The sequence below is a fragment of the Trachemys scripta genome, chromosome 1, assembly GCF_013100865.1.
Source record: "Trachemys scripta elegans isolate TJP31775 chromosome 1, CAS_Tse_1.0, whole genome shotgun sequence".
NCBI lineage: Eukaryota > Metazoa > Chordata > Testudines > Emydidae > Trachemys > Trachemys scripta.
In genome coordinates this window covers 193,950,016-194,022,104 of record NC_048298.1, presented here as the reverse complement: position 1 = coordinate 194,022,104, position 72,089 = coordinate 193,950,016, and the positions used below count along the sequence as shown (strand labels likewise).

The 72,089-nt window shown below is 43.4% G+C and overlaps 1 protein-coding gene across 1 annotated transcript; it reads left to right on the top strand.

The window, feature by feature from the left end:
- Positions 1–38,369: 38,369 nt before the first annotated feature.
- DNMT3L (DNA methyltransferase 3 like) lies at positions 38,370–57,541 on the top strand. The gene is made up of 11 exons (XM_034771288.1): positions 38,370–38,457; positions 39,740–39,784; positions 40,953–41,032; positions 42,186–42,298; positions 44,285–44,456; positions 47,199–47,283; positions 48,159–48,247; positions 51,315–51,390; positions 52,879–53,018; positions 54,989–55,074; positions 56,915–57,541. Exons 1-11 carry the CDS (start codon positions 38,370–38,372, stop codon positions 57,084–57,086), a joined length of 1,146 nt encoding a protein of 381 aa, XP_034627179.1. The 3' UTR covers positions 57,087–57,541.
- The last annotated feature ends 14,548 nt before the right edge of the window (positions 57,542–72,089 follow it).

The following is a 72,089-nucleotide window of genomic DNA, read 5'->3' as shown; positions in this document are numbered from 1 at the left end:
CATAAGCATTCAAGATCATATGAGTGATTCAGAAACATGTGATGCCATTTTTTATATAGAGTGCCACTCCCTCTCCCCTTTTTCCCACTCAATCCTTCCTAAATACATTACAACCATTATTTTAACATTCTAATCATGTGAATCATCCTGCCAATCATACCAGTTAGATCAAATTTATGCTCGTAAATGAGCAATTCCATTTATTCTTGTTTGTTACCCAGGCTCCTAGCATTGGTGTATAGGCAATTCAAAAATTTCTTGTTTTCATGCACTTTGGTTCCTTGATTAATTTTGTTCTCAACATCTTGATTTTTGCTAAATGAATGCTCATACCTTCCCTCTTTTTACCATCCCTTTTTGTTATTAGCTTAATGCCTGCCTGACTATTATAGCCAGCCTGTCCCCAAGGAGATTGGTTCTTCTTCTTCTGAGCTGGAGGCCATGCAAACTATACAGCCCCAACTCCCCATTAAAAGGTGGACCAATGTTCCATAAAACTAAAACCCTAAACCACTTACCTATCCAACATTTCACTTCCAGAATCTTCTACCTTCTGTCTTTCTTCACTTGTGGCACAGGAAGGATCTCAGAGAAGATTGCTTGGACATTCTTCTTCAGCACACTTCCGGGTTCCCTGAAGTAATGTATTGTCTGTGAGATATCCCACAACACAGTGTCATTAGTGCCGATATGAACCATCACCGATGGATTCTTGCCTGTTGACTTCAGAAGTCCATCCAATCTTAGAGTGACATCTCATGTCTTAGCTTCAGAAAGACAGCACACTGTCCTGTTGTCCACCTGTTGCTTTGCAGAATGTTTTTTCAATTCTTCTAAGTGTTGAATTCCCAAAAAGGATGGTCTGTCTTCTTGGGATGGCTGGAGACCTCTTTGTGGACAAACTTGATTTTCTTAAAAGGTTGAGCTGAGCTGCCATCCACTGGTGTGTCCCATGCATCTCTCCATTCCTTTGGACTAGCTGGATATTGAGCGGTATCTTCCACAGTTTCCATGTTGAGGACCTGGTATTGATTGGAAACTTGTAGATGTGTGGAATTCCTCCTGGTCTTCTCTCTGGTGGCCACAGACTGCCCATCCGCATCCGTCGCCAGGCATATAGAATAGAATTTTGACCTCTTGCCTCTGGTGCTTACAAATTGCCAGGCCTCCTCTCTGATGTCCTCTCTTTCTAACTCTTTGGTGGCCAGCAACTTTCTTCCTTGAATCCGGGTACTGATGTTTCCTGGACCTGGCTCTCTAGGAACTTTTCAGCTTCTCTGAGTCTCAGTTTCGACTTGCCGCTCCAATCCAAGAACCTTTTCCTCCAGCAAAGCCATCAGTGGGTAGAGCCTGGTTCAGATACAAAATTTGTATCTGTGGATGCAGATATCCCTGGATATAGAGCGATATAGATATAGATATCTGTGGAGTTACAGGGATCTAGCAACAATGAGTGAGACCAGCAGGGCCATGGCCAATGACCAGGCCAGGAACCGCAGCAGTGAAAGCAGCAGCACGTCAGGCCATCGCTTACAGGAGCCTTCACCCAGCCTGGGCAGCTCCTGCGGCATGGCTGTACCGCTCCAAGCCCAGCCCACTGGGACGGGCACCAGGCTCGCCATCAGCGGTCCCTGGTCATGCTAGTGTGTGCAAGTGGTTTGCACGCTCCTGGACAGGAGTCCTGTCCATGCAGCTGTGTACATACTCTGTCTCTCGCACTCCCCCCAACACACATTCTGTATCTCTCTCATGCAAACACACTCTGTCACACTTCCCCAGCACACACACACTCTGTCTCTCACACTCCCCCAACGCACACTCTGTCTCTCTCTCTCACACACACACACACACCCCTCCACACACACACACACACACCACACAGTGTGTGTGTGTCTCTCTCTCTCACACACCCCCAATCTCTGTCACACTTCTCCAGCACACACTCTCTCTCTCACTTCCCCAGCACACATATTCACCCCCCACCACACACTTGTGTTACTGTTTTTGTTATTACTTCTTGGACCTTCCTGCTGGAATGCCAAGGCACATATATTCAATGTAATTGTATTTTTTCAAAGATTTTTAAGGGTTACAGTGCTGTTATTTTAGTTTTTTGACTGATCTGTGCATTTCATAATTTCATAAATCTTGTAAAAGTGAAGCAGGCAGGCAGAATGAAGGGAGGGACAATCTGTACCCACCCCCAGGTAGCAAAAGCTATGCGTCTTATTGTAGATCTAATGTACTGGCCTTGGCAGTGTCCATTTGAAACTGGAAAATCCTCTAGTTCCACCTTCCTCTCTGATATTTTACACAATAATAATAATAATAATAATAAATAATAAACCTTTTCAGAACCTACATTCACAAATGCTTTTGCAAATTAACTAAAGAAATGCAATGTTGCAGAGTACTTTATCAAACTATACAGCAGCTAAGACCTTGAAAATAACTTTATCCAGCTCCTGTGTGCCTTGGATCTATCTCTAACAACCATGTTTTTACTTTGGCATAATCCTTTCAAGACAAAAATGGAAGGATGAGCAGAGAAAGATATTGTGCAGCTCAGCAGCACCACCTACTGGGATGAGCATGCTATGTTCTTATCTTTCAAAAGAGTATTGCAATGCTCCTGCGCACAATGAAAAGTTGAGAGGAGGGTTGTGGATAGAGAATAATAAACATCTCTGCAGATGATTAAATTATATGGCTTCTTGTTTTCAGTCTTTACTGCAGGGCTCTCTAAGTGAATGGGCCTAACTCTCCATTGCCTTGCACCTCGTGTAGACATTTATGCCAGGTTCGTGATGAGAAGTGCCAAGAGCCACTGGCTGGCTGAAGGAGTGCCTGGAACATCTGAGTGGGAGGTTACAGTGATGGCCTGAATGAGGGGGTGCCAGGGAGCTAAAGTGAGGGATTAGGATGGTGGGCTCAGTAAGGGGGTGGCTGGGGCATCTGGATTGAAGGGGCTGCAATTTGGGGGAGAAAATACAGTGTTGTGTGCCTGGTAGTGGTATGTGGGGGGGGGAGTGCCTGGGGAAGCTAGATGGAAGTGCAGAGAGGTTGGCTGTATGTGTGGGAATGGCTGGTGGTGATTGCATAGGGTGCTGGGTGGGAAGAAGGGGAGACAGGGGAAGATGCCTGGTGTTTGCTGGAGCCAGCATTCCTTCTGCCACCCCTACGCCATGCTGATGCCACCAACTCAACTCTTGCAGTGGCTCATCTGGTTGTGCACCAGCAGAGATCCGTGATAAGGGGACAGAGAAGCAGCTTGCAGCACATGTAGCACCCTAGTTGGCTGGGAGGAGGTAACGCACAGCAGTCACCATAGTCCTGCTGCTGAATGCATCTTAGCTGGGCTGTGGGGGGATGTGCTAGGGCTGTCATGCATGATGTCTGAGTTGGTAGCTATGAAATGGGCATACAACACAAGGTGCAAGGCAAAGGAGAATCAGGCCCAGCATCTGCACTGCTACTGAGACCTTGAAGGGAATTAATTTCAATTTCCTTGGTGCCTGAGGACCCAGTCAGAGCCCCATTGAGTTAGGCACTGTGCAAACATACAACACTGGCAGACACTACCCTAGAGAGCTCCCACTCTAGGATTCAGACATCATTCAACAGGTGATTAAACTCTCCAGTGGGGGGTGGGAAGGAGGACAAGAGAAGAGGGCAGACAGGAGTATTTGCATAAATTAGAAGTGATTCTGGTGCAGGGATTGATTTTAAACAGCCTACATCCCCACCTCGTGCCCGTCCAAGGGCTACCTAAAGTAGGGGTGAGGGTGCATGCTGTTCTCGCTCATTCCTTGCACCAGAATCACTTCTAATTTATGCAAACGCATCTGTCCCTGCTGCTTCGCCAGTTTGGCCTCCAGCAAAGGCTACGGCAGCCCTCAGAGGTCCTATGAGTTTTGCAGCACCAAGGGTATTACCAGGATGTAAGAATGGCCCTGTCATGCCTCCTCCCTTCCCCCGCACACCCCAGAAACAGGCCCTATACTGGGTTCCTGCAGAAGTCTACAATGTTAGTGATATTCTCCAAAGGTGGCAGAACAGTATGGGTGCTTGCGGCCTCTGTCCACCAGCTTGGCTAGCACAACGTGGTTGCAGAGCATGAATTAAGATCAAAATCATTTAACTTACTATACCCTCAGGCTGTTGTATGCATCTATTTAAGAATCTAACTGGTGATACACTGAATCTAGATACAAATTTTTCACTTCTGGAAACTTGGCTTAGGTGATGCATGAAAGTGAACTGTCTGAACCTAGTTTTTAGTGGGAATATTTCCAACTAAATTCACTATGTAATGTGAATTCATGAGGAGAGTTCCACAATGCCTAGAAAAGCAAAATTGTTACTGTTTAGCTGGGAAGAATCTTTCTCCTCTAAAACCAAGTTCATCTGAGAGGAGAAACTGTGACAATTGTAGATGCGGCTGCAGCTGTGTCTACAAGGCAGAAAGAAGGAGAAGAGTGAAAGAAAGGAGCAGAGATTTGTATTCCAAGGAAGGACAACAAGATACTTTTATAAAACCTCTTTTTCGGGTTTGTTGAAAGAGTATTTCATTAGTCATTTGGAGTTTTCCCCATCTTTTCCAAAAACTTTGTTGCATCTTTATAGAATCCATAAAGAAGCCACTGTAAACAAAAGAGAAACAAATAAAAATACCCTTAAATTTGCTAAGGGTTGTGTTCAGATATTTTTTCAAGAACTATTTAAAATACCTAGCTGGAATGCAAAACATAAATTCCTGCTACCTAGGATTTCTTTGCATTATACATAATTAAATCCTGTATGTAGACCCAGTGATGAATTAACTGGTACTGTAAACAGAGTAATGAAGCAAAATTTTAATAGCAGGAGTCAGTAAGGTGGAACTTTTTCCTGTGTTTCACCAGGTTTATGAAGGAGACCACTATGCGGCAGTCCGGTATTGAAAAATAGTTGATGGGGTTGGCAGCAACTTCTCTTTGCAAATATAGCACCACTGTTACAAACGGGAGGAAATGTTACATTTTGGTTTGTACGGATCATAGGTGTGAGTGATGAAAGAGACCCGTTAGGTAGTCTAAACACTCCCCATGCTACTGCAAGAATGCTCACTTGTGTAAATTTATGAATGCATTATCCAATCAAGTTTTAAACATTCGACATCTTCCACCTCTTCTCTTGAGAGGCTGCTTTACAACCCAATTAATCTATCTGCCAATAAGTTTTTCCTGATATTCACATTAAGTTTTCTCTTTCATAATTTCATCACATTAATGAAATCAATATTTTCACATTGTACACATCCCATAATAGAACAATTGTTATCACCAAGTCTGAAATATTCATGTTAGGTTCAAAAACCAAATCAGAGAGAAAATGTAATGTCTGGACTCTAACACAAATATGGAGTTAAACTCTTAAATGCCTCCGATTATTCCCACTAACAGAGCTACATCTTACAGGGAGCAAACCAAAAAAAAGAGAGTGAGGCGGGGGACAGCATCAAGGCTGGCTGTCGGTTTTTTGCCGCCCCAAGCAAAAAATTTGCCGCCCCAAGCTCCGAGAGCACAACTGCCCAAGAAAAAAAGCCAGAATGCCGCCCCTGGAATTATGCCGCCCCAAGCACGTGCTTGCTTTGCTGGTGCCTAGAGCTGGTCCTGGACAGTATAATAAAAGACGCAGCCAAACACTATGGAATTAACATCTGTATGGGGGGCTCATACCGCAGACAAAACTCAGAGTAAGCCAGGCAAAGTAATCCCAGAGCAGTATTCATGAAAAGAAGCAAAGTTTACCTGTGTGTTCTTACTTCTGGAGTAAGAACAAACAAATGTTTCCCTCTGGGACACAAAACCCAACATTCTAGAGGGTGTACCCCAGGAGCTCAGAAGCCAGCACTTTACATAATAGGCCCTTTCACACACTGTGTCAACAACCTCTGTTCTCAGAATAGATCAACATTTTCCTCTTTTCAAATATGTCTTGTTATATATGATTAGCTGGGGACTTTACCACCTATGGCTGTGATCTCCTTTGATCTATCAGGCTAAATAGATCTGCCAATCTGGCCTGAATTTTGATGGGAGCCTCCAAGGAAAATGTAGGATGCTGATGAAAGGGTGGCAGTGATTCATCAGGTGGCACACTTCCCTCTTCGTCAATACTGAATCACTGCCCAGTATGGTGTAATGGAACTCTGCTGGTGAAGGTGCTACCTTCCATATGAAGTATGAAACCACGGTCCTGACTGCTTGTCTTCTCTTCTTCAACGCTTAGCCAGACAGTCGGCTGTAGCCATCGTTCGCCATATGGTCCATTCCTGCGCAACCGCAAAGACTTGATGGCCTGAGAGTCTAACATCAGAACAGACTTGATGAACCCATGTAATAGGGGGTCTCCCTCCTGGCTGCCTCCATCCCTTGGTTGGTGGAATTTTATCCCAGATGTTACAAGCCCACCCGGAGAATGGTGTTCGCTGGAACGTCTTGTGGCATCCTTGCAACATGTCCTAAAAGCGTAAGGTGCCGCCTGCGGATAATGGCCCCAGTAGTCCGTAGACCCGAAAGACCGTAAACATCTGAATTACAGATGAAGTCATTCCACTTCATGCCCAATATACGACGTTGACATTTTGTGTGGAAAGCCTCCAGCTTTGTCCAATCTGAGCAGTGTAGTGTCCATGTTTCACAGTCGTACATCAGTATGGGAAGGATACAGCTCAAATAAATCCTGAACTTGATTGACTGCTTGTGATCATCACAAATTCTATGACTCTTTATGTATGAGTAGTGGTGCAAATAGTGGTTTATTGGCCAAAACCTGAACATCCCGTAAATTCTGTGGTCTTCAGATCTGGATTCAGAATTTGTAGTTCTGGTCCATTGGTATTTTAAGTATAAGTCATTTAAATTTTGAAGCTTTGAGAATAACTTAAGTGGAGCCATTCAAACTCCATAGTATTGCTTAAAAAGGAAAGTAAGGAAAAGAACAGACCGGGCTGCTTCCATTCAAGAAACTGAAAGATCCTGTTCCACAGTAGGTATTAAATTCCAGAAGCCGGTTTATATTTTTGAAAAGGTTTGCTTCTCTGCTTAGTTGTTCGACTGGACACAAAATGGCAGATCAACTTTTTTGTCTCAGAATATTCTCAAAGGGACATTTTTATGCATCTGTGGAGTGCCCAGCACAATGGGGCTCTGATTTCAGCTGATGTCTCAAGCCACTACTATAATGCAAATAATATTTCAACAAGAATTCCTCTAACAGCCCAGGAGAGGAATGGCTCAGCAAGAGACTAACTTAGTGACCCAACTCCCAGCAAGAAAGGAGGTTGAACTATGGAGGAGGTTCATTGTCTAGGTAGATTGTGGATATCCTTTTAATTTATATACTGGTGCCTAGACACTATAGAGATGATTGCCCTAGAAATGCATTATAATAATATTCCAATATATTTATGTGTGTGTGTATTTACATACAGGTATCTACTGCTTCCACAGCACCCCAAAGATGTGTTTACATAGACTGATAAATATACTCATTGAGTGATATTCTTACTTAATGCCAGCCCTTACAGCTGGGTGAAGAGTTCTGGTGGAAGTCCAAACCAGCCAGGTTAACATTTTCAAAAAAAGAACCCACATACTGAAAATTTGGTTCAGCAAACTGGAATCTATGCTCCAGGAGACCATTCCTGGAGTGTAGCTAGCAGCAAAATCTGTTTACATTTTGAAGTGATTAGTGAAGAAGCAGCAGCAAGCTGTGCTCGAAACATCACCATGAAAACGATGAATAAAATAATAATACTTACCTGTTATCTAACACCTTTCATCAGTACATCTCAAAATGTTTTACAATGGAGGTCAGTATCTTTATCTTTCTTCTTAAATATGGGGAAACTGAGGCACAGAAGTTGCCCATCAGGCCAGTGGCAAAGCTGGGAAAAGAGCTCTGGTCTCCTGAGTCCCAGCCCAGTACTTGTTCGACTAGGCCACACTGAGGCTGGTTTTGGATTCAACTTCTGGATGTACAAATTTTTTGCTGGTCTTTGTAGCCAGCAGCTGATCCTGTCTTCTGGTTCTCCTGCCTGGACCATCAGTAGATGAAAGACCCATTGAAATCAGTGGGAGTTTTACATCTGGAGAGCTTGCTTATCAAGCCCAATATTAGTATTCATCTGTTATCACCTGCTCCCTTCTAAAGTGGTCTATATGAAACCCTCCTCTTTGAAAACTCGTATATGGTGGGTTGACCATTTGTGAAGTGGGTCTTATTTTAACTGGGCTTTACAGCAATGAAATAATCATGGTCCCAATAAGCTTGGGTTTTGACTGTAGACAGGGCCAGCTCTAACTTTTTTGCCGCCAGCAGCAAAAAAAAAGCACCGCCCCACCGTCACACCCCCCCCCAGCACCGCCCCGCCAAAACACCCCCCCACCGAGCGCCGCCGAACCCCCCCGCCGAGTGCCATGCCGCCAAACAGCCCCCACCGCCCCCCACCATGCTGCCGAACACCCCCCACCCAGCACTGCACTGCTGAACCCCCCCGCACGGAGCGCCGCCGAACACACCCCGCCAAGCGCCGTGCTGCTGAACACCCCCGCCCCCTGCCGAGCGCCGCACCGCCAAAACCCCCGCCGAGCACCGCGCCGCCGAACATTCCCGAGCGCCACGCTGCCGAACACCCCCCAGTCCCCGTGGAGCGCCGCGCTGCGCTGCCCTCCGCCACCCCAAGATTGGCCGCTTCTTACCAGGTGCCCCCCCAAGCATGTGCTTGGTTGGCTGGTGCCTGGAGCGGGCCCCGAAAGTAGATCTCCCATATGGTGTATTGGAGAGAGTTTGTATTGCCACAGGTTCCATTTGGTTCACTTGGTTTCCATTAGTATTATGAGTTTTAGTGGGTTTTCAATAACTGGCTCAGATCCCACTATCTGTCTAGACTGCTCACATACACTTGATACAAAGAAGTTTGGCTTTGCCCTTTTCAGACTACAGTCAGAAAGGACAGACAGCTCTGGCCAGTATCCTAAGGCAGTATTTCCTGAAGCATGTAGAAGAATTAAGCATTGTAATGACTAGGCCTGTATGAGATAATGTTTTGGCTATTTTAGTTGTAATAATTTACGCAACAAACATCTGATTCTTTTGTGGCTGGTGTTAACATTTGAAATTAGGGCTGTAAAGTGTGTCAAGAGAACTGAACTAGACGTCTGGTCATATTGTTGGAATCTATGTGGGACGCAAGAGAGGCATCTGCAAACCACTGAAAAACAATTAAGGCCTTGAAAGTTTAAATAAGGGAGACAATGTAAGTTAAGGGCACAATTAGCATGTAGGAACAGCAGTGGGAAACGTCATTGCTACTACAAACTGAGCAGTGCAGCCTACACCACTGCAGACACAGTAGAGGTCTGTGGAACACAGCAACAACAGTTTTGTTAGAACAGTGCACTCAGAGTTCACGTGGCAAGAGACAACCTTTCAAAACGTGTATGGACTGCTTTTGAAAACAACACTGCAGAGCCTCCGATTGACAGCCAATACACTTGTAAGAAAATCACCTTATTTGTAACTCTGGCATTAGGGGAGGGGAAGAGGAGCCCTGTGGCAGAGACTGTAAAACTAGTGTCCATCCTGATTTTATACAGCTTCAACTTTTTTTAAGTTCTAATTTTGCGTGTTTGATGTTGTTTATTAAATACAATAGTTAGGAACCATCAGGAATAAAATCCACGTATCCTTAGTCCCAATCTAGTGTCCTAGCCACTAGATCACATTGCCTCTCCATGCAGGGAGCTCCAGGTGCAGGATATGGCCATTAGAGGAAAGTGTCACATATGGAAACAAATATAAAAGAAATTCCAAGGGGTTTTTGGTTTTGGAGATAGGTTTTTTTGGTTGCCAAGTATCAGAGGGGTAGCCGTGTTAGTCTGAATCTGTAAAAAGCAACAGAGGGTCCTGTGGCACCTTTGAGACTAACGGAAGTATTGGGAGCATAAGCTTTCGTGGGTAAGAACCTCACTTCTTCAGATGCAAGTAAAAGTTTTTTTGGTTGATTGTCAGGGGAGGATGGAAGGGAGATGAGAGAACGTATATCTGCGCATAAATTCTGATTAATTTAACTTTTTAATTCCCAACATATTTAAAAGTCATAGACACTCATTCTCACAAGAAGCAAGTCCAAGATGGTAGCCATAGTGTATTTAGTTGTAGCAATTTATTAGACAGAGGTTTTAAAACAAAACCATCTTCCATTAGGACCTGCAGGCTCATCTCTGAATTTGTAGCTATCGCGTGTAGGCTCCGCCCTGAGAGTAATTCCCTTTTCAAATAAGAGCTCGACTCTTTATTCTCTGCATGGAATTGTCTTTTCCTCAGATCTACCCTGCTAGCCAGCTACACTCAGCTGCAGATTAGATTTTTATCCGTAAATGTCATTAAACATCAATTTCACCATACACACACACAAACCGATGAAAAAATACTTTCATTGATTATAATAGAAATTTATAGATAGGCAAAGTAAGAAAAATGCTGCTTGAGAACTTATTAGAGTCAAAATCCAGTGATTTAAACTTTTGAATTAGGCATGTTACAAATGGACAAGTGAATGAATAGTAAAAACAGGTCTGAGTTGTTGATTTAAGGCTATTTACTTTGTATATTTGGACACATGATGTTGACAATTTGTGTTTTAACAGTTTATCAAATGTAAACTTTTTGAATCTCAACACCTGCTGTCATTAAATAATTGTCTGATTCCCCTGCACATTTCCTGCAACTCTGAAAATTTAAATTGATAAGAACAGGAAAAAAATGCTTAAAACCCATAATTTTGTGCAACTGTGAAAATGTAAATAGATAAAAATCTAAAAAATTGTTTTAAAATAAACCAATATTATCCATTGAAATTATTTTAAAAAATTGAATTCTGCCAAATCTAGCTATAGAGCGGTAACAATTCCTGTATTAAAATAGAAATGTCAAACATTAAACTAGGAAATACCCCAACAAGTACTTGCGTCTGGTTTACCCGGTCAGTTAACTGGGCTCTGTCTCCCCTGATCTGCTAGTAACCATAAGGGCCTTTTCCTAAACTGCTTGCCTGGAACTGCAATGGATGAATCTTGTTGGAAGCATCATATCCTGCCTTTGATCTATTGATTCAGGTGACCCAGAGAAAATCTTGAAAGCATTAAAAAAAAAAAAAAAAAAAAAAAAGCATCCTGTGAGTCTCTTTTAAAACACAGTCTGATCAGGAAGGCAAGACTAGAGAAGATATCATCCAGAATCATTCAGCAGATGTCATCTGGAAGGAAAGCCGTTCAATCCAGGCCAAAGACTCCTGACTTAAATTAGTTTGACACCCAATTCTAAAGGGTAAAACAAATGGCAAAGTCTTCTCATCCTTTGGTGCCTGGGTGTGAGACGTGTGACGTGTCTAGTCAGTCAACAGAAGTATTCCGCCTCTCAGTTATGAAAAAACAGTCCTGGACACAGATGAGAAAGAGAATAAGTAGCGGCGCCTTTAAACGTTAATTTTGTGGTTCCAACAAGCACCAAGCAGCAGGAAAGGAGGATTAGTATCAACTCCTCAAAGGCAGAGTGTAGTGACTCACTATTTCAGGACCTTGTGAGTCACTTTGACAATATTACCAACAAGTCTGACAAAACATTGCCTTTGTATTAGGGATTATGGGCAAACCCCAAACCCAGACACCATTGAGTTCAGAGTCGGTTTGAAGTCCAGATCCAAGTTTTTCAGCATATGCTCCTCTCTATTTCCTATCATGATAATAATCAAGCTGGTTGCCTATTTCTGTAGACTTGTTCCTAGACCCATTGAAGGGGCCCTATGGAATTAGTTCTGAGTTTTCACATACGTTACTGAGTTCAGTTGCTACTTTCCAAAATGTCTCATGCCATTTACCAAAGCTCCTTACCTGCACTAGTGTCCGAGTAGAGAATTTTTGTTAGGCACAGGTCCACTGTACACAATGCTGCCCCCTTTTCCAAGGCTTTATAATTTGACCATGAGTGAATTCTGAGGCTAAAAACAGACATAACAGCTCAGCCCAGGAGGGCTTTTTCCCCCTCTCCAAGTTTAAAACAGAATTTTAACCTGTAACAAGTTATATAAATACAAAAAAGTAAAAAGAAACTGTTTCCATTAACAAAGTGAAAGGGGACATGCAATTAGGAAAAAGTTCACCTCACATAAAACCTAATTTACCGAAGAAACTAAGCATGAGAGGTGGAAAATGAAATTCATTTCATCAGCTCATGGTCAGACAGCTGGGATCTGGAATGGTGGCCACAACCCTTCCCAATCCAGTACGATTTTATTTATGTTAATAGTCCCACTGGGCCTGTTCCTGCAGCCTTACACAAGCAGTCATTCATACAGTCACACTGAAGTCATCAGAACAACTTGTATGAGTAAGGATTTGCAATGTTGGGCTACTCCTCCTCCTTCACGAGAGATGTGTTTGCCTGTATAAATACGTTTTCCTTCACTCTCTCTCTCTCCACCCTCCTAACAAAATAATAGTTCAGTGATGCCCTGGCTTTTCACTCATTTTCTATGACTCAATGTGAAGAACAGGCAATCTCAATTTCATAGACTGGCCAAATTCCAAGGGGCATAAACATCATCTGAAACAGAGTGGAGTTTTCCCACACACAACCCCCGGTACTCTCCCCAGAATAATCCTTACTTTCACAAAACACTAGTAAATACTTGTTCTTGCATAATCCAAGTTTTAAAATACAAAATGGCCGGGCAGGAGCTGCTGCCTTCTATCTACCCATATTTACATATCCCGGATAAACAGTTAGGATCTCACCCAGCGCCAAGCTGATTGGAGAGTCAAAAATTCACCCCTCCTAGGCTTTAGCGACTAAAAGGTAAATCCAAAGTAACACAACATAAATCCTATGCTAAACCAGCACCCTGGGCAGTGCTGCTTCTAGGGTTCCCTCCCTCAGAACCAACCAATGTGGGTATCCCAGACCCTAGCTCCCACTCCTTCTTATTCAGAGTGGAGGCTAGTGAGCCACACCTGCCCAGGAAAATCAGCCACAGGTAGCCTGCAGCTCTCTGCAGGTTTCCAAAATCTACTACATGGGTGAAGCAACCACTGACTCCTGCCTCTCCCTTAAATCCCCCAGCCCTGTAGTGTCTGAGACCTTCTGCCACGGGAGCATACCCCTTTTGAGGCATTTGTGTGTCTTGACAAGGAAACAGCTCTTGGATTAAAATAAATCACGGCACATGTTGCAGCACATCATTCAGTACCTAGCATAATAGAACTCACCATAACCTGTTGCTGTTAGATGGAAACTCACTGTACCATACCATCTGATTACAAACACTGCACATAATGGTGCAAAATCTTAGTTTATATTTTTAGAGCCTATGAAAAACTGTGAGGGCAATGAACTCCTCCTCCTAATGGCAAATTTTCCTGGACGAGGCTATCCGGATATTTAGAGATGCTTCTATTTCTACACTCTGTTGGCCACATCTCTTAAAGTCATACTCTCCAGGGAAGCAGAAGGAAATGCTTGCATGCAAGAAAAATATAACTCAGTACCAACAACTACAAAACAAAGGTTTGAATTCAGAGTGTCCACATGAGCTGGATTTTCCAGCTGTGCCTTTCAGTTTATTGCTGCCAGACAGTCACAATCCTTTGACTCCACTTCTGAAATTATTTTTAAATATGGAGTTTAAGGAGATAACAAAGCAAAGAGCAGGATGGTAAAAGCATTCTTCTTTCCAATATGGTACATAATAGTTCACAGAAAGTGGTATCCAAGCAACAAGTGTGAAAGGGGCAAGATATTAAAAGACTTGTTCAGTCAATTATCTCAGCCTGAACATGCTGCTAACTAATGTAATTGCACCCGCTGCAGAACACAGCTTTTTCTTACAGTTAAAAATAATCACAGTATGTCAAAAAGCCATGTTAAGAACACAACCTCTAATGAAGCCTGAAATCTTCTAGATTCTCTTCCTCATCTCCAACACACATGCGCTCTCTCTCTCTCACACACACACACACACACACACACACACACTGTACAAGGGTTTGCCGGGGCTCGACCCTCTCCGGGGCGGCAGGGAGCCACACCGGCTCACTACACACCGTTGGGCTTGGGGGGTTCGTCTGGCCGTGAGGGTCTCCCTCAGCAGCCCTTGCTGTAACCAGAAGAAACACGGTAAGCTCGGCCCTGGCTCAGGGCGGGGCAACAGTGCTAAGTCAGGGCTCTGGCCCTCAGTCAGAGCTGAGCAAATAGCATAGGGTTACCATACGTCCAGATTTCCCTGGTCATGTCCGGTTTTTTGGTGCTCAAATCCCCCTCCGGGGGGAATTTCCAAAGAGCCGGACATGTCCGGAGAAATAGGGAGGCATAAGCCAGGGTCCGCCCAGCACGATTCACTGGGTCCACAGCGCAGCCCAGCTGCCCCAGCTACAATGCTCAGGTGGGGAACGGGGGGGGGGGGGGGGGGGGGGGGGCTTCCCGCGCGGGGGGGGACCCCCCCGGTCACTGGGGGACCTTTCCTGTGGCCCCGTTGCCCCGCGCAGCTCGGAACCCGGCGCCGCAGGAGCTGTTTCTGGCGGGGACAGACAGGCAGGGGAACGTGCTCAGCGGCAGGAAGGAAGCTGCGGCCGGGGCTGCAGGGACCCGTGCTGCCGAGCGTCTGAAGCCCCCAGCAGACAGAAGCTGCCGGGTGAGCGGGGCAGCAGGGCAGGCGGGGGCATAGAGGCTGCAGGGGCGGGGGGGTGAAGGGGCAGGGCGAGTGAGGAGCAGGGGTCACAGAGGCTGCAGGGGCGGGGGGTGCAGGGCAAGTGAGGAGCAGGGGTCACAGAGGCTGCAAGGGCGGGGGGTGCAGGGGCAGGGCAGGCGGGGAGCGCAGAGGCTGCAGGGGCAGGGGGGTGCAGGGGCTGCAGGGCGAGTGGGGAGCAGGGGTCTCAGAGGCTGCAGGGGCAGGGGGTGCAGGGCAAGTGAGGAGCAGGGGTCACAGAGGCTGCAGGGCGAGTGGGGAGCAGGGAAGCACTTAGCAATCCCCAACCAAAATCAGAGCGGGAGGGAGGAGGGGGAATGCAGGGTGCTCAGAGGAGGGGGCAGAGTTGGGGCAAGGGCTTTGGGGAAGGGGCAGGGTTGGGGCGGGGCTGGGTGGAGTTGGGGTGGGGCTGGGGGTGGGGAAGGGGCAGAGTTGGGGCAGGGCCAGGCCCCCGTGGAGTGTCCTCTTTTTTCAGTGTTGAAATATGGTAACCCTAAAATAGTGGTACAAACCGTAGCTAGCCCGGGCCCTAGGTCAGGGTGGGGCAACAAACGCTGAGTCAGGAGCTCAGGCCCTCAGTCAGGGCTGAGTAATACCAATATGTCCCAGCCTCCTCAGGCCAGGGAGAGGTGGAGACTGCCACCCACGAGTTGGGTGGCGGGGGGACGCAGGCCCTCCTACTCCACTGCGTCCCAGCCCGGGGCCCTAGCAGCGGCAGAAGACCCGATGCTGTCAGTGGGGATCCTGGCCACAAAACACCGACATAGGCTCTGGCAGTGCTGCAGCCAGACTGGGGTCGGCTGCCCCCGGACTACTTCCACACTCCCCCTCGGGGGTCCTGGTGTTGGCCTCTGGGGGATCCAGGACCATGGGTTCTCCGGGGCAGGGGTTGATCGGCTGGCCCGGCAACTCCTCCAGATAGCGGACGCAGGGCAGGTCCAGCAACTCCTCCAGATAGCAGACGCAGGGCAGGTCCAGCAACTCCTCCGGATAGCGGACGCAGGGCAGGTCCAGCAACTCCTCCGGATAGCGGACGCAGGGCAGGTCCAGCAACTCCTCCGGATAGCGGACGCAGGGCAGGTCCAGCAAGTCTGGGCGGCCGCCTTGGGCCGCGGGGGTTTCCCAGTCACGGGCTAGGCTAGAGACGTCTGGTCTCTCCGGTGGCTGGGCCTCTACTGAGCACTGAGGGTGAGCCTTTATACTTCCGGGTCGCCGCCTGACCCTCTGAAGGGAGGGCTCAGAGCTCCCTAGCTCCACCCACTCCGGCCTCCGGACGGGCTCTTTCCCCTCCGGGGCGGTGGAGAGCCACACCACCTCACTACACACACACACACACACACACACAGAGAGGAATAACTGAACGCTGTCACCTTCAGGTAGTACATCATTTTGCTCTTCAGTTCTCATAACCAGAGAAGTGGCTATGTAAAAATGTCACCGTCTTACTCAACAAATCTGCTTTCTGTACACCATATACTCCACATCACATCCACCTGCTTCTAATGACAAAAATAAGTATTTGTTACTCTCGCAAGCCATTTTTACAAAGTTGGGCCTGGATCCTTCAAAGACTCAGGCATGTACTTGACTTACTCGCATGTCTAAAGTTATGTAGGCACAAAAGTCTTTGCAGAATTGGGCTTTTGGTTTAAGAGTCTAACTGCACCTTACAATATTATGATTAATGGTCTCCAGAGCAGAAGCACTGTGTTTTTCTCCCTCAAAACAAGTAATGACAAAGGTGTGAAATCATAGTCTTGGCCATACAACATTAAATGTCATACAGGCTTCCACCAGACTTCATTATGACATGGTGAGAATTATTATTTCCCTGCATGTGACATCTGCATTCTAACTCAAGCGTAGAGGCGATCTGCTGGAATATCGGGTGTGGGGAGAGAAGCGTCAGAAAAAAGATATGCCTCACCCGCATCCAATCAGCAATCATTCCCTACTGCAAAGGGAGTCAGGCAGTGGCTGAGCCTTAACCTCAATAGGCTCAATTGCTGTTCAGACAGAACGTATGGAAGTAGCAAAATAACTGACAAATGGAACCCATGGAAATAATTTACTAGGATTATAAATTGACTTTTGATATGGTCTCGAAAGACTAAGTAAATGCTTTAGAACACGAACAAGCGCAATTGTCAGATACGTGTGTCTTTATTATTATTTTTTTAGCTATACAAAGGGCCACATTGTCAGATAGGAACGTATAAGTTGCACCCACAAAACATGTGCATGCATCCATTGAAGGCGTAAAATGAGTAACCACACGCAAATAGGAATGCTAGGGTAATTACACGTCACATGCACACAATGTGTATGTACACATAACGTATAGGCACAACCTCAGTGCCCATGTTTGAAAATGCATGCTGAAAAGTTAATTTAATTCTTCATATTACTCTCTTTATATATGGGGCACGCTTCCATTGTTACGACTGCTTTACTGTGCGCTTTAACATATAATTTTGCAGTGGGGTAGCTGGTTTACTAAGTGCTCTTAGGTGCAATTCTGCTGTGTCGAAGCACTAGCTTATTTGAAATCCTCAGGAGTCAAATCTTTCACTTTAATGCTGTGTACTTCGTTGAGCCTTAAACTTCCATGCCTCTTGATATAGTGCTGGAAACAAATTTAGCATAAGCAGCACTGCAGCTTCAGTGCTCAAGATTGGCTCTTTAAATAAAGCACTGGACTAATAGGTCTCTCTTAGGCCACGAATGCGGTTGGCAGGGACTGTTTAAGTTTCCCACACACCCAATTTAAGAGTGCATTATAGGTATCTGATTTGCATCTAAGCTGATTTGCATCAAAGCTCTAAACTTACCCTAGCTTTGAGGTTTAGGGCCAGATTTTCAAAAGCACTCAGCTCCCATTTGGCCACTTGTTTTGGTGTCCAAGCAGGAGTTAATCTCTTTTAGAAAACCTGACCTTAATGTACTCACAAACCCCAGCTTTTGTTCACAAAAGCTCAGCAAATATGGGCTGAGCTTATTCACCCAGCTGGGGAGGCAGCCCAAGCTTTCCACCCTAAAGAGAAGAATGATGCTCTGGTGATTTGGGCTGCAGCCTGGGAGTTAGGAAATGTGGGTACAATTCCCTGCTCTGCTACAGACTGCCTGTGTGACCTTGAACAAGTCGCTTAGTCTCTCTGTGCCTCAGTTCTCCATCTCTAAAATAGGGATAATAGCACTGCCCTACCTCACAGGGGTGTCGTGAGGCTAAATGAATACCTTAAAAATTGTGAGGTGTTCAGATACTATGTTAATGGGGGTGATATATGTACCAGAGATGAATAAACTGACCTTCTGAAAAGAACCTCTCCCCCCCCCCAGCTTCCTCATTTCAACATAGAACACTCTCCTTCTTTCTTACTTTAGATTAGGGCTGTCAAGCAATTAAAAAATTTAATCGCGATTAATCACGCTGTTAAACAATAATAGACTACCACTTATTTAAATATTTTTGGAGGTTTTCTACATTTTCAAATATATTGATTTCAAATTACACCACAGAATACAAAGTGCACAGTGCTAACTTTATTTTTGATAACAAGTATTTGCATTGTAAAAAAACAACCAAAATGGTATTTTTCAATTCACCTAATACAAGTACTGTAGTGCAATCTCTTTATCGTGAAAGTTGTACTTATAAATGTAGAATTATGTACAAAAAACTGCATTCAAAAATAAAACAATGTAAAATTTTAGAGCCTGCAAGTCCACTCAGTCTTACTTCTTGTTCAGCCAATCGCTCAGACAAACAAGTTTGTTTACATTTGCAGGAGATAATACTGCCCACCTCTTGTTTACAATGTCACCTGAAAGTGAGAACAGGCATTCACATGGCACTGTTGTAGCCAGCGTTGCAAGATATTTATGTGCCAGATGCACTAAAGATTCATATGTCCCTTCATGCGTCAACCACCATTCCAGAGAACATGCGTCCATGCTGATGACAGGTTCTGCTCGATAACAAGCCAAAGCAGTGCGGATCAACGCATGTTCATTTTCATCGTCTGAGTCAGATGCCACTAGCAGAAGGCTGATTTTCTTTTTTGGTGAATTGGGTTCTGTAGTTTCTGCATTGAAGTGTTGCTCTTTTAAGACATCTGAAAGCATGCTCCATACCCTGTCCCGGTCAGATTTTGGAAGGCACTTCAGATTCTTAAACCTTGGTCGAGTGCTGTAGCTATTTTTAGAAATCTCACATTGGTACCGTCTTTGCATTTTGTCAAATCTGCAGTGAAAGTGTTCTTAAAATGGGTCATCATCCGAGACTGCTATAACATGAAATATATGGCAGAATGTGGGTAAAACAGAGCAGGGGACATACAATTTCCCCCCAAGGAGTTCAGTCACAAATGTAATTAATGCATTATTTTTTTAACGAGCGTCATCAGCATGGAAGCATGTCCTCTGGAATGGTGGCTGAAGCGTGAAGGGGCATACAAATGTTTAGCATATCTGAAATGTAAATACCTTGCAACGCCGGCTACAAAAGTTCCATGGAAATGCCTGTTCTCACTTTCTGGTGACATTGTAAATAAGAAGAGGGCAGCATTATCTCCTGCAAATGTAAACAAACTTGTTTGTCTTAGCGATTGGCTGAACAAGAAGTAGGACTGAGTGGACTTGTAGGCTCTGAAGTTTTACATTGCTTTGTTTTTGAGTGCAGTTATGTAACAAAAAAAAAATCTACATTTATAAATTGCACTTTCACGATTAAGAGATTGCACTACAGTACTTGTTTGAGGTGAATTGAAAAATACTATTTCTTTGGTTTATCATTTTACAGTGCGAATATTTATAACAAAAAATAATATACACTTTGATTTCAATTACAACACAGAATGCAATATCTATGAAAATGTACAAAAACATCCAAAATATATAATAAATTTAAATTGGTATTCTATTGTTTAACAGTGCAATTAAAACTGCCATTAATCGCGATTAATTTTTTTGAGTTACTCACGTGAGTTAACTGTGATTAATCGATAGCCCTACTTTAGATGTCTTCATACATCCGGTGAGGCTTGCTGGTGTGCGAGAGCAAGGCTTCTTGTGGAGGCATAGTGGGCTCCCTGTAGGGGAGATGGTGGCTGGGGCATAGAAATGGGACGGACACATGGGGAGATTCAAACAGATCAAACTCAAACTTCCACATGCACGTGCAGGGTTTGGTTCACATCTAACTCCACCATAGTTCAGGAGAGCTGGCATATCTCCAGAAGACAGTATTAAAGGTACAACTGCAAACTACTCTGGTGTGAAGGAAGGATAGTATGAATAGTAAGAGGTCAATATGTCTCCATCAGGAACTTTTTAATGACCTGAAAATCAAAAAGGAATACTACAAAAAGTAGAAACATGGGTGAATTGCTAGGGAGGAGTACAAAAGAATAGCACAAGCATGTAGGGACAAAATCAGAAAGGGTAAGGCACAAAATGATTTACATCTAGCAAATGACATAAACCAATCAGAAGAGGTTCTCTATATAAATTAGGATCAAGAGAAAGATTAAGGAAAGTGCAGGTCCTCTTCCCTTAGCAAGGAAGGAAAGCTAATAACAGAAGACATTAAGAAGGCTGAAGTGTTTAATGCTTATTTTGCTTCAGTCTTCAATAAAATGGTTAACGGGGGGAAGAAACGCAAGCCAAAACAGGGAAAGAACAGGTTAATGAATATTTAGATAAGTTAGGTGTACACAAGTCAGCGAGGCCTAATGAAATTTATTCTAGGGTACTTATGGAACTAGCTGAAGCAATCTTGGAACTATTAGCAATTATCTTTAGGATGGTTGAAGTCCCAGATAATTGGAGAAGGGCAAACATAGTACCCATCTTTAAAAAGGGGAACCAAAAAGACCCAGGGAATTATAGATCAGTCAGAAAATGTCAATACCTGAAAAGATACTGGAACAAATTATTAAACAATCAATTTGTATGTACGTAGAGGATAATATAAGGAATAGCCAGTATGGAATTGTCAAAGACAAAACATGCCAATTCAGCTTAATTTCCTTCTTTGACAGGGTTCCTGGTCTAGTGGAAAAGGGGAAGCATTAGACATCCTATATCTTGATTTTAGTAAGGCTTTTGACACAGCCCCAGAGGACATTCTCATTAACTAACTAAGGAAATGCAGTCTATATGAAATTACTGTAAGGTGGGTTCCCAACTGCTTGAAAGACCATACTCAAAGAGTAGTCGTCAGTGGTTCAGTGTCAAACTTGGAGAATATATCTAGTGGGGACACATAGGGGGTCAATATTTTTATTAATGACTTGGATAATAAAGTGGAGAATATGCTTATAAAAGTTGCAGATGACACCAAACTGTGAAGGGTTGCAATCACTTTGGAGGACAGGATTAGAATTCAAAATGACCTTGATAAATTGGAGAATTGGTCTGAATTCCACAAGATGAAATTCATCAAAGATAAGTGCAAAGTACGTCACTTAGGAAGGAACAATCAAATGCACAACTATAAAATGGGGAATAACTGGCTGTATATTAGTACTTCTGAAAAGGATCTGGAGGTTACAGTGGATCACAAACTGAATATGAGTCAATAATGTGATGCAGTTGCGAAAAAGGCTAATTATTATTCTGGGGTGTATTAACAGGACTGCTGTATGTAAGACACAGGAGGTAAAATTGTCCCACTCTACTGAGCATTGGTGAGGCCTCAGTTTACCATACCTTTGCATTTCCTTTCACATTTGAAAAGGAGCCCACACCAGTTCAGATGCCAACAATTAAAATAGTCTCCTGCTTGTGAGTCTCCCAGAGCCACACTGGTTCACATGTTTTGGGACTGTCCCAGGATACAGTCCTTTTGGCTAGAAGAATGCAGGAGAATTAATATAATGATGGATACCTCCTTAAAAATTACTTCCCAGAACTGGGAATATATCCTATCAGCCTGTAAATGCTCCCACTCATCGAAAGCTTGATTTGCTAGAGCAGTGCTTGTAGCCAAATGACTCAAATTGCTTAGATGGAAGAGGGACTGCATCCAGAGATATCTTGGCTTAGCAACTTGGCTGACCTGGCAGCTAAAGAGCAGGTAACATTTTGGAGAAGATGGTCCTCAGACAAATTTGAAAAGATTTGGTCTACATTTTTAGAAATATTTGATTAATTCCTAGCAGATGACAAACAAGATGTTGCTCACTTTTTCCCTCCCAGCTCCCATTCCATTCTTTTACCTTTTTGTCCTTGTGGTTATTGTTTTTGTGTGTTTAGTTGTTCTGTTGTTTGTTTGTTTTCTGTTCTCCCCTGATTTTGGGGAGCAGAAATCAATAAAATATAAATTTAAAAAAAAATTCTCCATTTCCACACCGTTGTCTCCATCAGTTTCACTGACAGAACATTTTGTCTCATTTCCCAGGATTGGCCATTTTGTAAATTTTTTTCTATTCTTGTCCTTGGAAATGATCTCTTGTGTGATCCCATTCCAAACTCTAATTATATTTCAAAATTTGTGGTGTAATGCAACTTCAAGGGACAGATCAAGGGACATGAAGATACATTAGACACTTTGCATACATGTTTAAAAAGAGCCATCTTGAAATTTCTTTTTATCTCAATAGCACTTACTTGATTAAATGAATTGTTTCTGAGAACCTTCTAGTTGTCAAGGAGACTTAACCATAAACATTTAAAGGATTTTGAGGATTTCTTTTCTTGACTTTCCAACAGTTATCTAAACCAAGCTTAAAATGAGGCTGTGCTTCATACCTTAACTACTGGGCCTCCATAATAAAAAAACCACACCTGCAGGGACTCCTGGACCTCCAGTTCTTCTAGGTAGGGCCATTTGAGCTAAAAGAAGGATCTACACAAATAGCCTTATTTCTTTCTAAGCTGCCACCAGCCAATAGACGACAACACTCCTGCACACTCTAATTATATATATATTCTGCTCCCAGTGAAGTCAATGGTAGAATAACAAACTACAACAAAACCCCCACACCACCCCTTGACACTAATGGAAGCAATATTGGGCCCCAAATTATGAACAACAAAAATCTTATATAACTTTGCTTATTTACCAACTATTTCCTTCAAATTTAGCCAATGCACAAGTTTTCAAAGAGATTTAACAGTCATGAACAAGTCATCTTTGAGCTAGAGGGAATTGTGGAATGTCCTGTAACTTGGAGTCTATTTGACAATTTTGTTTGTACTTTACAGAAAATGTTCCCCTTTTGCGGCAGAGAAAAACAGGAAATTTCAATGCAAAGTTATAGGCTTGCTTAAATAAAACACTAGGAGCCAATCCTTCAGCTCTTTACTCTCATGGGTAGTCTTTTTCCTCATGCAGCCATTCCCATTTCCTTGAATGGGAATTACTCTCTGAGTAAAGGTTACTTATGAGAAGTAGCTTTGACAGGAATGAGCACTTAGAATGGAAGCTGATGGCAAATGTAACTAAAAAGGGGCTACTGCCTCTCCATAATACAAACTGATATATTGTGCATATCATTTAAGCTCTCAATAGTGTTTTATATATATAGATTATAAAATACAGTGGAACCCCGCTATAACGCGATCATTGGGGTCCAAAAAATTCAATTGCGGTAAATGCGGGGTCGCGTTATAGCAGGGTTCCCCTATATGAATGAATTTTGTATGTATAATTTTGGACTGGCAGCTCATAGGACCCTTGTACTATCAAGAGAAGTTAAAACAAATTTATTGATCTAAATTCATGAAGCACCAAGAAGAAATTACCTTTACTAAAGAAATCACATTATTATAGTAATGTATTCCTGCCTTCAGGGAAGAATATCTACCATTAAAACGTCAATAATTTCTTCCCTAATTGAATCTCCTTTCAGGTGAAATTCCCCTCATTATAATGATATTGCTTTGCTTCCAGGGTACAATTGTCTGTAATCAAATGATGATCTCCTCATTACACCAACCTAAACCAGGGTAACAGTCTTAGTAAATATTTTACAGATTTGCTGTAAAGGCAAGAATAGTTCATTGCATTTTACTACAAACCAGTGAAATCTTGAATATTGTAATAGAAATATTGTGAAAGATCTGGGAGCTTGGATCTAACTGTGCATTTCTCACTGGCACTAGATGGTGCAAAAGAGCAGCCTCATTTTTGTTCATAACTAAACCCTTTGATAATAGTTTATTAATTATATTATCTGCCAGTGTTAGATTCTCTATTACAATAGATTTCATTTGTCAGATGACAATTTTATATGGCTATATCATTCTAATATGGTGGGGTTCTTTACCTCCAACAGTTTCTCAGTGATCATGTCTGTTACAGAGGTGCTTCTTCACCTAAAAATAGGTTTCTGTGAATTCCAGACACATCGCTTTCAAAGTGAAAGGCAGAATCTTGGACCTGGTCAATAATAAGCATTTGGGTTTGCTTCTTTGCCCTCTCATGTCCTGTCTGTTCCTAACTTATGTAGTAAAAATGTCTAAGTAAAAACAAAAACAAAACAGGGTGGTTGTGATATTAAATACATTAAAGATTGTGCTGCACTTTGAGATCTGTTGATGAAAAATGCTAGCTAAGAGCTAGGTATTACTAGTGTTAATTCTTCTCACTTTGATGCAGAAAATATCAGCTAATCTACACTACATAAACTAAAATGTATAGTTTATTGTTTAATTATTTAATATATGGAATATGGAGTACTTCATTTCTAGGTCATTGGTTTGGATTCAAGGTCAACTTTAACTAGAGATGTCAAACAATTGACAGAATTAATCACGATTAATTGTGAGATTTTAAAAGTTAATCACAATTAATCGCAATTTTAATCACACTGTTAAACAATAATAGAATACCAATTTAAATGTATTATAAATATTTTTGGATGTTTTTCTACATTTTCAAATATATTGATTTCAATTACAATGCAGAATACAAAGTGTAGAGTGCTACTTCATATTATTTTTATTACAAATATTTGCACTGTAAAAAAAGATAAAGAAAAGATAGTGCAATCTACCAGTCGAAACATGAAGGGGCATACGAATGTTTAGCACATCTGGCACATACCTTGCAACACTGACTACAACAGTGCCATGAGAATGCCTGTTCTCACTTTTAGGTGACATTGTAAATAAGAAGCGGGTAACATTCTCTCCCAAAAATGTAAACAAACTCATTTGTCTTAGCATTTGGCTGCACAAGAAGTAGGACTGAGTGAACTTGTAGTAGGCTCTAAAGTTTCACATTGTTTTGTTTTTAAGTGCATTCATTTGTAACCCTTCTGCCCCTCTGAGTTGGCAGCAACAAGGGCCGGGTTCAGTATCTAGGGGTTCCGTTTCAATAACGCAATGCAAAACCAGCTCGAGCCCCCACTCAGTGACCTGGGACAATTACATACCACCCCCCTGGGAGCCTCTAGGAGGCAATACTTCCTCTCTCGCAAGCACGGAGTCTGACTGTAGCAAAAGCCTTTTAATAAAGGAGGGAAACAATGTGGCATTATGTTGGGGAAACACCACAAACAGGATTCATAACACAAACCATGAGCAAAAGACCCACCTCCAAGTAAGTTTGGCAGTGTCCTTTACCCCTCAGGGTCTTAAGTCCATTCACCCCAAAGTCCAACAACCCCAAAGTCTCTGTCCCTGGTCAGTGCCGCCCCAGAATTCAAAAGTTTATCTGCAGAGTTTTACCGCCCCCTCCCCAAAGCCTGGGCAGAAATGGGGGGGCACACGTGATGTTAAGGGACACCTTACGTGGTCCGAGGCCGACTGCCCTACCGCTCCGTGGAGTTCTGCTGCAGCCTTCACCACGAATGGCTCCGCTTTACCAGCCGCACTGCCCCGCTCCTCCAGCTGTCCCTGCAAACTGCTCCGCTCTGCTCCCCGTTCCGTGGGCCGCTCCAACCGTCCCACAAACTGCTCAGCCCTGCCAGCCACTCCACTCCACCAGCCGTCCCATGAACCGCTCAGCTGCCCCCGCAAATGGCTCAGCTCCGCGCCGCTCGATGTTCCATGGGCCGCTCCAACCATCCCACAAACTGCTCGGCTCTGCCAGCTGCTTAGCACTGTATCTTTAGGTTAACACAGCACTCAGTGATCTCAGCTCAGCAATTTTAGCTCTTTTAGTGATTTTTTAGGGGAGCCCCAGTGCTGGTGCACCATTGATCCAAAGTGAATTCAGTTTAACAACTTCTAGCTAGACTCCTAATGGGAGCAAACTTATCTCTACTATGCAACAGTGGAGAGAGGAAGTAGTGCAATTAGCATGCCAGGTTCTCAAAAGGGGCCCATACTATCAGGTACACATACCTGTCCCCAGCCTCTCTCAAATCACTGGGTTTTGTAACCCATGCCCCTTGTCTAGCAAGTGCTACTTAATTACTGGTGAGTCCCTCTGTTATACAACAGTTCCACTCGCCTTGATTCACAGAATCAGGGTAACATCACTTTATTCTTCCTGCCCCAATAACAGAGAAACTGTGGATCCCACACCAGCCAAAGTAACCACTTTCAGTTGTTGTCCCAGGCTAGGTGGGTGGGTGTGCCTATGCAAACAAGATCAGCCCCTGAAGTTCTTTTCCACACTCGCCATAATTCACCACCAGATGTCAGGGTAGAGCTTATCCTGACTCTGCTTCCACATGTAAAAAAAAATTGTTTGTAAATGGCACTTTCATGATCAAGATATTGCACTACAGTATTTGAATGAGGTGAACTGAAAAATACTAGTTCTTTTGTTTACCTTTTTACAGCACGAATATTTGTAATAAAAAATAATATGAAGTGAGCATTGTGCACTTTGTATTCTATGTTGTAATTGAAATCAATATATTTGAAAATGTAGAAAAACATCCTAAACTGCAATTAATCACAAATAATTTTTTAATCAAGTTAATTTATTTTGAGTTAATCGCTTGAGTTAACTGCGATTAATTGACAGCACTAATTTTAACTAAAATATTTTATCATCAGATGTCTGTCTGTGGATCGTGTGAATCGAGTTATTGATCTCAGTCCAGTTCATTGTGTCCACAGCACAATATCCATTACTCCAGTTGGTACGGAGCTCAAAGACATATAAGACCATCAGAGCCCATGCTTGAATACATGATTTCTGTCTCTCAGTTTGCCCATCCAGCATATTTAATCAGCACTAGATTGTCTAAAAACATCTTGTGTGTGTGATTTTTCTCTTCTGTGTAATCAAATGGAGTGTTCTTTTCCTGTCCATTTTATGACACATATTTGGCCAATTTTGTGGAGCATGAATGAATTTGTGTGAATGGATTTTCCCCTGCACGTTCTAATATCAAAGTCATTCTCCGGCTATTATACATTTCCTAGAGCAGCGGTTCTCAAACTTTAGCAACTCCAGGACCCCCATTTTGATTTAAAAATTTTCAGGGACCCCCTAAGCTACACAATAGAATGGGGATTTAGAAGCAAATTAGCAAGGTCTTGCTCAGACAGTGCACAAAAATGTGTCATTGATTTGCTGTCTAGCTGCCTTTGAACCTTGCTAAAGTGAGTGAGAATTTTATGCCCTTGAGCTCCTATATCCCCATCAAACCAATGAGACAGCTGATCCACCTTTCCTTATGTAATCCTTATTTAAAAAGACCAGCCATGGGCTAAAAATGTAAGAGTGTACATTTTCCTGTAACAACAGCTATATAAATGGGGATACTAGGCCAAGACACTTATTTCAGTGATCCAGTACTCTGGTCTATTTCAGAGATTTGGGCTTAATTCTCCACTGTGTCCAAGTGGAAAGATCCCCCAAGGACCTTAAGCCAGTTGAGAACTGGGTATATCAGAGCCTAGCTCTGCCTTCTCCCCTTCCCTCACATGCTCTGTCTCCTCCTTGCCTCCGAGAAGCCTTTGCTTTCCCTTATGCCACACGGTGGGTTCCGGCAGAGTAGGTGGCAGATGCAGAAGGCAGCAGAAGAACCATCACTGCCACTGGGGAGATTCCTTTGGCTCAAGTTCACTCTGTGCTGCAGAGAGCTGTCCCTGAAGTCTGTAATACCAGGGATGGATACTGGTATTATCCATCTTAGACCAAGTTTATTTCCTGTCACCACTGATCTACTTCTTTCTGTTTGGCTTTGGGAGCAGAGCAGATCTGTTGCATCTCTCCACCAGACACCAGGTTCTCCTTAGCAGCCCAGCTTTTGGTAACTACAGTACAATCTTGCTAATCCACACTTCGCTCACTGCCATAAAAAAAAAAAAAAAAAAGATTTCTCCCCGCTTTTAGCAGACATCTCACTGTTGCATGCTCTCGTCTCACTGCTTTTAAAGCCTTTTACTATGCACACTACAAAACACTACTGTACTAGGAACTTATTATTATAATTATAATTACACTTGGCAAATAAATGAATAAAGTAAATTTTGTCAGGCGCTACTCATGCTTGTTTATTATGATTATTGTGTTGGTTCACTAATTTGCTAAACGAAGTGATTTGTCCCACTCCGTGTCTGTTGCCACAGCTCGTTCTGCTGCCTGTTGCACCCCTATGAACAAGCTGCTATCTGGCTAAAGGGCCATGTTATTTATTATGAGGATTATTTATTAGGGTTTTTTGCATTGTTTTTTCATAACACTCATCAATGATAGATTGCTCAATCGCTGACTATCTGCCAAGGTACCATTTGGTGCAATTAAATGACACCCGCTATATATATTTTTAAAATATACCTTTGTATTTTACCTTCTCAAGAGACACATTCGAAATGTGCTTTGCGAAGGTTAGGACAGCACGTGCTCAGTTCCAATAGGACACCTATTGCGTTGCTCAGTCACTTCAGGTTTCAGAGTAGCAGCCGTGTTAGTCTGTATCCACAAAAAGAACAGGAGTACTTGTGGCACCTTAGAGACTAACACATTTATTAGAGCATAAGCTTTCGTGGACTACAGCTGTAGTCCACGAAAGCTTATGCTCTAATAAATNGGTGGGTTGGAAGGTATGGCATATTGTGTACAGTGGGGTATTGGAAGGTATGCTATACTGTATTGTATACAGTGAGGTATTGAAAGATATGGCACATTGTTGCACTTTGAAAGCTAGGTGTATAATTGATCTGTTTACCAGGGGTAAAATTGGCCTAGTAGATTTAATTCGTTTTCTGTACTGCTGCAAAAATATCTTATGGCTTGCATTGTTCCAGAAATCCTCAGCAAACTTACAGTTAGTTATTGTTTGTTCCCTGCACTTTAGTGGAACCAAAATCTAAAATGAAAAAAGAAATGTAAGGCTTAAGCCATAAAGCCAGCAGGTCAAATGTATAACTGAAGTGACTGAAAAAAGAACAGGAGTACTTGTGGCACCTTAGAGACTAACACATTTATTAGAGCATAAGCTTTCGTGGACTACAGCTGTAGTCCACGAAAGCTTATGCTCTAATAAATGTGTTAGTCTCTAAGGTGCCACAAGTACTCCTGTTCTTTTTTCAGTCACTTCAGTTATACATTTGACCTGCTGGCTTTATGGCTTAAGCCTTACATTTCTTTTTTCATTTTAGATTTTGGTTCCACTAAAGTGCAGGGAACAAACAATAACTAACTGTAAGTTTGCTGAGGATTTCTGGAACAATGCAAGCCATAAGATATTTTTGCAGCAGTACAGAAAACGAATTAAATCTACTAGGCCAATTTTACCCCTGGTAAACAGATCAATTATACACCTAGCTTTCAAAGTGCAACAATGTGCCATATCTTTCAATACCTCACTGTATACAATACAGTATAGCATACCTTCCAATACCCCACTGTACACAATATGCCATACCTTCCAACCCACCACCGTATACATTACAGCATACTTTCTAACACCTCACTCTGTATACGGTATTTTCAGAGCTTGTAACTTATAAACTGAGGTATCCACGTATTGTAATAGAAATAATCTTGAAGTATGTATCCATATAACACTCAGCCACTGCAGCGATGGGTGCAGTAAGGTGACACTCAGGATTGCTGCACACCTGTTGTGTACTTTGCACCTGGTGGGAGAGAGCAGCTAAAAACACTTTGTCCTTATTCTTTCTTGGCAAACTCTTTGCAGTGAAAACATTGCCATCAATGCTACTTTCTGTATTTTCAATGTGAGCTGGAAGTGGCTCTCTTGTTACATAGCACGACCACCAAAATGCTACTATGGGAATAGGGTGCATATGCTGTAGACCTACAGTAAACCAATTTAATGAGATGCCACCTCAGAATGTGCTGCTGAGGGCATAGCGTGAAAGGAGTCCATCAGCTAAACATGCTGTACAGCTCTTCCAGCGTTAGATACAAATCACACTCCCAGAAAAACAGGAGAGGGGTTTGTGGCTCTCTGAGGAGCCTACAGTCCGTAACTGCTTCTGTCTCAAGGCTATGAGAGAGGGTGAATAATGAAAACCAAAAGACACATTGCTGAAAAACACACCCACAGCCCTGCTTACTATACAATAGAGCAATTTCCCTCTTTAAAGCCTATATCTGAGGGAAGAATGGAATGTGGGGATATGACATTGACCCACACTGTCTAGACTAGGAAATAGGTTGTATTGAAATAGATTGTAGTTCAAGCATATTTGCAAACACGTTTTTAAACACTGCCTATTTTCCCAGTTTAGACCCGCCCATTCAGAAGAGGGGCAAGGAAACAAGGGACACTGGGCATGTTAGGAAGTCCCAATTCAAACCACATGAGCATCCAACCAGAGAGCTCAAGCAGTTACACCCCAGCCCAAAGAACTCAGCTGGCCTTGAACTGCTCTTGTCAACCCCAATAGTAGGGGCCTTAGCAAGGTGAAGTTCACTTGTCTGCAGACATGGTGGCATGAACAGAAAATCCCTGGGAATTGTGGTCCTAGGGGATTCATCATGTGAGGAAAGAAATCCAGGGTATTTTAATTCTGACCTGGGATTCTGAGTAGGAGGACAATGGAGTGAGCAAGCATTCACCCCTGGGCTACCAATACATACACAGACTCTGCCCCACTCTTCTCCTACAAGCCAGAGAGGTGCTCAGTGCTTTTCTTTGTTTCAATCTTTTAAAAAAACAACTGTGAATTTAGTGCAGGCAAGAAGTGCCAGACTCACTGACCTAGAGGCCAAATCGTGTACAGCCCTGAAGGGCTTGGAAATCCTCACCCCCATGCCTTGATGATGCCTCCCCCAGTCTCCCACAGAAATCCCCCATTCCCCATGGGTTGATTTCTCCCCCAAACATCCCCACCATCGCTAGCCCCTGGCTCTGCTGCTCCCCCCATGCCGCCCCCCCCAGATGCCCATTCAGGCCACATGGCTCTTCTCTTTCTTGCTGCAGCCACCAGCCCTGGCCTATGCTGCCTCCCCCCATGATCCCCATGATGATCATCCCCGGTGTCCCTGGCAGCCCCCCTTCCTTCCTGCTCCCTCTCTTCCTCCCTCCCCTGAGCCCTCCCATTTTGCCCTGTAACTGCAAGAAATAAGCACCCCTTTTTGCTCACTGGGCAGGCAGTGGCAAGCAGAGTGACTCCAGCGAGCTCCTCTCCTTGGCAGATACCTGAGCACAGATGTAACTGGGTGGGTGGGACAGGAGAGAGACAGCTTCCCCCTCCCCCTCTGGAATGTGCCCCCTCTAGGGTGTCTGGGGAGGGGCATGTGACTATTCCTACCCCTCCCTAGCATCACCCCATGGGGGAGGAGTTGATCAGTGGGGTCCGCGGAACCCCTGGAGCTCCCTCGGGGACCCCCAGGGTCCGCAGACCCCAGTTTGAGAAATGCTGTCCTAGAGCTTTCTTATATTATCTGGGTGGCTTTTAGGTAGGAGTGATTCCCAGCTCACATAGATGCCCTGCACTAGCTAAAAATAGCAGGGTGGCCAGGGTAACATGGGCAGCAGCTTGGGCTAGCTGACAGAGTACCTCGGGGGTCCAGGCAGGTATGTACTCCAGTACCTAGCCCAAGCCACGGCCCATGCTACCCTCTCTACACTCCCATTTTGAGCACAGAAGCTCGAGCAGAACTAGCACAGGTATGTCTACATCAGGTGGGAATCACATGTCCCAGCTCAAATGTAGATGGAGCCAGAAAAAGGAGAAGGACCCCTGCTGCTTCAAACAGAAGGGGAGGCTGTGTCATGGTATGCCTAAACCTTATAACCTCAAATTACTTTAATCTGGTCCCATCCTCAACTCTTTGAATCACCATCAGGAAGCTGATACTAGACCATCAGGCAAAGTATCAACCTTGGATACCATATTTATTATATGTGTTACAGCTGCGTAAGGCCCCTCCCTGATCTCGAGGTGATTAAAATACAAAACCAACAGATAGGGAATAAAGAGCTTCCAGCTCTGCACACATTCTGTGTTTACCCCACCGCTCTTTGTCAGACGTCCCAAAACATAATAAAGCTAACACGTTGATACTCAACTCTAAATAGGCTGAGATCCTGACCCCCTGGCATGGTCATTATTTTGATGTAATTCTGGTGCGTTACAGTGATCCATGCATGACAAATACATTAGAGAGTTTATTCAGATGATGGTGCCATAAACTTCTACTCACAGCATATTCTTGTCACACATGTTAAGCATGGTCAGCTCTTTTTATGTCATTTCTAAAAAACTTCCAGGCAGGAAATTATCCAAAGCTTTCCCTCTGCTTATTATTAGATATTTTATTACATTCCCTTTTATATTTACTGTAATAGAACTCCTTAGCTTAGACAAACAACTTTTAATGATATTAAATACACAGGGTCCTATCATGCCATCTGTTTTTAAGCAGGACTCCTTTTTGAAGTCAATGTGGGGGCATTTTAAAAGGCTGATGGCAGAATATGGCCCCTGGGTATTTGGGTGTTCACATGCAGTGGCTGAAGTAGAGCAGAATGGGAAGGGGAGCTCACCACTTTCTCTGGTGGTTGTAATGAGTGTATGGCGATATGAAGTGGGAAGAGAATGCGGACAAGAGAAAAATTGTGTTTGAAATGAACTCTTGTCCCCAAGGACACTCCTAGCCAACTAAGTACAGTGTGTGTGCAACGTGTGGGGCTGTGGAAGGGCAAACCCCTGATGCTCCAATCCCTGTAAATGCTGTCACTGAAATTTGGTCAGGCTGGAGAAGCTGAATGGACATAGTAGTGTAATAAAAAGAAATAAATAAAAGACAGTGTTTTATGAGAAAATTGAAGCTTGTGAGCCCCTTGGAGTAGGGCCTGTCTTTTTGGTCTGTGTTTTATAATGCCTAGCACAGAAGAGTCTGGGCCCATAATTGATGCTACAGTAATACAAATAATAAATAAGAACCATACATATTCTGAGCTGGGTGAAACCATGCTCTGGGTTGAGTTAACATCCGATTGAGAAGCGTGAACTCACCCTTCAGTTAATATAACTGTAAGCATAAGCCCCCACCTAAGACAAAATGTGTGTGGGAACCCAGGTCGAGTATCATTTTGGGAAGAAGGAAGTGTGCATGGGGGGTGGGAGGAAGAGAGAACATATAGAAACTAAGAACAGAGAGAGCAAAAGAGGCAACAAAGCCAAGTAGGAGCCTGTACGCAGAGTATGACCCTGGAAAAAGTTAGAGGGCTTTTGGGTCTGGTGTTGCTAAAGAGGTTTGGGGGCTGTAAGCTAAGAAACTGCTCCTTTTGTTCTTGGTTCCTTCTGCATTCAGAGAAGCAGGGCTTTGTACATTCCTTGTAAATGAACAAGATTGCATCAAAGAGAACATCAGTCTTCATCCATTTCTAATTCCAACTGGAACACGCCCAGGCCCTGAACTCTGACTAGCTGCCTGGGTCAAAAAGATGCAAAACTTTGTGGCAGGGATGATCTTTCTATGTTTGTACAGCAGCAAGCACAGTGGAGTCCTGGCCTATGATTGGCTCCTAGGTGCTACAGTAATACAAATAATAAATGATCATATATTTTGATTGTGTTCCTTTCCCCCACCTTTCAGGTGTTGTTTGTTGTCTTAGACTGTGAGCTGTTTGGGTAATGGAGGTATGTGGTGTGGTGTTAGCCTCTAAGGTGTTAGTCTCTAACGTGCCACAGGGACTCATTGTTGTTTTTGCTGATACAGTCTAACACGGCTACCCCTCTGAAACTTAAGAATTAGGCCTGGTCTACACTATGGGGTTATGTCGAATTTAGCCATGTTAGGTCGATTTAAAAATGAATGCGTCCACACAATCAACCCCGTTCTGTCGACCTAAAGGGCTCTTAAAATCGACTTCTGTACTCCTCCCCCGCAAGGGGAGTAGCGCTAAAATCGACTTTGCTGGGTCAAAATTGGGGTAGGGTGGACGCAAATCAACGGTATTGGCCTTCGGGAGCTATCCCAGAGTGCTCCATTGTGACCACTCTGGACAGCACTTTGAACTCTGATGCACTAGCCAGGTACATAGGAAAAGCCCTGGGAACTTTTGAATTTCATTTCCTGTTTGGTCAGCGTGGCAAACTCAGCAGCACAGGTGACCATGCAGTCCCCCCAGAATCATAGAGCGTAGAATGTTTCTACGCTCCCCCTATCATCTCCGTCCCTGAGGTTATCGCAGATTAGAAGGCAAAAAAAACCACACTCACAATGACATGTTTTCCGAGCTCATGCAGTCCTCCCACACTGATAGGGCACAGCTTAATGCATGGAGGCATTCAGTGGCAGAGGCCAGGAAAGAATTAAGTGAGCGTGAAGAGCGGAGGCAGGACGCGATGCTGAGGCTAATGAGGGAGCAAATGAACATGATGAAGCGTCTGTTGGAGCTGCAGGAAAGCCAACAAAAGCACAGACCCCCACTGCATCCACTGTATAACCGCCTACCCTCCTCCCCATGTTCCATAGCCTCCTCACCCAGACACCCAAGAATGTGGTGGGGAGGCTCCGGGCGCCCAGCTACTCCACTCCACTCCACTCCACTCCACTCCACTCCAGAGGATGGCCCAAGCAACAGAAAGCTATCATTCAAACACTTTGATTTTTAGTGTGGCTACAATAAGCAATGTGGCCTAGTCCTTTCCTCCTCCCCCACCCCATCCAGGCTACCTTGTCCGTTATCTCTTTTTTTTTTAATTAATAAAGAAGGAATGCATGGTTTCAAAACAATAGTTACTTTATTTCAAAGGGGGAGGGTGATTGGCTTACAGGGAATTAAAATCAACAAAGGGGGCGGGTTTGCATCAAGGAGAAACACACACAACTGTCACTCTGAAGCCTGAGCTCGTCGCTGGGGAGCAGGAGAGCAGAGTTGCAGCGGAAGCAGTGGATGACAATGGTTAGCAGTCCTACTGCACCGTCTGCTATGAAGGCAAGGAGCTGCTGCTGTGTAGCAATGCCAGCTGCTGCAGGTGCTTCTGTGTCGAATGCTTGGAGGTCTGGGTAGGGCAAGGTACCTTGGCCAAGGCAAAAGAGCAAGAGCCCTGGAGCTGTTACATGTGTCAACCACAGAAGTGCTTCGGGGTGTTACAGCACCAACCGGACTGGAATGTACGGCTGCAAGACTTCTTCACCAGCGACAAAGGACAGGAATATGATGCACCTAAAATCTACAAAGGCCCGTACATTTCCCAGAGTAACTATCTTTGATAACAGAATGTCAGTGATTGCATTGGCTACTTGGATCACAGCAGCTCCCACAGTAGACTTGCCCACAACAGCAGTGGTGACGGTGAGCTGAGCGGGCTCCATGCTTGCTGTGGTTTGGTGTCTGCATGGGTAATCCAGGAAAAAAGGTGTGAAACCATTGTCTGCCGTTGCTTTCACAGAGGGAGGGGCGACTGACGACATGTACCCAAAACTACCCACAACAATGTTTTTGCCCCATCAGGCATTGGGAGCGTAACCCAGAATTCCAATGGGAGGTGGAGACTGTGGGAACTGTGGGATAGCTACCCACTGTGCATCGCTCCGTAAATTGATGCTAGCCACGGTAGTGAGGACGCACTCCGCCGACTTAATGAGCTTAGTGTGGACATACGCAATCGACTGTATAAAATTGATTTCTAAAAATCGACTTCTATAAAATCAACCTAATTTTGTAGTGAATCAAAATACTTGATTGGCTAAACCTTCTAATTAGAGATGGGGCTTCTAAAGCCTTAGATCCCAAATCTCTGTGGAAATGTTAATCTGGAGCTGAACTTTGCAGCTTCTCCGTCTCTATGAAGAGCTGAACCAAATCTCCACAGACCCAAATATCACCATACTTTGAGAAAGTTTCGATCCAGACCTGAACTTTTTAGGTCAGGGCCATATCTGAATGTCACATCTCTTTGGTGGGTGGGGAAAGATACTGCTTCTGCTTCAGATTCCTCCTGCAAATTATTTAGTTCCTGGGGGCATTAAACTAGCAGGTATTTTTCTCTTTATTGTTTTCTAATTGAAATTACATAAAGTAAACCAATGCAACAAAACTCAAGCCCATTGATAACTAAAGGTTATTGATATAGTATTTCAACTGAACCAACAGGAATATAAATTAATTCACACTAACAGTAAAACAATACATTTTGATAGTTCAGCACAAATTAATGTTTTGATTCTTCCAGTGCCTAATTTGGATGGAAAAGTGGGAGAGGAGGCTGAGATATTTTAAATGAAAATAAAAGTAAGATCTCATTTATTTTAAGTGTGTGACCTTACTTACAGATTGGGCCAAGTTCTGCCATCGTCAGGCAAGACTCCCACTGACATCAGCGGGAGCTTTGATCAATTAAAAACAATAAAATCCAGGTCTAGTATGTCTTCAATAGAGTGTTCTGTGCTTCTTGTCTGTACCCAGGGCCGGTGCTACCATTAAGACGAACTAGGCAGTTGCCTAGGGCGCCAAGATTTGGGGGCGCCAAAAAGCAGTGCCTCCAATTTTTTTTTACAGCATTCCTCCCCGAGCACGTGGTTGCCGCTCCACTTCTCCCACCTCCCAGGCTTGCAGCGCCAATCAGCTGTTTGACACCGCAAGCCTGGGAGGAGAATTAGAGAGGGGCGGCGTGCTTGGGGACGAGCAGAGGTGAGCTGGGGGGGGAGCTGCCCCCAGGGGGGAGCTGCCACGGGGGGGCACCTCAGGGCAAGGGGGGAGCTGCCGCGGGGGGGGGTGCCTCAGGGCAGGGGGGGCAGGGAGCTGCCGCAGGGCTTGGTGGGGGGGGCGCAAGGTGGAAGTTTCGCCTAGGGCGTGAAACTTCCTTGCACTGGCCCTGTCTGTACCACGTATCTGTCTAATTCGTCCTTAAATTTTTTGCCTCAAGAAAATACAGAATCCTCCTACATTAATAAATTAAACATGTTGAACCATTTCCACCACCCCCATCATTAAGCATCTTCATGTTTTTCTATTATGATAGCAGCTAATGAAAAGAAAAACTAACAATAACAGAACCAGAACATTCACTATCCCAGCATAAGTTAAATCAGTTAGCTGGCAATTAATTTAGACATCAGAGTTGCTGAGTAAGGATTGGTGATGTGGATTTTAGATGCATCTATTTGCAGCTTTAGTGTCCCAGGATATGTTTTATCTGCATGCACAATCCTTAGTTTTTAATCTATAGCAGGGATGTGTCTGCCCTTTCTACTGAAATTTTTTATCTTTATCTTTCTTCTAGTTCTGTGAAGAAAGGGCATTCAGTATCCAGTATCACTACTGGTGGCTTACTAAGGCAAGACTACACTAAAACCTTTCATCAAAAAAACTCACTTAGCAATAACTTAATTCAATTAGAAAAAGGGTATAGTTATGTACACAAATGCAACAAGGTTTCTTTTCATCAGCTAAGACCCTTGTACTGTTATCTTTAAAAAAAGTTATGTGCCTCCAAAAGCAAAAATCTCCCAATGTATTTATTTATGTGGAATAATCATAATACCAGACTAACAGCAAAGTTCATTTGGTTGTCAGTATTTTATAAACTATATATCAAACTTTTTTGAAAATACCTGTTTTGTGGAGTTTTGAAAATAAATTATTTAATTTTATAACAGGTTTGTAACACTGATAGATACATACATGAGATATACAAACACAACATTGGATATATACTTCTGTGTTATATGTATGCATGCAGACAGTACTGTGCGCCAGCTATAGTACTGTGTGTATATAAAGCAAGATATGATAGACCGCAGCCTGTGCATAGCACATGTGATACAGCACAGGATAATTATAACACAGACATTTCTTTTAAAAGCTGCTTCTTTTGTTTTCAGTCTGTAAATGAAATTGACAACAGGTCGGGAAACTAAAGACCGTTGCTGCTCTTCTGGCATGAACTTAACTCTAAAACGGGGAGGCTGGGCTTGATGCAGCCAGCATCGCAAAACAAACACACACACCCCTTAGGTGCTGGGTAGTTCATATAATCTCTACGATCTCTCAGGGCCGGAATTTCCTTGGCAAATTAATTTCAAAAACGCTTCCCACCGCTGCCCAAAACCTCTCCCTGGAGCGTCCACCAGAGACCCCTGCAGGAGACACACTCACCACGCCCCCTGTGCGGCGAGCCCCGCCCAGCACACCGGCTGGTAGCGCTGGACAAGCTTGTCCTTCGCCGGCCCGGACGGCACACCCACGTGCGATTACTGCTGCCGGGCGGTCCTGCGTATGGTCCATATAGACACAGCATGGCCCAGGAAGACCCGGTGCTGGTCCTGTCGGACACAGACAGCGCAGAGGACCTGGAGGAGGTGGAGCCCAGCTTCTCTGGAATAAGTGAGCAAAGGAAATGACTGGAGCCAGCCTGGGGCTGCAATGCCTTTGTAACCAGAGGGTTGTCAATGACACGGTCCAGGCGATGGTAGGGGTTGGAAGCAGCGGGGGCTGCCCAGTCCCTGAATGCCTGATGCTCTCATGACTTCTGGAGAGTTAAACGATGAACTTTAAACTTCCTCCCCTCTTGGGAAAATTGGAAGGGACGCTCAGTACCAGCCTGTGGGCATAGGAGAGAATGTGTCTGATTTAAAGTTAGTTCAGCCCTGGGAAACGTGAGCGTGCTGCCATGGGTTACAACAGACACTTCAATCCATAGGAGGGAGGGTTGGGCCACTCTGCACATTAGAATAATAAATAATCTTCCCCCCACTTCAGCTAACTGTGCATGGATCAGCTGTATAAATACATGACTTCTCAGCTGTTTGAAGAATCCAGTGAATGTGGGTGGGCTAGACTGGTGTTTCCAAAAGTATGGAAATAGAAATCGCAAAAGTTCAGTGAAGTAACCTGGCTATAGTGACAGGTTTCAGAGTAGCAGCCGTGTTAGTCTGTATCCGCAAAAAGAACAGGAGTACTTGTGGCAACTTAGAGACTAACAAATTTATTAGAGCATAAGCTTTCGTGGGCTACTCAAATAAATTTGTTAGTCTCTAAGGTGCCACAAGTACTCCTGTCCTTTTTGCTGGCTATAGTGGTGTTTCTTGCTTAGAAAATCTCAGTACTGCTAAAAGTGGAGTTACTGTCCAAGAAACTGATGGTCGCTTGATTTTTTTTTTCTCAAGCGATAGAGCTGCAAGACAAAGAAAGCACTTCTTCTGATGTGATATCTCTCGACTCTCTTGAAGAAATAATGCCTGCTACACTCTCAAGCCCCAACAGAGGTATCAGTGTTTTCAGAAGGAATTCACAGTATGTTGACATGTTTACTCTAGACTTTCTTTAAAACATTGCAGCAACTTGACCTGCAGAGTGTGTGTCTACTAAGGCAGCATACAATTTTACACTTGTGTGCACATGAGTCAGTGAAGTTATTTGATCTACAAAAAGGAAACACTAGAGCAAAACTATAGGACTGATCCTCAAAGCCAGCTGTAGGTAGAACTCACATGGACTCGAATGGGAGTTCTTCATGGGGAGGGCTTGAAGGATTGGCTCATAAATTTCTCAGGGAACTCTTTTGTTTGTCTAGCAGAAAATACAGGGTGTGCCAACTCTTAAGGATTGTTGCTCTTCAAGTTTTTGAAGAAATAAACAATTAGTATTATGTTTTGTTTTCCCCCAGATCTTATTGCACATGAAGTAAATGAAAACCAAAGGAGTATTGAAGGTGAGTAATCAAATTAAATTACCGAAAACCAATAGGCTATTTAGCCATGTGGCTAAATTTCCATGTCACACTGCATCTTAACCAATATGACCAAAAAAATCAAGTGTCCAACTTAAAAGCAATATCCAAAAATATTGAGTAATCAAACATAAACAAAAATACATTAAGAAGAATTTGGCATACAATGGCTGCCCTAAAGGATTGGGATTACAGCCACCCTCACGTCTGGTTCACTAATTTAAATCTGCCCCAGGTTGGTAGTTCCTGAAAGACATTAACATTTGGTGGTTTGCTGGCCTATAGGAAATGATTTGGTGGACTTACACCAGCATCTAATGGACTCATCACAAGAACTATCAGCAAAATTGACATGAACTGGCAGTTTTGAAAAAGAAAATGAAAGCTGAACGGGCACAGAGACTGCACTGCCTTGTCGCTGCTAGTGGTGGCCCTTCAAGGATCATTTGTGGATGTGTTAGGCCAGCCCTCAGACAGAACAGAGGCTGGCATGAGGCTGAATAGATCAGAAGTAAGACGAAATTGTCTGGCTTCGTCTACATCCGAAGAAGTGGGTATTCACCCACGAAAGCTCATGCTCCAATATGTCTGTTAGTCTATAAGGTGCCACAGGACTCTTTGCTGGCTAAAAGAGATGCACGTGTTTTTCTTTCGATCAGAGAGCCTCATTGAAAATCTAGCCCTTAAGAACAAATCCTGTGATTTGGAAGTGTTGGCAGGTCTCTAGCAGGCGACCTTGACAGAAATGGCTCACAGGCAATGTCCACAGGAGCAGTGTGAAAATTATCTCAGGTGGAAGTGGATCCTTGCATTGACAGTGTTTTAAATAGTCTGTATTAAAAACACAATGTCCCTTTGGCTTTATTGGTAACATTGATCTTTTTCCTATCCTTTCTGCTGTGCAGATGAGGACCATAGTCTTAAAACTCTTCTTTAGAAAGCATTAAAAAATATTTTTGTCACTGTTTTTCATTTCTAACTGGTGTGCTGAACATGTAATAATAAGAGTTACTAATCTGGGAATGTCTAGCCTCTCAGGTTTCAGAGCAATGTCTAGAGAATTCTGCATCTTGTCCAGAAGAAATAAGTGAGAGAGGCTGAAATTAAACAATACTAGATTTTGAGAGAGGACATTCTTTGTGTTTTACAGAAATCTGCATCTGCTGTGGCAGTTTCCAGATTCATACCCAGCATCCCTTGTTTCACGGAGGAATTTGTACTCCATGTACGGTTAGTAGTCCATATGGCTCAATAAGGCCCCCCTGCCTATTATCTCAGCTGGAAGTGGATCCCCTGAAGTCAATGAGACACTTCAGAGACATTGTCTATTTAATTTATCCAAGAGACAGTCAGAGGTGACTTGATCATAGTCTGTAAGTACATGGCAAAAGATTTCTGATTGTAGATGACTCTTTAATCTAGCAGAAAAAGGGATAATGACATCCAATGGTTCAGAGGTGCTGGAACAATTTGTATAGTGGGGATGCTGAGAGACATTGAACCAAACTGTAAACCCTGTATATAATGGAAACCATTTCAAGCCAGGGGGTGTGGCAGTACCACCACACACATCCCAGCCCAACACCCCTAGTTCCAGCACCCATCCAATGGTTGGAAGCTGAAGCTAGACAAATTCAAACTAGAAATACGGTGGACATTTTGAACAGTGAAGGTAATTAACCATTGGAATAACTTACCTAAGGATGTGGTGGGTTCTCCATCATGTGAAGGCTTTAAATCTAGATGGCACAACTTTTAAAAAGATATTCTGTAGCTCACACAGAAGCTGTGGGCTTGATGCAGAAATGATTGGGTGAGCTTCTAAATCCTAGGGGATCAGAATGGTCCCATTCTGGCCTAAATATATAAGAAAGTATCACTAACCAGCAACACACATGCCTCAACTCGGTGTCCTTTAATTTGGCTCCCATTAGAGTTTACACGCACCAATAATAATAATACTTTATAAAAATTAGAACTGATATATTATGGTGTTGCCCTTTGGGTGACCTTAGGAAAGTCACTTCCCTTTCTGTGCCTCAGTTTCCCCATCTGTAAAATGAGGATAATGATATTTGCCTCCCTTTGAGATCTACTGATGAGGAGCACCATGTAAGACTTAGGTATTATAATTATATGGCTAAAATTATATAATATATCAGGTTGCTTTCATGTTACCTCCTATTCTTCACCACCTTTGTCAGTATTTACAGGAACCTTATGATCTGTTTGCAAAGTGCCATGCACGTTAATGGTGCTACATAAAAAAATTAATAACACAAGAGGGAAACTCACGTGCAAAGCAAACACAGCTCAGGATGATTGTTACATTTTATCAAATAAACCTATTTTTGCAACTAACTACAGTTTGCTGTTTTATAAGGAGAACTTTCTGGAAACATTTTTCCTGTATGATGACGATGGCCTTCAGGCCTATTGCACAATCTGCTGCTCGGGGAAGACTCTGCTAATGTGCGATGACCCAACTTGTAATAGGTAAAGACTACGGGTAGGCCTGAGGGTCTGGTTAGACTGCAATGACAGCATGTGATTGCAGCTTGAGCGGACATACTCCAGCTAGCTTTAATCTAGCTAACGTGGGTGCCAGAATGGTGCAGCTGCACGTGTCATAGGCAGTAAAAACTGGCCCCGAACCCTGGGTAATTACTTGTGGGACTGGCCCATGCTGAAGTGCATGCTGTTACAGCTTCACTGCTGTGGGGCCTCAGCTAGATAAATTAAAGCTAGCTCAGTATGGCTACACCCAGTGACTGCAGCATAGACATGCCCTAAGCCAAAAGGATCAAATCCAGTTCCAAACGTCCACAAAGTTTGAAGGGGCAGGTTTGCATGCAGGGTTCTGGTTCAGCTCATTGAGGTTGGAGCTAGCTACAAGGTTCCGATAAGTTTGGGGTGCTGGGATGTCAGATTTAAATCAGGACCTGCACTGTGCTCACCTACTATCATTGTTTTACCTTATATTGTTTGGGTTGTGCCCAGCACTCACATACACATTTAAATCACCTGTAGTTCCCCAAGTAATTCAACACAAATTATCCACAGAATAGCACCAGGATAGGGATTAAAGAAAAACTCATCACTTAAAACTCTCAGTTATAAATGTGAATAAAGAAATGGAATTCTACAAACAAACATGTCAAGGAAACAAGATTATTCAAGACACTTGGTCATAATATTTGTCTGCACATGTATGTATTACATTCCAGTCGAGTAAGAAAACACCTTGTTTGAACATGGCTAACTGGGGAAGGGAGGGAGAAGAGGGACAACAGTGGCACCTTACAAATCACCAGCTATACACGCAGGTGAATCCTGCCCACAGTGGGTACCTCTACACTGGAAAAAGGAAAAAAAGCGAGTCTCAGAACCCAGGTCTACAGACTCAGGCTCATGCTACAGCACTAAAAATAGCAACCTAGACATTCCTGCTCGGGCTGGAGTTTGGGCTCTGAGACTCAGCAAAGGGGGGGGGGCTGTTTTTAGCACCATAGCTCAAGCCTGAGTCTGTAGACCTGAGCTCTGAGACTTGCCGCCGCAGGGGTTTTATTGCACTCTAGATGTACCCGGTGAAATCAGTGGCAAAACTCCCATTGACTTCCCTCGGGCTAAGATTTCACCCTATAACATTTTTGCCAAGCTCATCAGCACCCAAAGTTAAGGTTACCCTTTGGCATGTCCATCGCCACCTGAAGATGGAGGTTGTACTTCTACAAGTGATGATTCAGCAGGGTGAAGCACAGCTCAATGCTCTGTGCACAGCTAGCAGGGGAAATAGCCAAATACTTGCCCTTCTCACTAACTGACAGCTGCCCCGTTTTGAGATTACTTTAATCTTCAAGGTTGTCCTGGCTTGGATGTCCCCTTTTTCCCCACCCTGCAAAAACACCCCTTATCTCATTCCTAAAGCTGATTCCCTAGTTGTCGCGCCCCACATAAACAGGAGCTTCCTTGTAATGCATTCAGGCCCCAACGAATTCCCATATTAGTCGGGGGGGTTGTCTTTCCATTGAGTTCAATGGGAGCTTGATTTGCTCTTTAGACTTGGTATAAAAATAAAAAGCATGTGGGTTTTTACTGGACATATCTAGTATGGCTGGTCATTTGATTGAAAACAAACTACGGTACATTCCCAGTGCTTCCAGTCTCACCGTAGCCTGAGTTTTGCATAAAAACTGGGATTGTTCCTTTGAATCTACCTCAACGTTGACTGTTTTAAGGGTGTGGCCAGGAACACAGAAGGGGATCATTCATGGACATTACACTGTCAAAGTGCTTTATCATATAGCTGACAATGTACCAGCATCTTCAGTGAAACATTTCTGAGGAAAAAAATAATTATCTTGAATATGATTTTAAACATCAGAAAAGAACCAGACCAGTTAAACTGAGCCTCTGGCTAGCATAGAATGTGTGGAAAGACCTGTTTAAACACTGAATTGACTTATTATTTAATTTGTGTAGATGCTATTGCCTAGAGTGTCTGGATGTCCTTGTAAGTCCTGGTACTGCAGAGAAATTTAAAGCAATGAATACATGGTTGTGTTTCATGTGCCTCCCCTTGAGTTCAAATGGTTTGCTGAAGAGGAAGAAGAGATGGCGTGCGAAACTGAAGTGCTTCTACGATCAGGAATCTGTAAGGAGCATCTCCATTAACTTTTAATATAAAATTAAAGGGATGGAGGAGTCAAGGCTGACACAGACCCAGTCATTGACTTATCTTTCTTCCCGTATCTCTTAATAATGAGCTCCAACATGTGCTTATGTTTTCAGAACAAATGCTTGAATCCTCTTTCTTTTAAAAAAGTAAATCAATACCCAGCAGCCCTGCATTTTAAATTAACATTGGACTCTGATTCTGCAAATATGTATATGTGTGTGACTTTACGTACATCAGCAAAATTACACAGATTGCTACATGTTTGCAGGATCTGGGCCTTAGTGTGTATGTGAGACTGAAGAAGAAACACTTTCGTAAGGAAGCAGCTTCCAAAAAGGTTATGGAGAAAAATTACGTAAAATACCTTGACAATCCTTTTTTTTTTTTTTTTAGGTTTTAAAAGTTAGAGAGAAAAAAATAAGACATGTTCATGGTGATCCATCATATATATTTTCCTTCTTGACCATTAAATGTATGTGGCTTTTTTTTTTTTCAGGACACGGATGCTATCAAAATAGGCCAAAAGAATGATCATTTTAGTTCAGATAGAACCATTAAAGATCAATTAGATTTCTGATATATAATTCATGCAAAGTATTCAGAGCTAGGTTCACGTATGATAGCTGGACTCTTTTTCTTTGCACTAAGACAAATAAAATATATTAACTGCATCAGGCTCCTGTCATAACCAAAATACAGATTAGAATTTAACAGCTTTGGAATTTTTTAAGTGTATTATTTATTCTTCTGTGCCAGTTGAGAGTGTTGGCTGGAATTCTCTTCTTGCAGCCAGCTGGAGACACAAAAAACTGACCTTAGATATCTATCGCCTCTGCAAGAGGAAACAGTCAGCATACCTGTTATGTTCTGCCTCCAGCAGGTGGAAGCAGAGCCCCATCAGCTGTACTGTTAGAAGGGATGTGAGGCTGTCATTTGCAAAAATAAAAATATTTGGGAACAAATACTGACGAAAATCTGAAATCTTCCTACCATAGGTTTTAATAAGGTGTCGATCACCATGGTATCTAATTACCACCTTAAATACTGAAAGAACTGAGTTCTGCAGCAGTCGACAATCACTACAGACATCTTAGACCAGAGGTTCTCAATCAGTGGTCCGTGAGCTCCATTCAGGTGGTCCGCGGATAGGTCCCTCTAAGGTGTGCGCCTGGGCGGCCACACACGAGAGAATGAAGGGCCACCCATCTAATTAATGGTGCCGCGCAGACATGGCTCCACTAATTAGGTGCCTGGACCCTGGAGAAGACACACATGTAAGGTGAGGTGGTGCCCTTGGGGGGGAATACGGGGTAGGTGGGAGGGGCAGTGGGGTGAGAAGAGGGGGTGGGGGGAAGTTGTGCAGGGCTGTGGCGGCCAGAGACAGGGCCGGCGCCAGCATTTCTGCCGCCCCAAGCAAAAAAAAAAAAAAAAAAGCCGTGATCGCAATCGCGACCGGCGGCAGCAATTAGGAAAAAAAAAAAAGCCGCGATCGGCGGCGGCAGTTCGGCGGCAGGTCCTTCGCTCCTAGAGGGAGTGAGGGACCTGCCGCCCCCAAATTGCCGCACATGCCGCCCCTGTCCCTTGGCCGCCCCAAGTACCTGCTTGTTAAGCTGGTGCCTGGAGCCAGCCCTGGCCAGAGAAAGGCGACTTTCCCCAGCTCAGAGTGGCTGCCAGGGAGAGACCCCCCTCCTTCCCAGCTTCAGCTCTGTGGCTGCTGCGGCGGGGGAGAGAGGGCACATCCATCGCATTAGAAAGATAAGGCTACTGATATTAAAATATGAGTTGTGCGCTTTTATAGTAGAACAAAAAAAATGTTAATTATTATTAAGGTTTTTTTTTCATATAGTGCTTTTATCCAAAGCACTTTACAGTAGTTAGCTAACAGTACAAACAACATTTGGAAAAATCATTAAGTGGTCCACCGAGACCCTCAGCAATTTTCAAGTCGTCTGCAGAAAAAAAAAGTTTGAGAACCACTGTCTTAGACTATACTCATATTTTTCTACACTGCACATCAATTTAGGGTTTGATAAGAAATTTGTACTGGGTGTGTTGGGTGCTGCCCCTTTAAATTTTATCTGCCACATGGCAGATTATCACAACATACTTCAGATCGCAACTTGCTTTAAATTCTCCAGCAAATGATTCAGTACCAGACAATTTGTTAGAAAATGAAGTGGAACCCATTTTATGTAACAGAATAATTACTTTATACTGTGAAGATATATTTATTTGCAATGTATAAATCAACTACTTCCTAATGTACTAATCAGAATCCAGGCATCTCCAAGGTTCTGAAATGCTTTTAATTGCAATTAGTTGCCTTATGCCCTTCTGTGGACTTTGGGATCCTGACTGGATACTGAAGAGAGGAGTGTTTGCTGACAATGCTGGGTGGATCATTTAATTAAAAAAGAGACAGTGTCACAGTTCAGGGCAATTACATCTGTATTCCCCCTCCGTGGCCCACCAACGGTTCCCACTCTAGGCTCCAGGCTCCTCAAATGTCAACTCTCTTAGGCAAAGATCCCCGTCTCTCTCCCTCCTGACCGGGGGTTTTCCAGGCTGCACAGTACCCTGCCTACACTGTGATAGTCCCAATAAGCCAGACTCCCTAAACAGGCCAGCATCTGTGCTTTATTATTATTAATGGACAGCTTTGAATATTCACACAAATGAATGGGTTGTGCAAACAAGGGTCTTTTTTATTTATGACAGAACCATCTTGAGATTTATCAGCCTTTATCCGCATGGGAACGAAAGCCAATCAATGTTCTCTCCCTTTTTGATAATATTACCCCAGGTAAGTGTACATAGTTGGCTTAGGACTGCAAACAAATATATTAAAAATCTATTAATATATCAGGCCAAATTCATCCCTGATGTGACTCCATTGTCCAGTAGGACAAATGAGGCCCACACTTGGGCTAAATTTTACCCATCATGATTCATTATGACCCACACAAAGGTATCATCATCCTGTTCGATAGAGCTGGTCAAAATTTGTTTAATGCAGAGCTCTTTTGTAAAAAATAAAATGGCTTTTTTTTTTAATTACCATTGAGCAAAAAAACTATTAATGTTTTGCTAAAAAAAAAATGTATCCAAAACATTATAAAAAAATCTTATTTCAATAACCATTTTGATCACTTTGTTTACCAAATAGCAATGTTTTTTGATAAATATTTGTATATGAAAATGTCATGAAAACTTTAGGAAAAAAAAATCAATTTTGAAACCTGTAAAGTAGAAAAAAAAGTTGAAATGTTCACATTTGTCATTAAAAGAAATAGTGTCATTTTCAGAACAATCTAATACCCGTGGTGTGTATCTAAAATGCTGCTATTTGTAGCCCATGTGGGGACATTCAGTGCAGCATTACATAACTTGATCTCATGTTTACAATCCTGATTTTGAGATGTCTCCAACTTTGTCAGTTTATGAAGCTGTAAATATCCAACACTGTTCTATACTCCAAGGGCTATCTGATTACATATCAGTTACTACACTGCTTGCTGGGACCCTGACCAAGCAAGGTACTTAAGTATGAACTAAACTTGAAACACTGGTCCCACCAGTCACATGCTTAAAGCTAGGTATGTGCTGAAGTGAGGTGCTGTATGAGGGAACTAGTTCTTAGTACTAACACTGTTTGTATTTCTAATATCCACTCTTCAGAGATGAAAAATCTTGGATTTTTGGGCAGCAGCATGGGGGATGGCAGGCTGATATACTTAGATGATGTCACCGATGTTCTGAGGACAGATGTAAGTACAACATAGAAAACGTCACTGAATTAACTGTGCAGAGCTCTGAATTTACATTACTGATTGCTGTGACAATTCTAGGGGAATGCTGCCACCCCGGGAGCAGCCACGCAAGACCTAAACTGAAGCAGAATCTTCATCATTCCAGGGGAGGGAGGCAGGCAGGTCAAAGTGATGCTGAGCAGGGGATCCCTCTCTTCTCAACTGGGACTGTGCTGAACAGCAGTTCTCATTACACCAGTGCTTCTACAGGACGGGGCTCATAGCGGGGCAGGAGAGAAGCTGGGATGTGGACAGTGTGTCTACAAACAAAGAGAATCCAACTGCCAAAAGCTGAGTCTCGAAGGGAGCACATAATGGTCATCAGGCACTACCACAGGCCTCAGTAGCGATGGCAGAGCTGCTCTGGATCCAGGTTGGGGAGTGTGAGTGGAGGATTCTTAGATTGCAGACTCTTTTCTTAGGGTCTGATCTAATGCCCACTGAAGACAATGGGTGTTTTTACATTGTCTTCAATGGGCACTGGATCAGGCCCTTCAACTGTAAGCTCCTTCAGGTGGGTATCATATCTTTGTATGTACTTGTATGTACAGGACCTAGCACACTGGGGTCTGGGTCTGGGCCTGGGCCTGGGCCTGATTGGTTCCTGTGGGCAGTACCACAATGCAAAGACTAAATAATAATAATTCTATTGCCCCTAATAGAAGCACATGTCTAGGGCCCTATCAAATTCATGGCCATGAAAAATGTGTGTCAGACCGTGAAATCTGGTCTCCCACTGTGAAATCTGGTCTTTTGTGTGCTTTTACCCTATAATATACAGATTTCACGGGGGAGACCACCGTTTCTCAAATTGGGGGTCCTGACCCAAAAGGGAGTTTCAGGGGGGTCACAAGTTTATTTTAAGGGGGGTCACGGTATTGCCAACCTTTATTTCTGTGCTGCCTTCAGAACTGGGCGGCCAGAGAGTGGGAGCTGTTGGCCAGGCGCTCAGCTCTGAAGGCAGCACCTCACCAGCAGCAGCACAGAAGTAAGGGTGGCAATACCATACCATGCCACCCTTACTGCTGCATTGCTGCCTTCAGGGCTAGGTGACCGCAGAGCGGCGGCTACTGACTGAGGGCCCAGCTCTGCAGGCAGCAGTGCAGAAGTAAGGGTGGCAATAACATACCATACTCTGCCTTCAGAGTTGGGCTCCTGGCCAGCAGCCGCCACTCTCCGGCTGCCCAGCTCTGAAGGCAGCGCCACCGCTAGCAGCAGCGCAGAAGTAAGGGTAGCAGTAACCCCTTCCAACTCCTTTTTGGGTCAGGACCCCTACAATTACAACACTGTAAAATTTCAGATATTAATAGCTGAAATCATGAAATTTGTGATTTTTAAAATCCTATGACCTTGAAATTGACCAAAATGGACCACAAATTTGGTAGGGCCCTACATGTGTCCCCACTGGAAAATCTCCTTACTCCAGGGGGGAGGGGGGGAGTGGAAATTTGGCTCTGTTTACCAAATTTTGTATAATGTGAAAAAAACTTGGCAATGGAATAGCAGAGTCTCCAAGTATATACATGGTTTAATCAAGTACATGCTACAAGGAGTCAGTAAACTGACAAAAAACCTCCCTTGCTCCAAGAATTGAGATATGTCACCTGAGATTGTAGCAGTATTTTCTTTTGCAACAACTGAATTTCAGAATGAAATCTTACAGAAATCCAAGCCACTCTGTAATTAATTCTGTTCAAACTATCCAAATTTGCCCACTGAAAGCTCACTGCCGTTATGCAATTTCAGCAGCGCCGGCTCCAGGCACCAGCGAAGGAAGCAGGTACTTGGGGTGGCCAGCAGAAAGGGGCGGCATGTCTGGGTCTTCGGCGGCAATTTGGCGGTGGGTCCCTCAGTCCCTCTCTTCCTCTTTGAGCTGCCGTCGAAGTGCCGCTGAAGAGGAAGAGAGGGAGCGAGGGACCCTCCGCCGAATTATCGCCGAATAAGGAAGTGGCACGATTGAGCTGCCGCCAATCGGCTTTAGCTTCTTTTTTTTCACTTCGCCGCTTGGGGCAGCAAAAAAGCTGGAGCCAGCCCTGAATTTCAGTAATGGATAAATAGCATAACCCAAACCATATTTAGTATTTCAAAACCTGATCACCCACTACACTACCAGTTGCTTTTCTAAACTCCTAGTTCCTTTTTTTTTGTTTTAGTTTTATTTTCATATTGTGGTCTTGTACTGCGAAGTCTGGTGGTCTGCACAACTTGTTCTCCCTTGCCAATCTTTGACAGATTCTGCCAACTCCATGCCCACTTTAAAAGAAGGGTGGAGATTTTTATGCAGCTGATGACATTCATCCTTTGTATGTGCAATTTCCTCACCAGTATGTCTTTTGACATATTGTCTTTGGAACCATGTGCATGTATTTTCTATTAGCTGCATGCACAAGTGATGACCCCACATGCAAGCGACCTGAGTGCAAAATTTCCTGTGCACAAATACAGGTTACATTTTGAAAATTTGGCCTTCCATAATCAGGTTTCACAGCATTCCTGACTGGTTGGTAATGATCAATTATAATTGCTTTTTCCATCTTTAGTACAAGGATGAATCTATGTGGAAAAACTGTTATTGTTATGTAAGAGTGCTGGGTGTGGCCACGGAGACCAAAGGTCAGACTCCATCTTGGAAGTTGGGGTTCTGGACTGCAGGCTGCACTCAATACCAAGTTCCGGTTTTATGTTGTGTTCGATCTATGTAATAACTAAATGCTAACTTAAGCATTAAATACAAGCTCTCCAGGCCTTAATAAGAGAACAACGCCGAATTCTCCGTGATTGGGAGTGACTCCTTACGATGTTCTCAGAGAGGCCTGCCTTGGGCTATCTAGGTGGGAAAGAACTCTTTAGATGAGCCACAGCTCATCTCAGGTCCTGTTCTATTCAGGTTCTTATACCACACACATCACCGTAATGTCTGAGTGCCTGTCGACAAATGCTTACATTTTAATAGCCATCATAATAAGAATATGAATAAATGTTTCTAAAAGAAACAAGAAGTTCTGAAACTTGTACATCTTATTAGGTAAAAAGATGGGGTCCTTTTGATTTCATATTTGGTTCCACTCCTCCGGTTGGAAATTCCTACGAACACCCTCCCGGTAAGAGGTGCAGTGAAGTATAAAATGATATATAAATTATCAGTCTGACAGAGTTAGATCTTTACCTGTACTAGAGCTCCTCATGGTACTGAGGAGACAGGGGGCGAGGCAAAAGGTGGCTGTAAAACATTTGTCTATTCCCCTAATTCCCAGGAATGCTGAGATCCAGTTTGGCACCCTGTGTAATTTACAGCAGTCTCAAGATTGCTCTGAATTACACAGGCTTGTACCAGCCATCAAGCCACTGCTATGGCAGTGTGGGATTTCACCAACATCATGCAATCTGACCTCAGCCCTCCATCCTCTGACACGTGCCCTATCCAGCAGGCCTTGGGAGGAGCAGGTTAAAGTGAACTTTGCTGGCTATCTGTCAGCTGGAGATTACAGCCCCTTTGTTCTGCTACAGCAGAAAGGATCATTGTGATCATCTAGTCTGACCTCCGGGATAACACAGGCCATAGAACTCTCCCGACATTTGAGAGTTTCATTAAACTGTATTAAATCTGCTGTATCTCATCACCTATGAAAGGAGAGACATTTCCTTGGAGACTCTCCTCCTGTGACCATACAATCTCAACTGGAGGGGTCACATTCAGTCTGGTCCTTATGCAGGCATGTCGTGGTAGAGGGTGCAGTGAGAAGCCTCCCCCTCTGTAAAGGCCCGTACAGCCCACGCAAGGCTGGGCAGAAATTCCAGAAAGCACAGGGCTGGGCCATCTCTACCCCGCCCCCCCCAGAGAGCTCCTGGTGCTCCAAACAGAGCGAGGAGCAGCTCTGTCCCCCTACACATTGTCCAGTTGTGGTTACTGGCTTCATAGGAAGGGTATTAGATGATCACAATGGTCCCTTCTGACCTTGAGTCTATCATTATGTGGCACCCCATGAAGGAGGTGCATTAGTGTCCACAATCCCCCTGCACCCTATGGAGCTTCAGGAGGCATGCTCCTTTCCTGGGGCTAAATGTCCCACAGTGCTCCCTCTCAAGCTGGTCAGCTCCACACTGCCCCTTACTAGGGCCTCCATGCAATGTGCAGAGCCTGGCCCTTGGTGACTACAAGGCACATCACTCATTTCCAACTCAAATTTGCCTCTGACCCATGAGGATCCAGGGTCCAATTCAGACCTAGGAGAAGCAAGTGCTTATTCAAGCCAATGGAGTTGCCCCTGGTCTGAAGCGGACCTCTAGTGTTGTTATCTGTCCCTCTGCTTACATGCTGCACATTATGAAGATGAGAAATGGTGACTCCTCAAACTGAAGTTATGGAAAACTTTATCCATATTAAAAAGTAACCTCTCTGGTCTCATTTCAAATTTCCCCCACTGCTCTTTTTGCTATAGTGATAGAGAGGCTCTTAGCCTCTCTTTTTGAAAGCTGCACTGTCCCACAGTCAGAACAGGACAGGATGAGAGCCATGTCTCTGCTATTTGGTCCTTTCATTTTTGATGTCACTCTTCCCTTTCCTTTCTCCTCATCCCTTTCGCCCCTAGCTTGGTACTTCTATCAATATTACCGCATCCTACAATACGGGAAACCCCCAGAGAGCAGTCAGAGGCCATTCTTCTGGATGTTTGTGGATAATCTGGTGCTGGAAAAAGAAGACAGAGAGACAGCTTCGCGATTCTTCAAGGTACACAGAAAATCCAGTCCCTCCCCAGATTGTTTTTTCTTCACATCATGTCTCCTTAGTGTTTAGTGACTGGGTCCTTTTATAGTGATGTTTATTGTGTTTTTTGGGAATGGTGTTCTCTGCAGTGTCACACAACAGAACCAGAACTGATTCCTGCTTCTTTAAGCTCTCGCTTCCTGAGCTGTTGGTGTACAACAGGGGCAGCTTGTGGAGGAAGCAGAGTTCCTCTGGTCAAAATGAACCTCACTCCTTTTGATTAAGGAATAGTGAAGACTCACATCATAACGTTTGGCTCTGGATCTGAATCTCCCCGAAGTTTGAGGTAGGGGAAGAGAGATGGGGAGGGAATGAAGAGCCTGGGTTCTGATTTAGATCCGTCTCTAGAGATTAAGCCTACATCATTCAATTTGGATCCAGAGCTGAACTTCCCAAATCTTTGCAGGAAGTTTTATGTGGAGTTCTCTGTTAAGGACCAGTGCTAATGGACTTCCAAGTGAGTATACACACAGTATTTGTGCATGCCACAAAATCCAGTCATTCTCTCTGGTTTTGCTGCATTATAACTCACATGTGGACCAGGAAATCACCAGTAAAGCCATTAGTCAGATGTTAATCAAAATGCTTTACCCTTGTCAGGATACAACATTTGTCATCCGAGGATCTCAGAGCTTTTACAAACAATAACTGATCCTGACAACAGTCCTTGAAATCTAGTAATAGCTCTAATATCCAATATTAAGGGGGTATGGATCAGTGTTCATGTCATGCTCCCAGTCAGTACCCGGTCCAGAATGGAGAAGCTAATAACCCAACCAGTGGCCCAAATTCGGTGATGAATCCTGATCACATGACACCTGAGACACATTGCGCATACACCAAAAAGAAGTAGCACTGCCACCTGTCCAGGACAAGAAGCATGATCAATGTCTGATGAGAGAGATGATAACAAGTGTTATTTACTGACTAGCAACAATGTGCTTAGCATAATATGTACCTAATAGTAAGGCATTGTCCCATCCCCAATGAGTTTAGGTCTTGATTTGCTGAGTGGATGAACACCCTGAGTTCCCGTTGACGTCAGTGGAAGTTGCAGGTGCTCAGGTCCTCGGCAAAATCAGGAAGCAGAACATACAGTACACTTGTCGCACATGGGGAAGGTGCAAGTCCAAAGTGACAGCAATGCCCAATAAAATGATAAATGAAAGGGTTCATGCAATAGGTGTATTTTCTGGAGAGAACTGAAAGATTAGTTTTGAAGAAAACTACTATTAGCATTAATTGCTAGATCAACATTAAACATCAAGCAGCTTCCAACTGATTTCACACCATACATTTTGAGGAATTAATCCTTTAAAGTATGCGTTCTTGAAGATACACAATTCTGTCCCCTTTCTCTGTGCTATAATGACCAATATTTAGATCAGTTGGTTTCCATCTAGAGATACTAGTAATGCTCTTCATACAGTAAACAATTGTTTGTGCAACCCTTACCTGTTGAAGTCAATAGGGCTGCTCGTAGGAGTAAGTGCTCACTAAAGCAGGTTAAAAAAAATGTAAATTTACAAAAAAAAACCCTCTCTTTTATAATTCAAAAGGAGTTGATCTGCTCTATAGTGTTAGAAATATGGAAGCAAGTGTTGACCTGTTCATAATAAAATGGGGAACATTTTTTACAAAAGATTTAGCAAAAAATTCCATTTTTTATTTTTGAATTTTCAAAATTTGAAATGATGTTTAAATTTCAAAACCTGGAAAATTCTGATCAGCTATTGTGCTCTCAAACATGAGGGAGGCTTGCCCAATTTACCCCAAAGGAGGGCTATAATCATAAGAGAAAACCAGCTAAGCATGTCATGAATCAGTAGAAGCTGTTCTTAAACGTTCTTGGTGGCCACCATGCAATATAGTATTAACAGTTGGCAGAAGTTGTCTGGCTACTAAGACACTTGCATATTTTTCCCTTTTAAAAGATGGAGGCAGTGACTATCCACAGGGAACATGCAGAAACTGTCCAGAATGCTGTGATCTTGTGGAGCAACATACCATCTGTTAAGAGGTGATACAACAGTTTACTTTCAGGGTTTCTTCTAAGTAATGGCCTGTCTCTGATCCAAAGAAGTTGAAAACTAGTTTAGTCAGCAAAGTGGTTTCTAATGTTCCGTGTCCTCAGACACGACAATGTTTCTGTGTCCCCCAACTACCTCTGGTCCTTTTACTCTGTTTCTGTAGTTCTCACACACTCAAGTGATCTCAACTTGACCGGCCCAACTCGCATTCTGAGTTTGGAACCTGCTGGGAGAAGTTAAAATAGGCTATTTAAGTGTGAATGGAACCTGAGTAGAAGCCATCCTTTAAGACAGCCAGTCCTGAAGCCTTACTCAGCCATTTGGGAATGTGGATGTGGCAAAAGAAGACTGGAGAATTCCATCTCTTACCCTCCAGTTCATCCTCTAGTTTCTATTACCCTCTCAGCCTCACCCTTTAAGAACAATGTACATTACCATTGGGGTTGAGAACTTGTATGCCATGTTTCAGTCTTGCATTAAGATCCAATCCTGAAATGCACTGAGTACCCATGGAGTACTGGTTTGGGGCCTTAGGGCTTTTTACATCCCAGGTATGAAACTTTTCATCATGGGCTTTATGATGGATACACCAAAGGAACCTCAATTATATCCATTCAGGTGTAAGATGCTGAAAATCAGCTATGCATACACTAGAAAATGCTTACAGGAGGAACACAGATTTCTCACAATCTCTGGATAAGACTTGCCTCACTTTCTGGTTTTCCAGAACATTCCTCTGCAAAATTGGCTTCCAATAATTTATCATACAATGAATGCATTCCATGATGCAGATACTCATAGGCAGTGTCATCACAACCACTGGTTTTGCACACAAAGAAATTTCTGTTAGACGATTTTAAACTCTGAACTCTGTGAACAAGACATAATTTAAAAAAAAACAAAAATCCTTTACTGAAAGACATGAGCTTAAGGCTAAATTTTTTTGCAGTTGAATTATAGGCATATGGCACTAGTTCAATCAGAGAAAGCTCTGAGTTATACTGCCAGTTATTACAACAGCTGCAAAGAATCCACTGCTGTAGAATAGCCTTAAACTTTTTACAACGTCTCAAAATACACTTTTTTCACACCATTAAACGGAGTGATCTCCTATTGATAAAGCTATCTACTAGTATGTTTGAAATTGAGAGCCCAATCCTGCAAACTCTTTCATGGATAAATAGTCCTTACTCACGTAAATAATCTCATTGACACTGATGGGACTACACGAGTGAGTAATATTTGCTGGGTAAATTCCCTTGCTGGGGAAAATGAAAGATTCGGTGACTGCCTCCTTCATAAAGACATGGGGTTCTCAAACGGGGGGTCGGGATCCCTCGGGGGGGGGTCACAAGGTTATTACATGGGGGGTTGCAAGCTGTCAGCCTATACCCCAAAGTCCGCTTTACATCCAGCATTTATAATGGTGTTAAATATATAAAAAATATTTTTAATTTGGGGAGGAGGTCACACTCAGAGGCTTGCTATGTGAAAGGGGTTACCAGTACAAAAGTTTGAGAACCACTGATAAAGACCAATCAGCAGGTAGTGCCTGACCCTGCAAGGTGCTAATCACGCTGGCCCTGATTCAGCAAAACACTGGAGCACATGCTCGACATTAAGCAGGGTGGAAGGGTCACTGAAACCACGGGGACTCGTAACATGCTTAAAGTTAAGCATGTATTTGAGTGCTTTACTGGATCAGGGCCAGAGTGCTCAGCACTTAGCAGGACTAAGCCCTACAGAAGAGATATTTTGAAGCACAATTTATGGAAGGAACTTTGTGAGCTTTTACTTTTTGTTTGTTTGTTTGTTTGTTTGTTTTTGCAGCAAGTATTCTCTCTCAGACTTGGATCTGGATTTAGACCGCCTGGCAAAGGACATCCTCAGAACAAGACTGTTCTCTCAACGACCAGCCACTCTAGTGAGGAAGTTTTTTCTTCCCTTGAGAGAATATTTTAAATGTTTTTCACAAACATCAAAGATCTGGATTATCCCATAATACTGAAAAGAAATTCTGTCACTTAAGGTCTGATCCAAAGCCCATTGAAATCAATGGGATTCTTTCCATTGACTTCAATAGTCTTTGGATCAAGCCCATACTGCGGGATTGCTCTGTCACATTTATTTCTTGATGTTGTATAACTAGCTCTCTTGTTTTGCCCAAGCATGTTATTTGTTTTCCTTTTGCTATTGGATGGGTTGCTGCACTTTCTTTCATAGATGTTACTTTAGGCTACATAGAGCCAGTGTGAACATGCTATCTTTGATTTGATAGTTAACAGCTCATTGAGGCCTTGATCATACAAATTTTTGGGGATGTGAGTAACTTTACTCATGTGAGTAATCTCATTGAATTCATTGAGATGACTCATTTGCAGAAAGTTACTAATATACCGAATCATTTGGAGGATCAGGATTTAAGGTTGAATTTTATTTAAAGACACCTGATTTTATATACTTTTTACCTTAATACTAGAACTAGCAGGAAATGTTTTAATATATCTTTTACCTAAATACTATAATAATAATAACATAAGAGAAAATCGTTTAATATTTTATTTTTGCACACTTTTACCTAAATGCTATCTATTTATAATTAAAACTGATTCGTGTGTTTAAACTTAAAAATAGCCTGAACAACATAACGAATGTGAGAGATGAGCAAAACTCCTTCATCTAAAAATGTAGCACATTATTTTGTGTCTGAATGGAATGAAGAAAAAAAAATCAGCATATTGTAAGCATACTTGATAATGCTTTATCTTGTTTTAATAGATGTATATTTAAAGTAAAGATTGTTTTATTAACATTTTACTAAAACCGGGATACAAATAAGAATCAGAAAAATCAATCCAGTTCAGGGTTTACAAGAAATAGAAAATAAAGCAAATATAATAAAGAGCTCCGAGTACAATACTGTTACATGATGAGTGAATTCAACTCACCTTAGCTTCACTGGGAGTTCAGGAATCTCCCAGAAAGCGCACATCACCTTACATTGCAGAATTGGGCTCTAAATGAGCAAAAGGAAAACCGAATCTGGCACAGCCAATAGCATGTTAGCTACACTGTCGTGTGATCACATGGGAAAAGATATCCTATCCCACTTACAAAATTAACCTGGGGACCAAAGACCCTCAGCACAGGGAGATATACTGCCCATCCGACTTACTGAAGTTCATAGGCAGACCTGCTAAGTTGTTACTGATAGAGATAATGGGAGATTCTGAAACTTCAGGTTTAGAAACAAAATGAACAATATCCTCCATCTAGGCCCTGACCGTGTAAAGGTTACACACATGCTTAGCTTTACAACCATGACTTATCCCAATGAGTAGTAAAGTTAGGCACATGCGTAAGTGTTTGCAGGAAATTGCGGCCTAATAGCATAATTTTCAGGGAGACTATGAAATCACAAAGAACACTGAATAATGACCTTCTTTGCCACTAAAAGTAAAGGCAGAACTACTTTAAGGTCAGAAGAGACCATCGTGATCATCTAATCTAGTCTGACCTCCTTCACATTTCAAGCCACAGAACCTCACCCACCCACTCCTGTAATAGACCCCCAGACTCTGAGTTTCTGAACTCCTCAAATCATGGTTCAAAGTCTTTAAGTTAGAGATAATTCTCCATTTACACTAGTTTAAACCTGCAAGTGACCCGTGCCCCATGCTGCAGAAGAAGGCAAAAAACCCTTCAGAGTCTCTGCAGATCTGACTTCAGTGAAAATTCCTTCCCGCCCCCAAATATGGTAATCTGTTGGACCCTGTGCATGTGGGCAAGACCCACCAGCCAGACACCTGGGAAAGAATTCTCTGTAGTAACTCAGAGCCCTCCCCATCTAGTGTCCCATCACCAGCCATTGGAGATATTTACTACTAGCAGCTGCATATGGGCCTCATGCCATTATAGGCAGTCTCATGATACCATCCGCTCCATAAACTTATCAGTCTCAATCTTGAAGCCAGTTAGGCTTTTTGCTCCCACTACTCCCCTTGGAAGGCTGTTCCAGAACTTCACTCCTCTGATGGTTAGAAACCTTCGCTTAATTTTGAGCCTACATTTGTTGATGGCCAGTTTATATCCATTTGTTCTTGTGTCCACATTGGCGCTTAACTTAAATAATTCCTCTTCCTCCCTGGTATTTATCCCTCTGATGTATTTATGGAGAGCAATCCTATCTCCCCATAGCCTTCATTTGGTTTAGCTAAACAAGCCAAGTTGTTTGAGTCTCCTCTAGTAAGGTAGGTTTTCCATTTCTCAGATCACCATAGTAGGCCTTCTGTTCACCTGTTCCGGTCTGAATGAATCAGATGTGAATTTTGGAGATTCAGCAGATACTTGTACCCAGTGGTTCTAACACCACTATTTTGTAATTTCTTAATAGCTGACATTGTATTTGCCTAATAATTTCCATTTTGGTATACAAGTCACTGCTACCCTATTGTAATTTTTGTATGTATGTCTGTTGCAACTGCTTCTGCTTTTGTGGTTGTGTGGGTGGGTAGTCATGGATGGTGCACATGAGTAAGTAAAAGGAAAGTGTGCGAGACAGAGAGAGAGCGCACAAGCACAGAGGAAATGAGTATGGAAGCATGCTCCAGTGAGGCCTTCCCGAGTGTGTTTCCAGGAAAATCTTCCATGGTCCCAAAGTTGCAGGAATAGATGTTCGACTGATAAACAATAATAGAGCAAGTGGACAATCTTATTGTATACTTTCTCAAACTTCTCAGACACCAAACTAGGGTCTGGCTGAGAATTGCATAGCACATGCAGAGAATAAAGCAAGAGAAAAAAGGCTCTTGAATTTGGCACTGCTACAGTGATGTGCTGGCAGTAGGTTTCTGCTATTTCCTCTCTCTGCTTCTCTGCCAACCCCCTGTGTTCCAGGAGTGTGAGTGTTTGCAGAGAGAAGGACTAAGGAATAGATTCATTCACTAATGTTATGTAAACTTGCTGGGCGTATGTACACATTTCCCCCCAATAATATACTGGATGTATGGACAGCAGAGCACAGCACCCAACCTGTGAAATTTGCTCTGGAGTATATGCATGTTAATATCTTGCAGGAGACCAGGGGGCGGGGGGAAATTTATTCCCTTGGGAAATTTGTTTAACAATATTTGTCATTTGGTGCAATCTGGTGCATTCTAAAGGCAAAAAAATAACTGTTCTCCAGAGTAGTTTTGTGAGCCCTAAAGAGAACTTGCATTCCTGGCAAGGATGATTTAGCAGTACCCAGAGAAGGAAGTCCATTAGAACCATGAAAATAATCCCAACCCTCCCTTTAGTTTAGTGCAGGGGTGGGCAAACTACAGCTGGCCAGCTGCATCCAGCCCACCAGCTGTTTTAAAGCAGCCCTCAAACTCCCACTGGGGAGCGGGGTCTGCGGCTTGCCCTGCTCCAGTGCTCCAGCCGGGGAGCAGGATCGAGGGCCGCTCGGCGCAGCTCCCAGAAGCAGTGGCATGTCCCCCTCCAGCTTCTACACATAGGGGCAGCCAGGGGGCTCTGCTCTGCATGCTGCCCCTGCCCCAAGCACTGCCCCCACACCAAGCACTGCCCTCGCAGCTCCCATTGGCGGGAACCGTGGCCAATGGGAGCTGCAGGGGTGGCACCTGCAGATGGGGCTGCGTGCATCAGAGCTGCCTGGCCACGCCTCTGTGTAGGAGTTTGAGGGGGAACATGCCGCTGCTTCTGGGAGCTGCTTGAGGTAAGCGCCACCCAGAGCCTGCACCCTTGAGCCACCCCCCGTGCCCCAACCCCTTGGTTTCCAGCTTCGGTTCTCAGCCCAGAGCCCCCTCACACACCCTGAACTCCTCATTTCTGGCCCCACCCCAGAGCCCACACCCCCAGCCAAAGCCCTCACCCCTCCCACACTCCAACCCCAATTTCTTGAGCATTCATGGCCCGGCCATACAATTTCTATATCCAGATGTGGCCCTTGGGCCAAAAAGTTTACCCACCCCTGGTTTTATGGCAGGGAGCCCTGGAGAGTCCTCTCCAGCACATCACTGCGCAGCTACAGGTTCAATGTTCAGGTATTGTGTTCAGTGAACACAATAGGCTAGATTTAACCCTGGGTTATGGCAGCACAGCGCCCATCCAGAGGAGATTTACAACAGCATAAAGTTCTAGAATCCTCTCCCCTCATGAAAACTGAGCAGCACTGGCTGGGAATGGGGAAGAGGTCACTGCAGCTAAGGGATGTGCTGATCCCCTAGGCAACCTCATAATGTAATGTTGCTTTTTTCCCAGCAAAACTGCAAAAGGGAGAACAGTGGCACAAACAACACTTGCCTTCCTTCTGGTGCACTGGCATTTCATTGTACCGAGGGTGGATAGATGGGTGGGGGAAACCAGGATTAGATGTGATTAGATTCTCTTCTTAACCCTACTTAGTGTAACCCTTATAGAATAAAAGACTTTGGCAAACCGATAGAATACAACTGTAGAGGAGAAATAGAAAAAAAGCCATCTTTTATGAGTGTTTTTTAAATGGGATCATAACTCTTCCATTCACAACAATGAACAAGTCTATTTACAATAGGAGTAAAAAACTAGGACTAACTCTCTCAAATAGTAAGGTTGGATTTTCTCTAGGGAAAATCAAATACTTTAGATGCAGCTCGCATCTGTTAGGAACTGCAGCAATGAAAGTCCAGACAAATGTTTTGGCTCGGTGCCTGCTCAGTTCCTGGGTTGACAGCACAGAAACATTTCCTTCTTTTTATTTAGATTTAAACTTAATGAACTGCCACATAAAAAAATATAGCCCCAGATTAACCAGAACCTACTTATTTAAGGCACTTCTACTCTCATTAATTATTGCCATTGTCATAACTATAAAGGACTAAGTCTAGGGACTAAGAGGGACCAGACATCAATCCATGCTCTCCAAATCTTTCTGAACAAGTCTCTCATATTTCAAACTTGTAAGTAACAGCCAGGCAAGGTGTGTTAGTTTTATCTTTGTTTTATCAACTTGTAAATGTTCCTTTTGCTAGAGGGTTTACCTCTGTTTGCTGTAACTTTGAACCTAAGGCTAGAGGGGGTTCCTCTGGGCTCTTTGAATCTGATTACCCTGTAAAGTTATTTTCCATCCTGATTTTACAGAGATGATTTTTACCTTTCTTTCTTTAATTAAAAGCCTTCTTTTTAAGAACCTGATTGATTTTTCCTTGTTTTAAGATCCAAGGGGGTTGGATCTGGACTCACCAGGAATTGGTGGAGAAGTCTCTCAAGGCTACCCAGGGAAGGGTTATAGTACTTGAGAGGGAGATATTCTGCGGGGGAGGTAGACAGAGTTTCCCAAATGACTCATAAATAATTTGGGTGGTGGCAGCAAAACCAGATCTAAGCTGGTAGTTAAGCTTAGAGGTTCTCATGCAGGTCCCCACATCTGTACCCTAGAGTTCAGAGTGGGGAAGGAACCTTGACATGGTGGCAGAGCGGTGGGATCATTTTAAACCAAAAGCCAGTAAGATTTTTTTCCCCTCCTTTTTAGCTGCTTAGAAAGCAGAGCTGAAGGTAGATGCATATCTTATCTCTTTGCCTGAAGGCAGAGGTGTTAAGTTTTTTTTAACAAGGGTCTTTGTTAAGAGAAGGTTTCAAGCTGTGAGCAAGCAGCTAGCAAAAGGAACATGATGGCAAAAGTTTAACATCCTATAATGACAAAACACAGAAGCAGGAAATACAGAAGGACATTGGGATTGTTGCAGTCATAACACAAACACACACATGACTTGAGCATGATGTGAACTTAAAACCTTCTCTCATCTCTTTCTAACGTGTTGTCTCTTATGAGCAAACAGCAAGGAATTCCATTTATTTGAGTCCATCTAGTCTAAGAGCTGAGATTTTAAGATTGTTGCAGACTTATTTTACCCACCTCCCTTCCCCTCCCCCAACCATTAGGGACATATTTTGAAGCACAAATGTAATTTTTGGAGAAAGGATGATTAAATTTGGGGCTTGTGAGCCTTCACAATGCCCCTTTAGGAGATGTAGTTTGATAGTCACATTTGGCTCATTCTTTACGTTTTTATAAAAAATAGTTTTTTACTGATTCAATTTGTAATAGAAAACCAATTAGTGTGGTACAAGAACCACCAAGAAAGAAAAAAAATACTCAAGTGGCTGTCAAATATATATATCAATATTCAAATAATTTCCAACAGAATAATTTCATGGTGCTGCATATATACAATAAATATATCACTATAGGTACGGTCATCAATATCAGACTCCATGTTAACAGTAATCTACCCCAGAATAAACTCCTAGGAGTAGAGATTACCATCTTTTTGTTATTGTAGAGACAACCATTTAAATCAAAAACATGGTATAAACCAAAATAATGAATTCAAGCTTGGGGCGGGGGCAGCATGCAGAGCAGACCCCCTGGCTGCCCCTATGTGTAGGAGCCGGAGGGGAGACATGCCGCTGCTTCTGGGAGCTGCACGGAGCAGCCCCCAATCCTGCTCCCTGGCTTGAGCGCTGGAGCAGGGCAAGCCCCAGACCCCACTCCCCAGCTGGAGCTTGAGGGCCGGATTAAAACGGCTGGTGGGCCAGATGTGGCCTGTAGTTTGCCCGCCCCTGGTGTAGAAGTATCTTCATGGGGAGAAAACACTGTGTATTAAAGGGCTCTTTAATCTAGCAGAGAAAGGCAGAAGAAGAACCAATGGTGGGAAACTGAGGCCAGACACATTCAAATTAGAAATTAGAAACAATTTTTCAACACTGAGGATGATTAACCACTGGAATATACTGCTAAGGGAATTCTCCATGTCTGGATGTCTTCAAATCAAGACTGGATGTCTTTTGGAAGTTATGCTTTTGTCAGACACAAGTTACTGGGCTCAACCCAGGGGCAGCTGAGTGCAACTTAATGGCTTGTGCTAACAGGAGGTCAGATTACAAGATCTCGGGGTCCCTTCTAGCTTTACACTCTATGAAAGGAAAGGTGGGGCAGCATACAATGCATCCACAAAGCTCACTCGGTTTCTGTTCTCAATGCAGAGAGACTCTTGTGGCCAAAAGAGATTACTCTAGCAGCTGTGGTTAGCTCCAGTTTTGGAAATGCTGAGGATTATGAAACCCAAGGAACTGAAGGCCAGTAATAAAGTGAAGATGAATGGTCAGAATTTAGCTGCATGGGATATCCTTGGATATTGTCAGACATATTCCTAAAAGAAATATTTTGTTATAAAGTCAGGGTAAAATACTTGTTTTGAGCTGTCAGCTGTATTTTATAATTAACCAGGTATTTGTGTGCATAAAGTACATACTTAGAGTATCAGCTCTTTGGGGCAGATAGTAGATAATGCTTCTCGGCTCTCTGTGGGCTGAGGGGTGAAAACATTATCTACTATCTGTTCTTATCAGCTCTTTGGGGCAGCACAGTGTCTCTGTGTTCTTACACTGCCTAGCACAATGGGGCCCCAATCTCAGTTGGGGCCATGGAGACTCCTATAATTCAAATAGTAATTTTAGAGATAAGGGGCCCCCAAGCACAAGGCTGCCAGACTAGGCCCTGGGGGCCTCTCCCCGGCTCCAGGAATCCTTGGATGAACTACAGATGGTGGAGCAGCAGCGCTACACCACGTTCTTCCAGGCTCCCAAGCAGCATAGAGCACGCGGCATATCGGAGCATCCTGGCACCCAGATGATCCCTTAGAAATCCAGTTTTAACAGCAATCACACATTTTATAAAATAGCCTGCCTGCACTGCTGGAAAGATCATGGCTTACTTCCTTTAGCAAAGAGAAGCAGGAACTCTCCTCAGTACTCATTGAGATTTCCTCTTCAGAAACAACAACCTGATGAAATTTTTTATTCATAGGGGCTTCTATAACTATATCTTACCTATAGACTTCACCTTACAAGGAGGAAGCTATACCAACTCTCTCCCCAGACGTGTATGTTTCTTCTGCTCAGGGCCGGCTCTAGCTTTTTTGCTGCCCCAAGCAGCAAAAAAAAGTGCCGTCCCCCCACCGCCCCGCCGCGCGCCGGAGCCCACCCCCCCCCGCGCCACCGGAACCCCCCGCCGAGCGCCGAGCCCCGCAACGCCCCCCCCACCGAGCGCCGCGCTGCCAGAACCCACCCCCTGCCAAGCGCCGCCGGAACCCCCCTCCAGCGCCGCGCCNGGCTCTAGCTTTTTTGCTGCCCCAAGCAGCAAAAAAAAGTGCCGTCCCCCCACCGCCCCGCCGCGCGCCGGAGCCCACCCCCCCCCGCGCAACCGGAGCCCGCCCCCCAGCGCCGTGCCGCCGGAGCGCCCCCCCCCCCGCGGAATGCCGCACTGCGCTCCCCCCGCTGCCCCTTACCAGGTGCCGCCCCAAGCATGTGCTTGGGTACCTGGTGCCTGGAGCCGGCCCTGCTTCTGCTTGAGTTTTTCTTGTCTATCTTTCTTTCTTTCCTGATTACTATCCTATTATGTAACCTTCAGTGCCAAAAGGTTAGCTTTATGTAATTAGAAATAAATAAAATAAGTAGCAAAATAAGTTTAAAAAGTAAATAATAAGGGCTGGTCCAAAAAAACCCTAGGAAAAATGTCAATTTTTTTACTGTTTTTTTCAGCATATTGAAAAATGTCAACCAGCTTTAAAGCTTGCCCAAAAATAAAAATAAAAAATCCCGTCAAAACTTTTCAGTTTTTTCCTATCAAAATTAATTTTTAACAGAAAATTAGTTGAAAAATAGAAATTAAGAAAATGTTGACCTAGCTTTTGTTTTGTACGGGATAGGTAACATAACTGGTCTGTTCCAACTGTAAATTCAATGATTAATCTAATAGCTAGGAGGAGAAAGAACTAATGAAGCAATCTGAGTCTAAAATGACATAAGGGAAAGTCTGTGTCAAGGGAGAGTGGCAGGCCAGCGAAGTCCAAGTTTCCAAAGCTGACCTGTTGAATTCACAAAACCAATAAAAACACGTGGCTGCCGTACACTGAAAGGGCAAGTTCTGATCACAATTCTGGCAAACACAAATGCTGATTTGTGTAAACAAAGGCTTGTACTTACAGGTGTATCAGATCTGTGAACATTTGCGGACATGCCCATTGTATCCAGGTTTGAACATTTGACTCCAAGACATTAGGGGGAAGTTAATTGGGGGGAGAGGGGGAATTAGGTGGGGACATACAGAGGATAAGCCACACATGTTTTCTTTAAAAGAAAAATGTCGTCAATTATTTCCTCACTAGTCATAGGTAGGAACAATTTACAATGCTAAAGATGTCAGAAGTCTGGAAGATTTTGTACATTGATACACAGAAGCTTGTACACAGTCTGCCACACCAGATTCAGTGATGGAAAAGAGGGAGCATATTTGAGGAGGCTGTGTTGAAACATCTGTTAGAGGGAAGTGTCTAAAATAAAGAACCAGACAAGTCAAAAGGCTGACGCTCTCAAAACTATAGAGCTGATACTAGTTCCATTACCATTAGTACTATCTTCAGGAATTAAAATGTTGCAAAACCCCAACATGTATATAACATAAAAATGAAAGCACATTCAGCAGATGGATCTGAAAGACATTACAGAGATGATCAGCCAACCGATGTTGCCATTCAATATGGTTCCTGTTTATTCTTTGTAAAATTAATGGCTAATGCTACATGCCTAATAATATTTTTCATTGTACTACACCTGTAGCTGCCAGACAAATCAGCTATTTTAATATGGTAGCTAGTGTAGCTCCCAGGACAATGGACTTTTAGGGGAATTCAACGGAACTAGGAATGTGTTTTATAAATATCATATTTCTAAAATGATTATGGGCCACATCATAAATTGATCTACATATCACAGTGTCATTGATATCCATGAGAATTGTATGAATGGCTCAAGGGCGTACATGGCCCTTTACAATCAAAAAATTAGTTCTTGTTGAAATTACTCTTCCAGTAGCAAAAATTAGAACCAAATAATTTTATTGAACATCCCAAGATGCATAGAGTTTAGTTCCTGTTTCTCAGATCTTGCCACACATCTGACATCCTGACATCTGACATGGTTTCCTATTTCATTGTGCTTTTCATTCAACAATTACATTAAAATGTTAATCTGCCTTCTATTTTTTAGATGTGTGAATAGTATTGTTTTCATAGACTGGAAACGCACGTAGTCCTATAACCAGGAAAAATTTGCCAGTTCCCTTAGCCCAGTGCAGATGTCTACAACATTCCAGCTGTATGTTAGTTTCTATTATTATAGCATCATGATCTTTTCTACTGCTCTTGTTCTTAAAAAGAATTTTGTATGCAGTCCATTTAGGCTGCCAGTTCCCCTAAAATCTCCAGATAACTGATTTTTGGGTCATTGGTAATGTCAATTTCCAAAACATTATTTAATCTATTTTATTAGCTCATCCCAGAACCAATTCACCCAAGATAACCAAAACATTCATAAGTTACAATTAGACCCTTAAGAATTCCAACAATGGCATTCTCTTTTAATCTCACTTTAAAATTCTTGCAGATGTCCACTAAGTTCAAAAAAGAATCTTCTATGTAAGCAATATACTCGGTTCATAGCTATGTTCCTTTATTTTAATATTTTTTACCGTGAGCCCACACAGCCATTTATTTGTATTTAGATATAATCTTAATATATCATCTGTTGCTAGTGTGGTTCTCAAGGTCTTTGCTCTGCTCTGTTCCAACCATGCCACTGATCCTCCCTCTAGTATTTCAAGAATGTTAAAAACCGAGATGGACTTTGACTGCAACACCGGGTCAAAATCCCATTGAATTTTGGAGAAGTTCAGATCTGGACTCAAATGTGATGGGTTCTATACACCCCAACCAGCAGCTGATAAGAAAACAGTTGGTCGATTTTTGAACAATGAAAACACCACATCTGCATGCTTCTTGTGGAGGGTTTGCCTGGGATCCCATCCATGAGGGAAGTGTGTCTGGGCCCACTTGTAGAGCATTCTCTTATTCCCCAAAGGTATTTACAACACGTATGCTGTGGGGAACCTGGCATTATGATGTAGTCTGCCTTAGAAGTCAGACCCTTTCTTTGGGAAAGCAGAAACTGTGATTGGATGAAAAAACCTCTTTCATTTGGAACTTTCAGCTGGACAGAGCCATTCTTTCTGTTCCTTGGCTGGAGGTTCCCAGGCCTGATATATTTTGAGTTTGATCTTCAGCTGTGCAAACCCTCTTAGACTGCGAAAAACATTTTTTCATTGTTGTTAATGTACGAGTAATAGAATGTATGGTTCCACCAGGCATTTTATTTTCCAAGCCAGAAGGAACTGGTCTCCCATCTGCTACATTTCACTTGATCTATCACATAGGGTGTTAGGGAGTGGGATTTTGCCACTTGCTCGACAGAGCAAGACTTACATGGGGTATTTGAAACTAAGATGGATAAAGCAGCTCAAAGAGCAACAGTAATAACAGAGACAGTTCTTGCAAGGAGTGGGAATAATCAGAAAGAAAGCCTTCTTTGTGACATTTGAAAGATGGAGTCCCAACCTGACCCAAGATCAAGTTGCACATAGACCATTAAAACTTGCCATCATGAGAAAGATTATAATGAAGAACATCATTCTTGGGTAGAGACTTGGTAGTTCTAGAACTAAGGATTCCAACCTAGAATTCAGCTCCTTGCCATTGGACAATAACAGTGTTACATAAAAGTTTGGAATGATCCTGTCCACCAGAGCATCAAGTCATATGCCTCTATTAAGAAATATACGGCTGGCAAATTGTTAAGAAATCAACTAGAAAAGGGTATCAGAATGGAAGACCACAAGAGACTAGGAAGGAACCACTCATTTCATGTTATCCCTGCCAACAGTAAACATAAAGAATCATTGAGAAGGAGTAAAAGGGCCCCAAGAAGCATTTCTATACATAAGGACAAGAGCCTATCAGTTAAAGTTTTGGCTCTATCTTGTTTCTCCTTCCATGGGAAATTGGATCATTTTGCAAGGGGACATCCATATGAATACTGATTATTTTAGTGTTTAAACTGCAGAGGGAATCAGGAAACCCAAAGCCCCATAATATTCATGGAGCAGATGCAGTGAGAAAACGTTACTCTAGTGCAGAGAGCCTTAGTAATTGTGGCAGTCCCAGAACAATGTAGAGAGCTTATGTATCTATGTAACCCTTCTGCCCCTCTGAGTTGGCAGCAACAAGGGCTGGGTTCAGTATCTAGGGGTTCCATTTCAATAACGCAGTGCAAAACCGGCTCGAGCCCCCACCCAGTGACCTGGGACAATTACATACCACCCCCCTGGGCGCCTCTAGGAGGCAATACTTCCTCTCTCGCAAGCACGGAGTCTGAGTGTAGCAAAAGCCTTTTAATAAAGGAGGGAAACAATGTGGCATTATGTTGGGGAAACACCACAAACAGGATTCATAACACAAACCATGAGCAAAAGACCCACCTCCAAGTAAGTTTGGCAGTGTCCTTTTCCCCTCAGGGTCTTAAGTCCAATCACTCCAAAGTCCAACAACCCCAAAGTCTCTGTCCCTGGTCAGTGCCGCCCCAGAGTTCAAAAGTTTATCTGCAGAGTTTTACCCCCCCCAGCCTGGGCGGAAATGGGGGGGGGGGGGCACACAGGATGTTAAGGGGCACCTTACGTGGTCCGAGGCTGACTGCCCCACCTCTCTGTGGAGTTCTGCTGCAGCCTTTACCACGAATGGCTCCACTCTACCAGCTGCGCCGCGCCGCACCGCTACGCTCCTCCAGCCGTCCCTGCAAACTGCTCCGCTTTGCTCCCCATTCTGTGGGCCGCTCCAACCGTCCCACAAACTGCTCAGCTCTGCCAGTCGCTCCACTCCACCAGCCGTCCCATGAACCGCTCCAGCTGCCCCCGCAAATGGCTCAGCTCCGCGCCGCTCGATGTTCCATGGGCCACTCCAACCATCCCACAAACTGCTCGGCTCTGCCAGCTGCTTAGCAATGTATCTTCAGGTTAACACAGCACTCAGTGATCTCAGCTCAGCAATTTTAGCTCTTTTAGTGATTTCAGCTTGTAGTAGGAGAGCCCCAGTGCTAGTGCACCATTGGCCCAAAGTGAATTCAGTTCAACAACTTCTAGCTAGACTCCTAATGGAAGCAAACTTAGCTCTGCTATTCAACAGTGGAGAGAGGGAGGGAGTAATGCAACTGGTGTTCCAGGCCCTCAAAAGGGGGCCCATACCATCAGGTACACATACCTGTCCCCAACCTCTCTCAATTCACTGGGTTTTGTAACCTATGCCCCTTGTCTAGCGAGTGCTACTTAGTTACTGGTGAGTCCCTCTGTCATACAACAGTTCCACTGGCCTTGATTCACAGAATCAGGGTAACAACACTTTATTCTTCCTGCCCCAATAACAGAGAAACTGGGGATCCCACACCAGCCAAAGTAACCACTTTCAGTTGTTGTTGTCCCAGGCTAGGTAGGTGGGTGTGCCTATACAAACAAGATCAGCCCCTGAAGTTCTTTTCCACCCTCGCTATAATTCACCACCAGATGTCAGGGTAGAGCTTATCCTGACTCTGCTTACATCTAAGAGATATTAAACTTTACAACATGGCCAAAATCCAACACATAGGAGTGGCTGCCTTTATAGCAGTGAGATTAGTGTCCATGACTGTGCTGGGCTGAGCACGGGCTTGGTCCAGTAGTTTATTAAAAACAAGATGAACAGTGGAATCCACTTGCTCCCAGTGCTATGAGTTAGAGGAGATGGCAGACCCAAACTTTGGGGAAGGATTTCTTGATTCTGGTTTACAGTGACCTAAAATTTGAAACCCAAGTGCTGAAAGGAATACTGACCAGCTAAGGAGAATGGTAACAGGGAAGCCACCTCTCCACGTATCCTGGAGCCCCATAAAAGAATAAATAGAGGCATAAATAAGCTTTCAGTGTCAACTAAGAAGCCCTGAGTCTGTGGCCCTAGAAGCAACCACAGAGGGACTTCCCATGTTTTCCCCCTGATGTACAAAGCCAGTTTGGCTATTGTGGTGGAGGTTAATATAAAACAGGTAACCCACTAAACCCATTTTTCACTACAGAAGGATATTTCATATCAGGTTAGCAGAGAAGTTTGGATGGCCTAATAAGGGTGACAATTGTTTGTCCGTTGGATACTCCACAGATAATTAGTTCATCTGGCACGTGCCCTACATAAGATAGGACACTGACAGCGAAAACGAGTTGGTTTGTTGTTGCCACCATTTCTTCAGTGAAGGATATACTAGCAGGCCAAAGCATATTGTGAATCCTGTGCATAGTGCCAACTGGTAACCACTAAAGCGGCCCAGAAATCTCAGTGCCTTTCATATTGCTACCAACCATCAATCAGGACAGTTGCTAGGGGTCCCTTATTAGCAAGGTACCAGTACCTTAACAGCAAGAGAGCAAGGCACAGTACAGCTTAATGATCATGCTCTTCCAGCTCCATCAAGGTCATTTCAGCTAAAAGTAATCACATTCCAATTAATTCTTCCATATTTATCAAATGTCAATACATTGTTATCCCTTAACCACTTTTTCCTACATTCAGTCTGAAATTAAAGCATAATGAAAAGGAAAAAGGAGCCTGAGGAAATAGCCATTGTTTTATATCACTGATTTTATTTGAAATGATCATTCTTTGCGTAGCCTATGGGTTATTCAACTAAGGAAGGACAGAAGAAAATTGAAATGCGGATCTCTGCATTACTAAAACTGTACCACTGAAAGCAAAGGCAGAATTACTAGGTCAAAAATATTTACTATATCCCTAACCAATGACCAGAAGGGAATCTTGGCATTCAGTACTATTCAGTTAGAATAGTGCAATAACTTAACAACTAACAATTGTGACCATGATGTTTTTTTAAATGAGTGTTTAAAGCTAAATTCCTAAAACCATATTTAGACAAATAGCCTGATTTTCAAAAGACTTCCCATGAAGCTCCCATGTCTTCAAATATGACCTAAATATGACCATAGGAGCTTAACTATAGGCACCCATTTTTTAAAAAAACCTTGATCCATATCTATATA

What these genes read in the sequence shown, in the direction of transcription:
- DNMT3L (XM_034771288.1), top strand. Translation starts at nt 38,370, where the DNA reads ATGGCCCAGGAAGACCCGGTGCTGGTCCTGTCGGACACAGACAGCGCA. An exon ending in GCCCAGCTTCTCTGGAATAA is followed by an intron (nt 38,458 to 39,739) that starts GTGAGCAAAGGA and finishes GTTTTCCCCCAG; the next exon opens with ATCTTATTGCACATGAAGTA. An exon ending in TTCCTACGAACACCCTCCCG is followed by an intron (nt 51,391 to 52,878) that starts GTAAGAGGTGCA and finishes TTTCGCCCCTAG; the next exon opens with CTTGGTACTTCTATCAATAT.